Raw genomic sequence first — 72,089 nt, forward strand, 5'->3', positions numbered from 1 at the left:
CCCCACCACCACCACAAGTTCTCCCAAAAGTGGTATTGAGAGTTTATGCCTCCATTTTCAAACTCATTTTCTCTAATCTGGTAATATTTCATCTGTGGGAACAATAACATATTGTACTGAACACTAGGGTGTACTAATGAAGATTTTATATTTATCAGTCTGTAGACATAAAACCTCCCTGTTGGGAACAAGGAAATTAAGAACTAAATTTAACCTTAATAGACAAGAACCACATTGTAGCTCAAAAGAAATGATAAAAGAGCCAGAGTACAGTTAAGCAAACATCCTGTGTCTAGCAGATGCTCTCCTGGGTAGGCTAGATAAGCAATGCTTTGTAGTTTTAATCAGAAAATAAGAACCTAGCTAGCTAGAGCCAGGAGATTACTAGGTTAATGAACAAACATCTGCCTTCCTGCCTTATGAAAGAATGCTTGGTTTGAAATTCCCGCGCGCGGTCTTTGTAAGTGAATTGCTAACTGCCACGTCTGCTTCTGTATAACGCTTGCTTGCCTGCCCCTATGTAAGAATGTAATTGTAAGCGATCGGCGCGTCTCTCGTTTGCAGCTCCTTGTGGGCTCTGTGTCACTGGACACTTTGAGAGTTCACCCCTGCGCAGGTTAAACTTGGCCAATAAAGTAACATCTTTGATACCCTGAAAGTCTCCGATATTTGTTCTCACCTTTCCTGGATGCTACACTCCCTTATCTGTTGTACCTTATGGGTTCTTCCATTGAGATGTATTATTTTATGGTAAACTGAGGTCATTATTCAGTAATCTAATTTTAATTTTTCAGTCATTAAGAGAAAGAGACGGTTCATATGATATTTAGGCAATGTAAATTTTAAATAGGTTGTATTTGCTGGTCCACACTTGTAGGAGACTGTTCTGTGTGGTGTGGGCCCAGCTCCCACTTGGAGATGTGCAGGACCCACGCCCATGGATCGGTTCTCCAGGGGGGAATCAGGTCTGCAATGTGCCTAGGCCGCTTTGAGTCTTGCTTTTGCTAAAAAAAACTCCCTCACCCTGAATTGAGGATATTTACTGCAAAGTAACTTCCTAAAATCCATGCTAAACCTTCCAAGGGTGAGTGTAACAGGTTCAACCACTTTTGCCTTTTCATTTGCAAATGTCCCTCTTCTCTGATATGATTAGCAGCACCGGTTCCTTTGTTTTTCTGCAAAAGGTAACCACCTAAAGTGAGCCTGTGCATAGTAAATGAAGATCATCCTGTAATGTGCTGGAGAGATAGAAATAAAGGCCTGTCATGGGGGAGGCTGTGGCTTTTTGCTCCTCTTGAGAGCTAAGCCGCTCACCCTTTTCCTCCACAGGACTCAGTAGTCCGTGTGAATGTCTCTTCCCCATCCACAATGTCGTGGACTCCACGAGCTGGGGTCCACATCACATACCCAGTACCTGTTTGTGGAGAACCTGCGCATGGTCACTCGGCTTCCCAGTGATAACACCCATCCGGCCATACTGAGTGAGCCTTGGACAGTGAGCCTGAGCTCATTTCTTTAAATCCATCAACTGGGGAACATTGAGAAGTTTCAAACTTTGGGTTATTACAAATTGTAATAAATGAACACTAGTGTGTGTTTATTTTGTGAACATATGTGCTCATTTCTACTGGGTACCCAAGAGCGGGATTGCTTGTAACGACAAATTCTGATACCCAAAATTGTAAGGACATTATTCATTATTTGAAGGGACGGCATATTTGAAGGCTTAATGTTTCCTGAACAAGAGTCTCAAACAATGCAATAGGTTTTGATCTAGGAAATGTTTCTCAAACATTAATGTGTATAATTGTTATGGGCTAAGTTGTGTTTCCTCCCAATTCATATGCTGAAGTCCTAACCCAGGAACTCAGTGTTCCTGCACTTGACACAGTCTTTAAAGATGTTATTGAGTAAAAATGTTATTAGGGTGAACCCTAACCCAATGAATGATGTTCTTAGAAGAAATGTGAACACATATGGTAGTAGGACCATGGGAGGACTTTGGGAAATGACACCCACCTAAGAGCCAAAGACAGAGACCTCAGAAGAAACCAACACTGCTGACACCTTGATCTTGGATTTCTATCCTCCAGAATTATGAGAAAATAAATTTTTTGGTTAAACCACCTAATCTCTGCTTCTTTGTAATGGCAGTTCGAGCAATCAATACCAGAATCTCCTGGCATCCTTTTAAACGGAGACACTGTACAGTGGGTGTGGATGTGGCCTGAGAGTTTTTATTTCTAGCAAGACTACACATAGTGCAGACGCTGCTGGACTGTGGACCAGACTTTGAGTAGCAAGATCTAACTAAAGGTGAGGAATTTGCCTTAGACAGGAGTGAGTCCTCTTCCCACAGCACAAGAGTAGAGAGGAGCAAATAAACAGGTGGTAGAGTAGGATCAAGGTTGCTGGCAAATGGCTTTGCAAACCCAGAGGTGGTGGTGGTATGTGTTTGGGGTGGAAAAGAGGAAGCCCTGATTCATACCATTTTCTGGTATGGTGGTGTAAATACTCTCACCACAACTGACTTTAGGTTACTGGGAATTCAACAGGAGGCTTGCAAAGTCTTGGAAACTGAAGAATGGACTCTCACTGCAGGTAGGTGGCACCTGCTCCAGCTCCCTGCACAGAATGCTGTGGTGGGCCTGCCTGATTTCCTGTCTTCCCTCATGGGATCTGAAGGAGCTTTCCTCATGGAATCATGAATAAGATCTGTCATAGCTACTTAAGAAGACAATGAGAACTGGGGGTAGAGCAAGTGTCCAAACAGCCGTCATGCACCTTGGCTCCAGGTGGTAAAGAGAAAATCAAGAGCAAATGGAAGTCCCCTCTCCCACCTGCCTTTCTAAATTCTTCCTTATGGACACTGTGAGAGAGTGCTGGCTCCTGGAGGACTAGAAGCTAAGTCCAGGGCAGGCAGCTAGCACGGTACGTGAGGGCAAGTGGGGATTCCAAAGCAGAAACCTGGTGATTTTCATTTCTGTTCTCCCCTTTTCTATGCACACCATTCTTCCTGTGCAGATGATCCCTGATTCCCTCCTGTCCTGGCAGTCAGAGCTCTGAGCCATTATCTTTGTGTTTCCTCTGTCAGACTATCTTCTGAAGAGCAGGTATGTGTGGGTATTGCACAAATATTCCAATTGGTTATGAGAGTTTTTACATTAACATTTAAAATGAGTTTAGAGCAGATAGTTCTTCCATAAAATCCTGTTTTCTAGGTATTTTCATCTTGTATCTATAGGACAGGGAAAACTAGACAGACTGGTGTGGTTCATAAGAGAAAACCAAATCTGTGAATTGTCCTGCACAAGAACTTACCACCTAGTTCACAGGTGGTGAACACAAGGCCCGCAGGCTGAATCCATCCCTTCACCTTGTTTTTGTAGCATCCAGCAAACTCGAGAAAGAATATCGGAGACTTTCAGGGTATCAAAGATGTTACTTTATTGGCCAAATTTAACCTGCGCAGGGGTGAACTCTCAAAGTGTCCAGCGACACAGTGCCCACAAGGAGCTGCAAACGAGAGCCGCGCTGAGCGCTTACAACTACGTTCTTATATATGGGCAGGCAAGCAAGCGTTATACAGAAGCAGACGTGGCAGTTAGTAATTCGCTTACAAAGACCGCGCGCGGGAATTTCAAACCAAGCATTCTTTCATAAGGCAGGAAGGCAGGATGTTTGTTCATTAACCTAGTAATCTCCTGGCTCTAGCTAGCTAGTTTTCTATTTTCTCATTAAAAACTACAAAGCACTGCTTATCTAGCCTACCCAGGGGAGAGCGTCTGCTAGACACAGGATGTTTGCTTTGACTGTACTTTGTCTCTTTTATCATTTCTTTTCAGCTACAATGCGGTTCTTGTCTATTAAGGTTAAAATTTAGTTCTTAATTTCCTTGTTCCCAACAGTTTTATCCCGCCCGGCACCTTGTTTTTACCTGGGGCAGCGCCGAGCTTTCGCTTAACTATTAAGGAGTAGTTACATTTATACAATCCTAAAAATTACATTCGGCCTTTTGAAGGCAACTGCGAGGCTGATGTGGTCCCTGGTGAAAATGAGTTTGACACCCCTGACCTAGTTCATTAGGAGTGTGGGGATGGGAGGTAGGTAGTGAGGTAATAAATGTGTAGATGGGCATGTGTGCTACATTTAAATTGTAAGATTTGGCTCTGTTTTGCCAGGTGGAAAAAAAACTTACATATGAGAAGTTCAGAGCCTGAAAAAAATCCAGAAAAGCCAACTCAGTAAAGTTCAAGGTATTCTCCCCAGATTAAAGCTGTCTGAGAGCTATGGCTTAGAGTTGGTTCTCTGGAGTCTAGGAAAAACTGGTGCATTTAAGAAAGCAAAGGTGGCCCTGGCTATTGTAGCTCATTGGTTTGAATGTGTGTGTGGGCTGCGAACCAAAGGGTTGTTGGTTTGATTCCCAGTCAGGGCACATGCCTGGGTTTCAGGCCAGGTCCCCAGTGGGGGCCACGTGAGAGTCAACTACACATTGGTGTTTCCCTCTCTTCCCCCTCTTCCCCTCTCTAAAAATAAATAAATAAAATCTTTTTAAAAAGAAAGCAAAGGTGAACTGTGAACTTTTCTGGAATGTTGACTGAAAAGTATGTGTCCAAGGTTAAGCACAACCACTTTGCAGAGGCCACTGAAGAAGGCATGGAGGTATCCACAGTGCTCAGGACTGCCTGGTGCATGCAGCACAACACTACCAAGACTTTGCAAACCACCCTTTCCTTCTGTTCACCAGTCACTGCAAAACCAGAAGCATTTTGTTCTGTGGCACATGCTTTTGTACATCAAGAGGTACAGTTGCTGTCTGTGTACCCCTTCCCCATGTGCCTAACTTGCCTTAAATTAAAACTTGAGGGGACCAAATTCTGCAGAGGTTCAAATGAAAGAAAGCATCTCATGGTTATGAATGTTGACATTTCACAGCTGCTGGGAATAACTGAAGCTTCACATTTATGTAGTTTGGGGCTGAGAAAAGTGCGCTTGTTTTGGAGTTTCTGGGGTGCCCCTTAGTGTTTCTGCTCTCCCTACATGCCCTGGGACAGCTCCCCTCCCAGGCCATGCCCATCGTTTTTGGGTGTGCTTGGGGCATCTCAGGTATTTATGACCTAGCCCTCTGCTTTTCTGTCTTGGGATCAATGCAAAGGTCTTCCTTCCACCACTACCAGACTCCTGAGGAAATGTCAGTGCCCAGGCCCTTTGGCTCACAAGGCCAGAGATCTCAACATGTTAATTCTGCAGCCGCCCAGGTCTGCATTACACCTTCTTCAGCTCCTATTTCCATTAGCCTCAGATCCTGGGCCAGGGGTTTAGCAATGAGATTTAGGACTGGGCTAGGGATCAGAACTCCACAATCATACCTGCAGACGTCTCCATCCGTCTCCCTGTCCCCCTCCCCTCAAGCACACTCAGTATCCTGCCTAGTTCTCCTAAAACCCTCACATGAACCCCTAAACATTCAACAATTCCTGGGAACAGTGGTCCTCTGGTTTATCATACATGCTCACATGTAGCTCAAGCACATTCCCTGCTTTGAGTTTCATACATTTCTCTGTTTCTGATGACGAAAAAAAATGTGTTGCGGTAAAAATTTGAAAATTATAAGAAGTACAAAGAAAGCTTAAGTTGTCCACAGTTCCACTACCCAGCTAAAACTACTAGTATCATGATACATATCACTTCCCTATTCTACATATACAAATACAAACTTATGAACATACTTTCATACAAGTTAATTACAGAATGTGGTAACCCCTTCCTTAAAATAATAATCTTTCCACATCATCAATTTTTATATGCATACTATTCTATTATATAACTGTCAGTATTTTTTTGTGATGTATTTACTTTACTTGTAGACAATTTGGGTAATTAAAATTATTTCTATTATATGCTCTACTGTCATAATTATCTTAAATATTTGCTCATGTTCTTGATATTGTGAGGAAATATTTCTAATAATAAAATTTGGGCATACTTTGAGGGTTCTCCCAAATTGGTCTCCAAAACATGACACTGGATCACACTTCCACTTATAGTACCATTTATACAACCACCAGCTCCTGCCTGACTTATTTTTATGACTTGGACAGAAGAGTGCTTACTCCTGACTCTGTTTTGCATTCACGGTTTGTTGGCCTGTCATAGAAGCCATTTAGAATATGGCTCTCACTAAAATTTTCCAAGCCAGCCTGGGTTGTCTGTTAGAACACATTCATTTCAGAGAGCTTCTTGAAGCCTGTCATCTCACTGTTTGATTTCTACTTTTATCTTTTGTTGTTTCTTTTCCTTCCTTCCTTCCTAAAAAATAGTTGACTCTTTTGTTGTTTTTCTAAATCTATTTTTTTTGGCTTGGCAGCTATATCTCTTTGATTTGTTAAACTACTGTTTAGAGTACACATCTTTAGATTACCACTTAGTTTCAAATGATGTCACATCATTTCACATGTAGTAAATGGACTCATTCTTTCCTTTCCTTTCCCTTCTGCCTGCCTTCATGCTATTTTCATATGTGTTATGAAACTCACTATATGTATGTATTTTATAGTTATCTCTTAAATCTATTTTAAAAACAAGAAAATAGTCTTATGTATTTACCTGACAATTACCATTTCCACTGTTCTTCTTCCCTTGTATAGATCCTTATTTCCTTATCATTTTTTTGCAACTTATGAATAAAATTACCTTAACATATCTTGAAGGGCATTTCTGCTGGTGATAAAATCTTTCAGTTTTTGTATGTCTGTAAAGTCTTTATTTCACCTAATCATTCAAAGGTATTTCTGAAGGGCATAGAACTGGAAGTCAGTGGTTTCTATTTTTGTTACAATATTTTAAAGATGTTTTCCATTGTACTATTGTTTGTAGTGCTTCCAAAAAGAAGTCTAATGTCATCTTTACATTTCTTTTGCTGTATCTAACATCTTTCTTTGATCAGTTTTAACATTTTCTCTTTATCATTGGTTTTTAGTAATTTGATTATGATGATGATAAAGTAAAACAGGACTCATTATGTTAAAGCTCAATAATAAAGAGGAAAATATGTATATAAAATATTTGTTTAACTATATTACATATATATAAACAAAAAACCCAGAATTTATTTATAAAAATTGTGTATTTATTCTTACATATTTAAACTTCAGTCACCTTCAAAGTACTCTCCATTTGATACAATACATCTATCAAGATGTTTTTCCACTGCTCAGAACAATTTTTGAACTTGTGGAATTTGAGGCCTTTTAGTGCTTCCACTGTTTTTTTGTTTCAGCTCTTCCACATCAGCAAAACATTTCCCTTGGGGACTTTTTTCATCCAAGGAAACAAACAAACAAAAAAAATCACTCAGGATGAGATCCAGTGAATAAGGAGTGTGGGGCACAGGGGTCATGACATTTTGGTATGCCATTTTTGGTCAAAAACTGCTAAACACTCAGCGTGGTGTAGGCAAGTGCACTTGTATATCACCCATCATGAAATGGGCAACCATGTTGAAAGAGTCTTCAAAAAAATGTTCATTGAAGCTGGTTGCAGCCTCTCACAACAATGCCAGCTGGTACACTGAGACAGATGGTTTTCTAGAACACTCACCTAGCAGGGGCCTGCTACTAGAACTAGTACCCTGTATTGCAAAGGGCCTGTCCTCCAGAAGATAATTTTGTTTCCTGGAGGGGAATAGATATAGATGATTAGATATAGATATAGATATAGACATACATATACATATACATATACATATACATATACATATACATATACATATACATATACATATACATAGATATAGATATCTTTCTCTACCTGAGAAAGAAGAGAAGAGTTTCTGGTGGCTAACTGGGCTCAAATTAAACAAAACAAAAACCAAAACACAAACAACAAAAACCTCAGTGAAACTCTCCTTGAGGAAGAAGACTGCATTGAAGTGACTGCCTACACTATGTTCCTGCAGTCTGAGCCTGCCCTTATAAAGGAGTCCCTGGAATTGTACTTCAACCATAAGACTGAGACTTTCCCTGTCCAGTCAGAGCTGCACCAACCAATCAGAGCAGCTCCACTCTAACCATTCAGGACAGTGCCTTCTGCACCATTCAAGCTGTGTAGATTTGATTCCTCATTTGCATGAGGATAGAACAATCAGAGACCAGGGGTGGGGACTTCTCTGTATGTGCACTTCCAGTTTCCACCAGTGACTAGAGTGGTGTCCCTGGCTGGAGCTGAAAAACAAAAGATGAAACACCCTAAGACATTCGCCAGGCTTGTGAGAAACTCAATGTAAGGTGACTCTCAAACCCTGAGGTCTAGTAGAAACTTTCCAGAAGATACATAAGTTCAAACCCACAAAGAGTAGCTAAACTATTTGAAGAAAAATAAGTTAGGGGATTTCCAATAAGGAAGCAAAGGCAGCGGCAGCAGGGGGACCAATTAGAATTAGACAAAATTGTGTCAAATTGTAACCCCAGAGTTTTCAGCCAGTGGAGAAACACAGAGGGACCAGTTGCATTAGGGATAAAACTACCTGCTTTGCACCACCTGGGTGTGCCTGCTAACAGTTGGAAGCCCGTTCTTGCAAGATTTTAAGTAAATGCCTCGCTTTCAATGTACTCCAAACCTCTGAGTCCTTTGTTTGCAGACGAGGTAAGCACGTTTCTTCCAGACCAGAGTGAAGCAGACCCACAGGCGAGTGGACTAGACATAGCAGGTGTAGCAGGCCAGAGCAGAGAAAGGCTAGCTAGCTGGAGAGGGGCTTCCTGCCAGGGCCTCCTCAGCCCAAGCCCTCCTTATATGTTTGCTGTTCTCACTGCCTTGCTGTGTCACAATGGATGTATTTGCATTGCATAAAGTTTTCTTTGCTGAACCTCTAATTGAAATTTTCTGTTGGTGTTAAATCAGCTCTAAAGTTCATTGATTGATATAGTCAATATTATTATGACTATTATTCAGCCATAAAAAGTAAGCAAATACAGATAAATGTTACCTTGAACTATCAAGGGAAAACCTTGAAAACATGCTAAGTGAAAGAAAGCAGTCACAAAATACTATAACATATTGTATCATTTCATCCATGAAATGCCCATATTAGGCAAACCCAAAGAGACAGAAAATGGATTAGTGGTTGCCAGGGGCTGGGGGGAGGAGGAAATTGAGAATAATTGCTAAGGGGTATTGTTACAGAAACAAACCCCCTCCCCAAGGCTCTTTTTTTTTACTATGGTCCATCTTTGCCTGCCGCCATTGTGTTAGGAACTGTGGCTCTCAATGCCAGAGTTTGGTCAAAAGGAAAGGAACTATTTATTTCAAAGTTATACAAGTTTAGAGTAATGGCGGAATGTCTCTGTTAAATCCCACCCCCTTTAGAAATGAAGATACACCCCCAAACACACACACAGTCCTGCTTTTCCTTGCTAAACCAGGCCAGTCATGGGTACCGTATCTCAGGAAAAGAAACAGAAATCCTTAGTTCTGATAGACCCCCTTTCTTCATCCAAAACCTCATCCCCACTGTGGGCCTGAGGGAATCCTGCATTTTTTCAAATTGCTAAGAGAGAGCTCCGAATGGCAGCTACATCTTGCTTTCCTGCTTCCTAAGCCACATGGTTAAGAGAGACCCTCTTTACTCCTGAAACTGCGTGGTTAGGCCCCAGCATGGCTGCCCTACCTGGGTTTATCCCTGTGCAGATCTTCCTCTGTAACCCCATTTCTGACTCCTCCCACAATTGGCTACAAGTGCTAGCACTCCCGTATTCTGTGCCTCTCTTGGCTGCTATAGTTACTCCCGGGAGGCGGGAGGCGTGGCCCCCTTGCTGTGCAATGAACCATCCCCCAGCTCTCACTCAGGTGCTGTAACCAGGGGAGCTGCCTCCCAGTTACATGATGAGTCAAAGTAATGCCCATCTTCCTGGCTCCAGGCAGGCAAGGAGGCTACCCTGCTGTTATTGATATGCAAAATAACTCTTCAATCCCTGTGCTGCTGCTTTTCCCAGCCCCCAAGCTAGGATTGGGAGGTGGAGGCCCCTGGAGCCTCTCAGCCTGCACTTCCTTAAGCTTACACCCTATTAAAGTACGCTGTTTCTTTTTGAGGTGATGAAAGGAAAATATTCTGAAGTTAGTGACAATAGTTGAACCACCTCGTGAACAGACTAAAAGCCACTTATATGCATACTTTATACTCGCAGGGGTGTCCACCCTTTTGGCATCTCTGGGCCACACATTAAATACAAAAACACTAATGAAAACTGATGAGCAAAAAAAAAGTTTTAAGTAAATTTATGATTTTGTGTTGGGCCACATTCATAGCCTTCCTGGCCACATGTGGCCCATAGACCGCAGATTGGACAACCCCGATAGGGTGAATATTTTGGAATGTTCATTGTTTCTAATAAAGCTGTTATTTTGAAAGAGAAGTCCTCTAAGTTTCAACCTTTAAAAAGACCCTCATTTTCATGGTCACATAAGTGCAGGGACTGGTCTCTGAAAGTGCATCCCTGCTTAAATTTTGTGCCCTAGTCACCCTGCTTGCCTTGTTCTGCATCAACCAGCCAGAAGTCCACCCTGCCTGTGAACCTCATGTCCTGAGCCAGTGTGACTTCTGTCTGCTTCTGTCATGAGGAGGGCACACAGTAGAGCTGCTTGCACATGAGCTCAGCTCAAGTGCAAGTAGTGGAAGTGGCTCAGGTACTAGGAGTTAGGATGCCTGGCTTCTGTGTGTGGGTTCAGGACTCCTAATGAGTTGTGGGACCTCAAAGTGAATACCTTATTCCAGGTGACTCACATCTATGTAAGACAAGAGTGTAATAAAGATCCACAGGACCTATTACCCTACACAGAAGGCTGTCACTGCACCTTTGTTGCTTCCCGGAAGTAGAGAAGCCCAGGCTTCCAAGTTCTCTGGTGCTTTCCCCCAGTCCCTCACCTGATTTCTTCACTTTGGCAGCCAGCAGGGAGGTTGCTTCAGAGGCACCTGGGGTTCTAGCCTCGCTCAGAGAACGCTTCAAAGCAAAGTTTGAAAGCCATCAGTTTGAAAATGCTTCCCTTTTAGACGCCCGTTTTGCAGTCGCTTCAGGCAAGGGCAAGAAGTGAGCGCCTCTAGCCCATCCGAGTGTGGCCACGACCCAGCGGGGATCCCACAGGCGATACCAGGCCAGGAGGGGGCGCCCAGGACTTGGTCCTTGGAGGCAGTGGACTGCGCTGCCCCTGCCCCAGGCCACCAAGTGCCCCACCCACGCCCCTGTCCTCGCCCCACCCCTCCGGGTCCCGCAGGTCCTGTGATAAAGGGCGGGTGTGTGGACCTTCCTGTAAGGCCTGTTGTGGGAGTCTGAGACCTGGAAAGGGACGCCAGTTTCCGGGCGGCCAAGTCACTGCTTTCGGACGCGGGGTCCAGGCTCTGAGAGCGGAGACAGGAGGAGTGAGTCTGCGTTGAAGGTGGTAGGTGGGGTCATTGCAGGGTATCGCGGGGCTTGGAGAGAAGAATCCCCAGAATACCATCTAGAAACCCGGAAAGAGGCCCAGAAAACTGTGTGCAAAGTGACCCCGAGGCGGCGGGGCCTTCTTGTTTGCAGAAATCCAGGCTTTTTGGGTGGACAGGTCAACGGCACAGTTGGGCTTTGACTGTGACTGGCCTCAGGACCTGTGCCTCCTGGTTCCCCAGCAAGCCTTAGATGCTGCCCCTTCCTGAGGGTCTTTTGTCTGCTCCTCCCATGCCTCTTCCCTGGGCAGTGGCCCTTCCCCTTGTCCAATGGTCCTGGGGTGGTCATACTATACCATGGGGGTACCCCCCAAAGAGCAGAATTAACATCTGGAGGGTTGGCCCCTTATAGTACAGGCTTCACCATCTAGGTGAATGTTCTAGGCGCCCATCTGTATCAGTGTACTAGCTGGCCTTGTTGTGAGACGCTGCCTTTGGCTTTAGTGAATTTTTTTTGAAGACTTGTTCAACGGCTTTGCCTTTCATGATGGGTGGTTCATTATGCCCCTGCCCCCACAGCACTGTGTTCAGCAGTTTTTGACCAAAGATGCCATGACCCCTGCACTCCACCCTCCTTGTTCACCTGATCTTGCCCTAAGTGACTTTTTTTTTGTATCCAGGGATTAAAAATGTGTTCAAAGGGAAACGCTTTGCTAATGTGGAAGAGGGGTAAAACAAAAAATGGCAGAAGCAAAATCCACGAGCTCAAAAACTGTTTTGAGTGGTGGAAAAATGTCTCAATAGGTGTATTGCATTAAATGGAATGTACTTTGAAGGAGACTGAAGTTTAAACATGTAAGAATAAATACACATTTTTTAAATAAATAAATTCCTGGTGTTTTGGGTCCCCCCCTTGTATACAGCCCTCTTCTCACTTGCCCCCTTTCTTTCCTCCCCTCTCTTCTGTGTCTGGGGTCCACATAAGGACGTCCCCATCTCGTCTCTGTGCTGCTAAAATTACTAGTCTCTGCTTGCAAATCCAAGAACTTCTTATCCATCCTAATTCTTTCATTAATTCAACACATGTTTAGCCAGCCTTCCATTTTTCTGAGCTCTCATTGTTGCCAAAGGGCCCTTGCCTCCAGAGCTTCTACCTAATGGGACTGAGATTAGTGAAGAAGAAATTGCAGTCAAGATTGGGGAGTTATGCAGGGGGAGAGGGTGGAGGGAGTGAAGGGAAACTTGGTCTAGGGGAGGAATCAGAAGCCTCTTGAGGATGTGATGGTTGAGCCATTAACCTGGTAAAAAGGATGGGGAGTCAGATGGTGTTTTCAAAGGCTCAGAGGTGACTCTCGGGGAGAAAGGAGTTTGGGACTGGAGGTGGAGGCTGGAGCAGGACAAGGGGTCCAGTGGGAGGGGAAGCCGTTTCAGCAAAGTGAGCTTTGAGCTTACCAGTTTGATCAGCTGCCACTACCACACTTAACCAATTTCCTTAAAATTTAGACTAATTTTTTCAATGGAGACACACAGTAAACAGTTTTTCTTCAAACTGAAATATGTATGAGCCTTAAGGTTTAAAAAACAGAAGTACAATTCCAAAATTGTCATGTGTCAGGGAAACAACAAAAATTGTCATGTGTCTTTATTCTCTGGCTCCAGACCCTGCAACATGGATGCTCTTTCTGAAGCAAATGACACCTTCGCCCTCCACCTTTTAAAGATACTATGTGAAGACAACGCTTCTCAGAACGTGTTTTTTTTTTCTCCTCTGAGCATCTCCTCAGCACTGGCTATGGTCTTTCTGGGGGTGAAAGGAAACACTGCTGCCCAGATATCCCAGGTAGATCTGCTTACCTCTTGTCTCAGGGAAGGGGCTGCCTTTTTGTGTTTTAGGTTGTTCTGCTATGTCATCATCCAGCTTTATCCCTCATGAGGAGATGGCAAGGGCCAGGTTGAGGGGTCTCCTCTCCTGAGATTTTTGGGAAAAGTATCTCTAATTAATAACCTGAATACAAATATTAAACTTTGGAGGTCCTAGCACTTTGCTTTTATTTAGAATATGATACTGGAATTATTTGAAATCTAAGTTGCTAGAACCTAATCTCATTCTTGGAATAAAAGACTCTGTAACCATAATTGTTCTATTTCAAGTCATTAATGTACCAGCTTGCTTTTTAGCTTAGAAAAAACATAAACAAATATGCAAGAGAGGGTAAAAGGCATGCACCCATTACATGTAGACTCTGTATGTGCTAGAAAGATGGGTTTTACTAATATTCAGTAAACATCTGCAAATGATGAGAATTTCCTTTCTGTTTGTTCCCAAGAGGTTTTATAGAGTGGTCAAGAGACATGGCTGGGGATTGATCTTGCAACCTAGGCATGTGCCCTGACTGGTATCAAATCCGCAACCTTTTGGTTTACATGACCATGCTCCAACCCACTGAGATACCTGGGTAGGGCAGGATGCAAGACTTTTGTTTTAAAAAAAATCTTTCTGAAGCCCCTCTCATGTTTTTCATTTATTTTTTCTGTTGCTCATGTTCCAACGAAAGAGTTCAGTTTAGGCAGAAAAGTCAACTCTTTTACTCCCACTACTTTTGTGTTCTCTCTTCTTCCCTCCTCCCCTCCCTCTCTTTTTTCCTCTGTATCTTTCCTCCACCCCATCATTGTGTTGCTTCTCTAGTATGTATTAAATATGCAATTTAAATAAAAGCAATGCCTTTAAAGGAAAATGTTGTGGAGGATTTTGAGACCAAAGAACAATACTGATAGTTTTAAGTTATTTTGTCAACAGGTGTTTTCTTTAAACACAGAGAAGGACATTCATGTGGGTTTCCAGTCCCTTCTTGCTGAAGTGAACAAACCTGGCACTCAGTACTTGCTCAGATCGGCCAACAGGCTCTTTGCAGAAAAGGCTTGTGAATTCCTTTCAGTAAGTTGAATCAAAACAATAAAAGTTGTGTTCAAAATATAGAGATCCTAAAGAACTAAAACTTATGGTAAACATTGTTTTAAAAAATCATCATTCTATAACTATACCTTGAATTATTTAAAATTTGACTACTTCTAAAATTCATTTATCCTTTTTCTGGTTATTCATGGGTTACTACTTACCTATTAATAAACTCTGATATTTAGTAGAGTATATTTAGTAGAGTAAGTTGTGGTAACTTTTAAAAGCTGTATGTTGTTTTTCATAAAAATGAATGTAATATTCAGAATTTTTTTGAGACTTGCTGCTATTTTATTTAGGAATATAGCCTCATTGCATACTTGTCTCTCCAAAGACCTTTAAGGAACTCTGTCGCCAGTTCTATCAGGCTGAGCTGGAACTGCTTTCCTTTGCCAAAGCTGCAGAGAAGTCCAGGAAACATATCAATACTTGGGTCTCAGAAATGACTGAAGGTCAGCATTCCATGTGCCACCCCATTTGTACCTCTTCCCCCTTTCCCTTCTCCTCTTCCTCGACCTCTTCCTTCTCTTCCACCTCCTTCTCTCTCCTCTCTTCCCATGTGTGCTCTTCTCTCTCCTCCTCTTCTACCTTTTTCCTCTCTGATTTTCCTAGTGTTTCAGATGGTCAGAATAATGTTCATAAGCTGGACTGCATGGCATATTTAAAATTTAATCTACCCACAGAGGTTCCATCAGATGCTCAGATTTTCAACAGCAGAGACTTAATTTTGTCCATTCTCCCAGGATTTTATTTGATTGATACAAATATTCAAAGAAATCCATAGACCCAATTTCCATTTAATAACTTATACTAAAACATACTTTTACTTGGGCTGTAACCTTCTTATGCTAGGTGAATACATAATCTCTGTAGGAAGGAGACTGATGGTCAAATCTTCTTTGAGCCTCCTCTTTGCAGATTCTATGTCACCCTCCATTACCACTGCCTTCACTCTACATGTTCATCTTACTCATTCTATTGCTTCTGCCATGTCTTCCACTTCCCCTCCCTTAATTAGACTTGATAAACCTAGACATACATGATAGGCCAAGTGCAAGCCCTGTGTCAGAACTGATCACTTCTGTAGACTGAAATCACACTTTGTTTAAGGTTGAACCTTATTTCTTTGTATTTCAGAGGGTACAATTTGGTATCAAATGGAAGAAGGGAGTATCTTATTTTTTTCGCCCACCTTAACTTTTCCAGGAATGTCTCATGTTTTGTTTAAAGGATCAAATAGTGAACTCTATTCTAGAGGCTTCCAGAAGCTTTGCAATGCACCCATACTGCCCATTGCCAGCCATTTCCCATTAGAACCATTCATTCTGGCTGCCTCTGCTGTGCCCAGATGTATCTGGACTTGCAGCACTGGACCCCTTCTTGGAGCATTAGATGAAACCCTTTATTTAACCACGTGATACAGCCAAGGCCCCTTTAGCCCATCTCTCAGTTCTTACTTGCCTTGTTCTCCCACTTGGTGCAGTGTTTTCTCTTGAGTGATATAGAAGTCTTTCGCTGTCATCAACTTCGTTAATGTTCCTGAAGTACTGGTGATCACCAGTGCCACTTGTATGTGCCATTTATTTCCATACATAACAATCCAAACTGTGCAGATGTGACAAAAGGATGTTTAGCTCTTGACTAATAATCAAGGACCTGTCAATTAACCATATTGCAGTTTACTCATCATGCTTTTATAACAATCAACTGAATGAATTCTCTACTTTTCTGGAAAGGTAAAATTCAGAACTTGTTGCCAGAAAAAGCTGTTGATGAACAGACAAGGCTGGTTGTTGTCAATGCTGTCTACTTCAAAGGAAGATGGAGTGGACCCTTCGAGAAAGCATGCACAAAGGAAATGCCTTTTAAAATAAGCCAGGTGGGGGAAGCTTTCAAAAATCCTCCCAGTTTGATGAAAAAAGTGAATGGAAAAATTTAACTTTGTGAAAAAATAAAATGATTAGAAAGAATAAAAAGATAAAAATAATTTGAAATAACATAATTTGGAATGAAATTATACACTCAGTAGAAAAGAACTAAAAAAAGAATGAAAATTTTTTTTGGCATTTTATTACCTCTTTTACTGCCTCTTAGTTTCACCTACAGTCATTACTGCCAGCTATTTCAGGGAAGTTAAGGTATTTCTTTAAGCTCAAGTTGTTTAGAGAAGAAGCAAAAGATGGGTGTTAAGGGAGTGTGAGACATGTATGCATTGTGGGGAGAGAGAAAGCAAATGTAAAAATATTATTTTAATCAGGTATTTTAAAACAAAATAAGTATAGACATGAATTGCTGACAATTTATCCTTATTAATAAGATATTTGTAAGTTGCAAATATTAAAACATCTAAGACCTTAGTCTTGATATTGAGGTATATCTTCAATTTAGGCAGACATTAAAATAGTTTGCCAAATTTTTCAACCTTTAAGAAATACCATTTCAATGAATTGGAAACGTGTACAGGTAATGCCTTCTTGTTTTTATTTTTAAATAAGGTGTACTTTAAATAATTAGTTCTCTTGTTGCAAAGCGAGAGGAGAGAACTTTTGTAGCATTGATTTTTACAACCAATTTTAACTTTTACAATGGAATAGTCTATGTCAGCTTTAAAAATCAATTTATAATACTTAACTTCGTCAAGCAAATACTTTAATAATTTTAAAAGTATTTCCCTATATTACAGTATCGGAATTGGGAAAATTGAGTTGAAATGCATGGAGATACATCTAGTTCTTGGTTTTGTACTTGCTGAGAGGCTGCTTTCTGTGAGGGCGTATGCACAGTTTCAGTCACACTGCTGTGAAACTACGCACTTCGTTCCACTTTTTCATAAAACTTTTTGTAATAGAGAGAAATTTGTGATTCCTTTGTTTTCTTAAATATTTTTGCAGAGCATATTTTACATGGAGAATATCAGACTAGTTCTTCTGGTAAATGCAGAGTATCACATTTTTCTTGCTGAATGAAACATCTTCTGGTGCTAGCCACACCTGCTCACAATAGATGCCTTGTCATGGTGGTGGAAGGAGTGGGGAGCCATTTCGTAAGTGCTAATTAGAGCACAAACATTTTTTTCACCACAGCTGCTAAAAACACTTTTGTGGTCAGCTGCATTTTTTTTCTTGAGACTTGGTGTCTTTCAACAATCTGCTTTTCACTCCATGCTTATGTGTTTATCCCCATCAGAAAGACCAAAGGCCAGTGCAGATGATGTTCCAGGAGGCTATGTTTAACCTTGCCTACATAGAAGAAGTGAAGGCCCAGGTGCTGGAGCTGCCCTATGAGGGTGAGGAGCTAAGCATGCTCATCCTGCTGCCTGACCATAATGTGGATCTAAGCTTGGTGAGATGAACCCAGTGACTGACATCTTCATTTTTCCTTACAGGATAGAACTTTCCCCTGTCCTGTTTGCCTCTTATATTGGTGATGTGGGTAACCAGGCAGTGATGTTCAGTACATGGGCTTTGGAATCAAACTGTTACTCAAAACCTACTTCTGTATTATTACCTATGTGACCTCGCCAAATTTCTTAACTCGCCTCAGTTTCTGTTTTCTCATCTCTGACTGGGGGTAATATTCTCTTTCTGATAAAGTTTTTGTGAGAATAACATTGGGGGTAATCCAAGAATAAAGCTCAGGATGTTTTCTGGTACCTATGAGCCCTCAGTAAATGAGACCTTTATTATTGTCATAATCATTGTGATTAGCATTACATTTTGAAAAATAAGAACTGTTGTCTCTACCCAGAACCTGAAACAGTAGATGAGAAATATCTTAACACATTGACCTAACAAGGGATGGTAAGGAGGGTAAGAACCAGTACTCAGGGAACAGAGCCAGAAACAGCCCCAAAAGGCAGTTCCTACCCACCTTGCCCTTTTTGAGCACGGGTCCTTCGGGTGAGAGAATCAACCATTGCCCGTGTCCTTAAGGGGCCTGTGTGAAAGACATGCATCCCTCCACTTGCCCTACATCTATCTCCCTGTGAAGTTTCTACTCCAGAAAGCATGTGGGATTGCCCCTGCTGAGCAGATCCTCCTTCTGGAGGGCTGCATTGCGGGCCCTTTCAAGTCTTTTTGCTTAGCAGCAATGTCTTGTTGTTTTCAAAAATTAGTGTAAAAGAAAAAAAAGCACAGTCAGCTGGGCATTGCCAATCGTCAAGATAGAGAACAGGTTCTCAGAAGTCAGGGGTGAAGGGAGGAGCAGCCAGGTCTGGTCTTTGTGCCTCTTAGAGGTTTGGGGGCTCCCCTGCTTGTCAACGAAGTCGTGTGTGTAATACTGTGAGTGCAAGATCTTACAAATCTGGCAGATAAAGGTGCCTCCGGTCCGGTGCAACAATCAACACCCATCTCCAAGAGCAGAAAGGGTACTTGAGTGTGTCTGTGTGCATACTTATATGTAATGACGTATGAATCCTAATGGCTAATTGGTCTTTCAGGTGGAAAAAGAGCTCACTTTTGAGAAGTTCATAGCCTGGACCAAGCCTCATTGTATGATGTGTACTGAAGTTGAAGTTTTCCTTCCAAGATTTAAACTGGAAGAGCATTATAACATGGAATCTGTGCTTCAACGTTTGGGAATAGTTGATGCTTTTCAAGTGGGCAAAGCCAACTTTTCAGCAATGTCAGCTGAGGAAGACCTCTGTCTGTCCAAGTTTGTGCACAAGGCCTTTGTGGAGGTGAATGAGGAAGGCACTGAGACTGCAGCTGCCTCATACACGGAGTTTTTTGACTGTTGCCTGGAAAATGTGCCAAAGTTCTGTGCAGACCATCCCTTCCTTTTCTTCATCAGGCACAACATAGCCAACTGCAGTCTGTTCTGTGGCAAGTTTTCCTCTCCATAAGGGGATGCATTTACTGTGCCTGTAAACATTTCCCTTTTTCTGCCCCCAAACCTCTCTCTATAGGTTAATGAAAGCCAGAGGGCAAAGTTGAGGGCAGATTCCTCACCAGCCTGAATGATTGCCCCTGCTTCTGCCACTCATTTATGCCACTTCATTAAGATTGAGGGACAACGATTCCTCTAGTTTTTATTTTATAGTCCCAACTCAGTAGGACAGCATGTGAAGTTTTCCTCTATGACCTCAGACTTATTTTCCACTCATCACACTTGCAACTTATTTTTATTACATTATGTTTTACCTTGTACCTCACATCTTGCACATACTTGCTTTGGCTTGAATGTTTTAGTAGTAATAAATGCTCCTAGCGTTTGCTACAGTTTCACATATTTTTTTGGTTCTTGGTCTTCTTAGGAAGTTGCTTTAATGCACATTTTTATTTTATCTTTTTCATTGGCATTCACTGATCACCAAGTATATGCCCAACATCGCATCAGGTACAGGGGACATAAAGGAGCAGCATCCTCTGATGGGTCTTTCAAACCTGTGCACCAAGCTTTTACATCAACCAAGTTGGAGACGCTAATGTTATTAAAATTCCTATGTGAGCCTCTTGTAATGTAACACTTTTCTTCAAATAAAGAATTCAGTGTCAATTAAAACATTAACAATGTTGTGAAAGCATCACTTTTTCTGGTTCTCCCCCACATTTTATCGCTCCAAAGAAAAAACTTGTACCCACTGGGCAGTTACTTCCCATTCTCACCTTTGTCTAGCCCCTGGCAATCTGCTTTCTGTCTCAACAGGTTTACCTATTGTGGGTGTTACATACAAATTAAATCATCATCTCTGACATTTTGAGTCTGGCTTTTTAACTTAGCATAATGTGTGCAAGGTTCATTCACGTTGTACTATGTCTCAGAAGTTTATCCCTTTTAATGTCTGAATAATAATCCACTGTGTAGATGTAGCATGGTTTACCCATTCATTTATTCATTGGTGAACATTTGGTTTGTTTCTGCCTTTTGCCTACTTGTGAGTAATCCCACCATGAACATCGATGCATACATATTTGCTCAAATACTTGTTTTTTATTCTTTTGGGTATATACCTAGGAGAGAATAGGTGGGTCATATTGTCACTCTATGTTTAACTTTTTGAAGAACAACCCACCAAACCAGTTTCCACAGTCGCAGACCCATTTCACATCTCACTGGCAAAGTCTGAGCATTCCAATATCTCCAATGCTTGTTATTTTTATTTTCTTTTTTCAATTTGTGGCCATCCTAGAGAGTGGAAAGTGGCATCCCATTGTGTTTTTTATTTGTCTTTCTCTAATGACTAATAATGTTGAGCATCTTTGCATGTGCTTATTGGCCATTTGTGTATGTCCTTTGGAGAAAATGTTTTCAAGTCATTTGTTCATTTTTTTTCATTGAGTTTTTCATATTTTTGGTGTCATCCTTTTTTATCAGGTTGTTATCTTTATATACTCTGTAAACTAGACTCATATCAGAGATATGATTTGCAAATATTCTCTTCCATTCTTCAGGTTGTCTTTTCACTTTCTTAGTGATGCTCTTTGATCCACAAAGTTTTTAATGTCAACAAAGTTCAGTTTATTTTTCTGTTGCTCATACTTTTGGTTCATATCTAAGAATACACTGCCAAATACAAAGTCATAAAGATTGACTGCTATGGTTTCTGTCTGAAACTATTATGGCTGTACCTCTCATATTTAGAATGTTAATACATTCTGATGTATATGATGTGACATAGGGGGTCCAAATTGTTGGTACATGGAATATCCAGTTGTCCCAGCACCTGCACTTATTTTGCATTGAAAAAAAATGTTGATAATAGAAAGAAAAGATAATATCTAAATAAAGAACAAGGTGAAAGATTAATCTGCATATATAAAATCCATTCCTTGAAGAATGCCATAAGCTGACTGGAAGAAAATATAAAAATCACCACCAATGAAAGAGATAGAAAGAGGCACATAGTTCAATATCTATTATGTAAATTAAAAATACCTTCAACATTATATAGTATAGAAGGACACACACATATTGCATTTCTTTTATCAGTGAGAATTTTTCCATAAATTTTTATGTTTATTAATGAACAGGTTTCCCTCCCTGCCCCAAAGTCAAATCTATCTTCCTTCCTTCCTTCCTTCCTTCCTTCCTTCCTTCCTTCCAAGTTCTTCCTTAATATTTCCTGTCACTGCTTTTATTCTTAGAAGGAGTTTTCCATCGAGAAACCAGTTAGTCACTTATTTTTTTTCAAACCTTTTATTTTTCAATCAATGTAACTGTTGAATGCACTGGAATTTGTTTTTGTGTTGTTGACATTCAATGCACATTATAATTTGGTTTATTGACATTCAATGTACATTATAATTTGGTTTATTTAAAAATACCAACTTCTTATCATTATTTGTAAAATAATCTAATGTTCCCCAGTGTTCGGACCTATTTTTCTATCTTTATTATTCCAGGTAAATTTTAGAATAATTTCTCAATATGTAAAATAACTTTTTAAACTTTGGAATTATGGGGAGGGGGATTACTTTTACATTAAGCATATTAATTATTTGGATGTATTAATCTACTTACAGTATTTAGTCTTCTTTTTATAGAAAAGAGGGGAGTGTTCTTAAACCAGTTTGTTAGGGTGGTCAGTGATTTGGGCTATGAAGGAATCCACAAAATGAAGAAAGTATAGAGAATAAAGTTTTTCTCCCAGCCTCATAGGAGAGTTCATTGGAGAGACACACAGGGTCCTAAAATGTACACAAACCCACCCACCTGAGAATCAGCACCAGAAGGGACCAATTTGCTTGTGGGAAGTGGAGGTTATTCCCCAGGGAGTGGAGCAAGCGCCATTGTTCCCTCTCAGACACCTCCCCCACATACAGCATCACAACACAGCCCCTTGGCTTGTCCTGCCCTGGTGAACACCTAAGGCTCTGCCCCTTATAGTTGCAGGCACTCCGAGACCCCCCCCCCCCCAAAAAAAAGGCCTAAATGAAAGAACAGATGAAAGCTCCAGAAAAAATACAACTAAGCGACAAAGAGATAGCCAACCTATCAGATGCACAGTTCAAAACACTGTTAATCAGGAGACTCACAGGATTGGTTGAATTTGGTCGAAAATTAGATGAAAAAAATGAAGGCTGTGCTAAGTGAAATAAAGGGAAATGTACAGGGAACCAATACTGATGGGAAGGAAACTGGGACTCAAATCAATGGAGTGGACCAGAAGGAAGAAAGAATCATTCAACCAGAAAAGAATGAAGAAACAAGAATTCAAAAAAATGAGGAGAGGCTTAGGAACTTCCAGGACATCTTTAAACGTTCCAACATCCAAATTCTAGGGGTGTCAGAAGGAGAAGAGGAAGGGCAAGAAATTGAAAACTTATTTGAAAAAATAATGAAGGAGAACTTCCCCAATCTGGCAAAGGAAACAGACTTCCAGGAAGTCCAGGAAACTCAGAGAAACTCCAAACAAGTTGGACCCAAGGAGGAGCACACCAAAACACATCATAATTACATTACCCAAGATTAAAAATAAGGAGAGAACCTTAGAAGCAGCAAGTGAAAAGGAGACAATTCCCTACAAAGAAGTTCCCATGAGACTGTCAGCTGATTTTGCAAGAAGGGGATGGAAAGAAGTATTCCACGTCATGAAAGGCAAGGACCTACATCCAAGATTTTTCTATCCAGCAAAGCTTTTATTTAGCATAGAAGGTCAGATAAAGTGCTTCTCAGATAAGGTCAAGTTAAAGGAGTTCAACATCACCAAACCCTTATTATATGAATTGTTAAAGGGATATATCTAAGAAAAAGAAGATAAAAAATATGAACAGTAAAATGACAGCAAACTCACAATTATTAACAACTACACCTAAAACAAAAACAAAAGCAGACTAAGCAAACAAGTAGAACAGGAACAGAATCACAAAAATGGAGATCACATGGAGGGTTATCAACAGGTGAGTGGGAAGAAGAGAGAGAAGGGAAAGGTACAGGGGATAATTAGCATAAATGGTAGGTAGAAAATAGGTAGGGAGAGGTTAAGAATAGTATAGGAAATGTAGAAGCCAAAGAATCAGCTTGTATGTATGACCCATGGACATGAACTAAAGTGGGTGGGAGGGGTGTGCAGGGCAGAGGGGAATAAAGGAAGAGAAATGGAACAACTGTAATAGCATAATCAATAAAATATATCAAAAATGTTTTTATTCACTCAGAGAAAGGAGAGGGGTATGGTGTGAAGAGATACACCAGCACTGAGGGATGGGGGCTATGAGCTTTTTTGGATTATAATTGGATTAGAAAAGGGTGGGGGGAGTTGCTGTGGTGTGGCCCCTGGGTGGTTGGGGCATTGTAAGAGGCTGCAGTTCTTCCAGTGTTATGTTCCGCCTGTGGCTGTAGGGGGTGGTTAGTTCTGTTCTTGCTTTCCAGTAATTTCCAGTCCTGGGGACAGAAGTTCAGAAGAGTAAAAAGGCGGTCATGTTTAACAAGGTACAGGCCTGCTCAGCAAATGGTGCCAGCTTTGTCCTTTCACGATTTCCTTTTTCTGTATATCAGCATTGCTTTTTTAAAAATATAAGTCCCACACAATTATGTGCTTTTGTTGTTGCTGTTATGGCTATTTCTAAAATTTTAACAATATTTTAACAATTTTTAACAAGAGCATTTTTCCTCACTTGGTTATGGCTGACATAAGAAATGTCCAAAGCTGTAGAGAATTTTCATGAGTCTATTTCAGCCAAACTGATGACAATTTCTGGGAAGCAAAATTTCAGTGTATGGAGAAAAATACTATGGAGAATAGCAAGATTTTTTTTTTAGTTTATTTTGTACATTAAAATCAAAGGAAGATATTTAAAGGGGGTTAAATAAAATCCATGGGTGGTGGATTAAGGAAACTTGAGAAGCAAAGTTGGGGAATCTCTGGGATGGGATGGAGAGTAAAATGAAGAGATGCATACCTCTTTCACATTGTGGGTATGAGATAGTTAGCCTTTGCAGCACTCTGGGGGTGGGGGGAGGTATTCTGGGAACAAGGTGACCGTGAGGGTTCTATGGTCTTGTGTCATGTGCGGTGGTTGTGCCTTAAGTGGTCTAGAACAGGAGATTAGCCTGACATCTCAAAAGTATGTTATCTTAGATGCAAAAAGACAATAGACAAGCTTAGTTAAAGACCTTACTTGACAAAGCTGACCTTTGTCAAGTAAGCTACAGGCCCAGGATGTGACTATTGGCTGTGACCAGCTTCTAGGTGGGAATCTTTATATTTAGATCATCTTATGTGGTTACTTTTGGTCTCTGAGTTTGTAGGACCCACCAAACTGGCCTCACCTGAGCTTGTTGAATTTAGCATGAGGGTACTTTTTTTTCTACACTATGAGTAGCATGTAAGTAAATAACTGAAATTTATACCTACCAAAAGAAACACTCATTCTAAACTACTAAATGATACTTCTCACACAAGTGTGTGGGTTTTTCCATACCAAGTAATTTTCCAGTTCTCAGGACATCAACTGATTGTTCTGCAACTTAACTTACTTCTGATACTAACTGCCTGGAGTTCACCCAGACCGCACAAATCGTGGGCTCAGTCTCTTGAGATTGCCTCCACTTCAGATCCCAGTTGCAAGTTCCAATATAAAATGGATTCCTACAACCTCCAACTTAGATTCAATAATTTACTGGAATGTGCCAAAGAGCTCAGGAAAACACTCTACTTTTTATTATTAGCTTATTATAAATGATGATCTCACAAAGAGCCAGATGATAGACACATAGGGCAAGTGGGAAGGTTGTATGGATCTTCCACCCCTCTCCAGGTGCACCACCCTCCCAGCACCTTAATGTGTTCACCAACCTGAAAGCTCTCCAAACCCTGTCATTTAGGATTTTATATGGAGGCTTAATAATGTAGGCATGATTGGTTGTTAACTCAGTCTCTAGCCCACTTTCTTTTCCCTGTAGGTGGAACTGAAAGTTCCAAGCTTCCAATCACGGTTGGGTTTTCTGGTGAACAGCCCCCACCCTGAAGCTACCTAGAAGCTCACCAAGAGTGACCTCATTTGAACAAAGATGCTCATATCACGCATATCACTCAGGAAATTTCAGGGAATTTAAGTGACCTGTGTCAGGCACTAGTGTCAAGGACCAAATATTAGAACAAAATATGCTCCTATTACTTCTACCACTCAGGAAATTATATGGGTTGTATGTGTCAGGAACTGGGTCAGAGACCAAGTGTATATTTTTCATTGTGCCACAACCCTTATTTTGTGTATTGCCAATTTCATGATCTCTATTTGCAATTTAAGAGGTTTCAATACATTCGCTTGGGTTTTCTGCCATATATTTACATAATAGGGAGCATATCCTCATTATTACATCCCTTGTTTTTTCTTTTGTTTTTCTCTGTCTCTCTCTCTCTCTCTTTTTTTTTTTTGCATTATTTAATCATCATGAGAATCCTTGTGCTACTCGTTGTTATAATTTAGAGGTTGATATTACCCAATATTGGTAATGTTAGGCAGGATAGATAGTAAACCAAGGCAGGGAAAGGGAGGAAGGATGTTTCACCCATTAACTCAGCAGTCCTGAGCCTGGTCTGATAAGATTGCCAGATGTTCTGAAAATCACAAGAAAAAGCCATAATCGTGTAGAAGGAGGAGCCCTTCAAATTCTGTGTGTATCATTTCCACTAGCTGGGAAAGAGTCTTTGAATCCCAAGGTCTAGAAGAGGAAGGAGGAGGGACAAAATATGCTTGTAGCCTAGAAGCTGGCTACAAGCATAAAGCCCCTAAAACTCCAATAGTAGGATCACTCAGAATAGCTGGGTGCCTGCTTGCAGCTTCATGCTCAAGTGTATTTCATAAGTAAACTTACCCTCTCACTTCTATTACATGTGTTGTCTTATGCCTGAATTCTTCTCTTGTGCTGCAAGGCAGGAACTGAAGAGGGGGGTTCTCCTAACTTGGGTCTCCCAGTAACAGTGAGACTATGACAAAATGAATACTCCTATATACTGTGTCTAGAGTATGAATTTTAGGTGGGAATATAACAACATCTTTCAAGTTTAAGTGATTATCTTCTTTGTATCAGCATTTTCACTGATAGGTATCTTTTCTACAGAAATGTTTGTATATATGCTCAGATATTTTTCAGGTTTTTCTTTTCAGCACTGTTTTGCTTCAAAAATAATTTGGGTACACAGGGATTTTAATTATTATTTCTATTTGTGGTGAAACACACATAAGATAAAATTTATCATGTTAATAATTTTTAAGTGTACAGTTGGCATTTTTTAAATTATATTTTATTGATTATGCTATTACAGCTGTCCCAATTCCTCCCTACCCCAGCCCACTCTAACCAGCAACCCCACTCCTTCAGGCAATCCCCTCATCATTGTTCATGTCCATGGGCCATGTGTATGAGTCCTTTGGCTACTCATTTCCTATACTGTACTTTATATCCACATGGCTATTCTATAACTACCTACTTGCACATCCTAATCCCCTCACATCTTCACCCGTTCCTCCACACCCCCATGTCATCTGGCAACCATCAAAATGCTCTCTGTATCCATGATTCCATCTCTGTTCTTCTTGTTTGCTTAGTTTGTTTTTTAGATTCAATTGTTAATAGATACATATTTTTGTAGATAAATGTAAAACCATTTTATCATTTGTAGTTTTGATCTTCCTCTTTTTCTTAGATAAGTCCCTTTAACATTTCACATAATAATGGTTTGGTGATGATGAACCACTTCAGTTTTTTCTTGTGTGGGAAGCTCTTTGTCTGCCCTTTGATTCCAAATGATATCTTTGCTGGGTAGAGCAATGTTGCCTGTAGGTCCCTGTATTTCATGACTTTGAATATTTCTAGTCCATCCTTTCTAGCCTGCAACGTTTCTTTTGAGAAATCAGCTTATAGTCTTATGGCAACTCTCTTGTAGGTAACTAACTTCTTCTCTCTTGCTGTTCTCTTTGTATCTATCTTGTTTGGGAATATCTGTGCTTTCTGGACTTCTATATCTATTTACTTCATCAAATTAGGGATGTTTTCTTTCATTATTTTTTCAAATAGATTTCCAATTTCTTGCTCTTTCTCTTCTGTAACCCCTATGATGTGAATGTCAGGCCTCTTGAAGTTGTCCCAGAGGCTGCTTATGCTATCCTCACTTTTTTGGATTCTTTTTTCTTCTTGTTCTGATTGGTTGTATTTTTCTTCCCTATGTTCCAAATCATTGATTTGATTCTTGGCTTCATCTACTGTTCTTTCCCTGTGAATTGTTCTGTATTACAATTGTGTATCCTTTGTTTCTGACTGGATCTTTTTTATGCTGTTCTAAGTTCCTTGAGCATCCTTATAGTAAGTGGTTTGAACTCTGCATATGATAGATGGCTTATCTCCATTTTATTTAGTTCTTTATCTGGAGTTTTGATCTGTTGTTTCATTTGGGCCATGTTTCTTTGCCTCCTTGTTTTGGCAGCTTCCCTGTGTATTTATTAGGTAGAGCTGCTTTAACTCCATGTCTTGGTAGTGTGGCTTAATGTAGTAGGTGTCATGTAGGATCCAGTGGTACAGCCTCCCCTATCACCCAAGCTGGGTACTTGAGGTGCACCCTTCCTGTGGGCTTAGTACACCTTCCTCTTGTAGTTGAGCCTTGGTTGCTGTTGGAAGATCAATAGGAGGGATTTACTCAGGCCAGTCACCTGCAAGAATGTCTGTTACCACTTAACATGAACCTCTGCCCTTTATGGAGGATCAGCTGTGCAGGGGCAGGGTGGTGGTTCTCTGAAATGGTGTAGCTGTCTGCTGGGTGTGCTGGTGCTGAGGTTTCCTGGGTGGTGCAGGCCAAGGTCAGCTCCCACCTTTGTATTGTCCAGGGCCACCCTGACTGGGCTATAAAGCAATCTAAAATGGCTGCTAAATATGTTGGACTTGGAGATTTCCAGACAAAGCCAATGTGTGAGTCTAGATTGGCTGGTGCTAGTGTCAGATCTGGGGCTCACTGAGGCTAGCTGTTGTTTGTTTGAGAGGATTTAAAAAGTTGTGCAGTATGAGCCAAGACCAACCATTTGTATGGAAAAGCAGCTTGGGTGGCCACATAAGCTGGGTACAGCGGAGTGTCTGGGGATCTCCAAGACAAGACAAACAGTGTTAGCCAGGTTGATGGAGTGTCAAATATGGCACAAGCTTGCCGGTTCTGTGGCTCTGTGGGAGGAGGTTTCAGAAAAGGGGCAATGGCTTCTGGTGCCCTGATGCCAGATGCTTCAGTTCCTCCCTGTATACCACTGGTGCTTTTCAACCTGCTACCCCAGTGCTGGAGCTCAGAGGGAGTGAGTCTGAGTAGATGAGTCCATGTATGGGTTGTTTATGAGGAACTGCTTGAGGCTCCAGAAGTTTCTTCCACAGACTCAATCCCCTCTAGTTTTTGCAGTTATAAGTTGTGGGGACCTATCTTCCTGATACTGGAACCCTGGGCTGAGAGGCCTCATGTGGGGCTGGGACTCTTCACTCTTGAGGTAACCATCCCAAATTTTTACCACCACACGTGGGTGAGGGACAAACCCCTTCTGCGTGTCCACCCATCCTACCAGTCTGGATGGATGTGTTTTTTTTTAATCACATCGTTGTCAGACTTCCATTCAACTAGTTTCTGATGGTTCTGAGTGATGGTTATTCTCTATTTTATTTGTAATTTTGATGTGTTTGTGTGAAGAGGTGAGTCATGTCTACCTACAATCTGTCTTGACCAGAGGTCGGCATTATTTTTTGATAGCAAAAAAGAAGAGAAAAAGAAAGAATGACAAAAACAAAACTAAGGGCAGGTAGGATGAGACGGGAGAAATCAAAGACAATGAGGAAAGTGTAATTAACCCAGTTTTTGTTTTCAACTCAATTGGAGAATCATTTAATTCATTTATATGGTACAATACTGTGCAGAAAAATTTTAAATTGTTATGGTTCTGTGCACACTTTCTTAAAAAGATTATGAAACACATTAATTGAAAAATCTATCTTTTCTTCTGTTGAAGAGCTATCTTGTTTTTTGTTCTGTGAAATGACTTTATATACTTTGCCCATACATATTTTTTAGACTTGTGTGAATGAGTATGAGGATTTTATGTATTTAAAAAATTAACCTTTTTTTCCTTTAGTAAATTATAACTAAATTATAGTTTGTTATTTGTCTTTAGTTTATGGTGTTTTCATCATGTTAATTTTTAAAAAATTTATATATAATCAAAGTATCAATCTTTTAGTTTCCAAGTTTTGTGAAAGCTTAGAAAGGTCTCCCCCTATTTTTTCAGTATCTTACTAATTCAAATTAAAACTTTCGTCCACCTGGAAATAAATTTTGGCATAAATTATAAGAAAATAATTCCATTGATGGCTATCCAGTAACAGGAAAGCTTCATAAAGTCCCTTTTCTAGGCAGCTTGTCTTCCCTCCCTCAGCAACCACTCTCTCCTTTGCTGGCTCTAACTGGTCTGTGCTCCACTATTGCACAAAATGGTCACCAGAACCCCCCTTTCCTAAATTCAATAAACACTATTTTGGGGTAATATTTGACACCATTGGTGACTTTTCCTCAAAGGACTTTTTGCCTCAGTTTCTGGCCTACCTTGGGCCTCCAAATGTGACTATATAATCATGTTCTGCATAACAATATTTTGATTAATGACTGACTGCATATATGATGGTGGTCTCATAAGATTATAATGAAGCTAAATTTCCTGTTATAAATAGAAAAATATGTGGTTCAGGAGGAATTTTTTTCTTTTGGTTCTCAAGCTGGCATTCAATCCACTGAGCCACACCAGCCAGGGCTAGACTTTCTTTTTTCTGATAGGAACAACACCCATGGGGCTTGACACCAGGTCCCCTCTCTCTCATAGCACCTCAATTTGGAGTGCACAGATTACATCCCAATTATGGAGCCACTGACCTGTTTCAGCGCACAGAAGCCTGCCCTCCCAGAGCTACGTATTCAGAGGGTGGTGCATCCCTCCCAGACCTAGTCTAATGGTCTTCAGAGTGGTGGCTGCAAATTCTTGGCTGAGGACCTAAGCTCCTGTGCAAGGACATGGGTCCACAGGAGCCATCTTCACAAGTATTAAGCATCACTGCCACTTTAGTAAAGCTTTCTGTAGTAGGGTGGAGCTGGCCTGTCACTGCACTTTGGAAATAGTTTCAGGTTACAATGATGTAAATCATAGATAAATTTTATTTCTTCCCTCAATTCAATACCAGAGATAGGGTCTGTTCCAGTTAGGGTGAATGGACCCACCAGTCCTCCCAAATTTCTAAAATCAAAATATTGAATCTTCAGATCTATACCCTCACCATGTTAAACCTTTTTTAAAATGAATACCACAAAGTTCCTTAATCTGATCACTGCTTCAACATGCAATAGACAAAAGCATATGGCCATGACAAACTCTGTGTTCCCTTATATCTCCATCTTGATTTCTTATTCTTACTGATCCCCAGGCCACATTTCACTCCTTCCTGACAGTCACTATTATGGTGACCTATGCCTCATCCAGCCAGTTTCTCCCAGATATTTCCAGTTGATCCAGACCACATGACTCTTTATGAAGGAATATCAGTAGCTACAATGATCTACAAGTATTTCTGACTCAGTTAGAAGGACTCAAGAAGAGGGCTTATGAGAGTGTTTATGAGGTCTACAGTGGTGTCCAGTAATGTCTGAAGCTTCACATTCACTCACCACTCACTCACTGACTCACCCAGAGCAACTTCTGCTGCTGCAAGCTTCCTTCATAGTAAGTGCCCTACACAGGTGTACCACTATTTATCTTTTATACCATATTTTTACTGTATCTTTTCTATGATGATATATGTTTAGATAACATAAATATACATTGTGTTAAATTGCCTATAGTATTCAGTATAGTGACATGCCATACAGGTTTGTAACCTAGGAGAAGTAGCCTATACAATAGTGTGTAGGTGTCTACTGTCATTGTGACATTTCCACAATGACAAAACTGCTTCATGATGCTTTTTGCAGCATCCCCCCTTGTTAAGCAACTCATGTTAAGCCCCCTTGTTAAGCAAGTGTATACCCCTTGTTAAGCAACTCATGACTGTATTTGGACATAGGGACTTTAAAGAGGTAATAAAGGTTACACTAGGACATAGCGGTGAGACCCTAATCTGATAGAAGTAGTGTCCTTATAAGAAGAAAAAGGACACCAGGGAGACACATGCACAGAGAAAGGGCCATATGAGCTCACAGTGTGAAGAGGATAGGAGGGAGGTCTCAGAAACTAAACCTGCCTACACGTTGGTCTTATTTTCTATACTGAAAAACTATAATAAATAAATGTCTGTAGTTTCAGCCACCCAGTCTGTGGCATTTTGTCAAGGAAGCTGTAGCAGGCTGGCACGTGGTGCTTCTCAATGAACCCCACTCTCCTCTCCCTACGTTGCCATTTCTTTAAGAACAGCTCTCAGCTTTAGCCTGGCCTGTTTGTAGGGTCTTTACAATTCCATGCTCTGTCTTTCTTCCACTTTCTACCTATTAATCCCTTTCTTCCCACTCTACCCTGGCCACCATCCTCCTCCCCTAGCACCACATCCCATATTGCTGGCTAACTCTCAAGAATCCTTATGGGTTAAAATACTCACCTGTGTGTTTGAGTCTTTGCAGCAGAAGCATTCAATACACTGAATTGGAATGAGTTCTTTATGCATCTGCACAAGATTGTACATTTTTGGAGGGCAGAAGTTTTCCCACACTTACGTCCCCAGAACATAGTAACAGGATCAGTTACACAGTGTATGAGGCCCAGTGCAAAATGTGAGTGAGAGCTCCCTTGTTTGAATTTCAGGACCTTGAGGGCAGAGCATCAAATCAAGAATGAAGCCCTTCCAACAGATATTGGGGTCTTTTGTGAATACACAGGCCCTGTCTAGGAAATGCTAATCATGCAAGCCAAATACATACTCTGGGTTTTGTTAAAATATTGAGATAGCATTCTCACTTTTTAATTCTTGGCTGAAAAGGGAAAGATAAGCCACATTTATTTTTCTGAATAGTTTTGTAATGGGAGGTTAAAGTGGAAATCTTTCTGTTTCAGTTTTGCCTGAAACACCAACATAATAAATCTTAAAGATGAAAACAAAAACCAACAGCTGAAAAAAATAATGAAGCTGAGGCTATTAACTAGTCAGGCAAAAATAGTCAAATTTGTTTTCTGAGAAGAGAAAAACCAGGGGTGTTATAAAGACTAAAAAGAAGGAGCTTTTGAAACCCAGTACTGTGGATATGACAGAAAGAACCCACAGGTCTGTACAAGCTCCTTGGTTAGCAATGTCTTTAGCCAGATCTTCTAGAGATCTGGCCAGGCCCCTGCAATGAACGTGGACAAAGCACAGAAAACAGATCAGAAAAGTGCTCCAGAGAGGGGGAAATGGACTCACACAAGGGATATGACTGATTTCCTCTCCCTTGTATAGATTAGAAAAGACAATCACTCAGAGTTCTGGATCCCACCTAGATTAGAAGAATTAGACTGAATTTTCTGAGAGGGTATTGGCAAGAGATTTTTCTCCTCATAAATCTGTTGTAGTGTTAGGGGCCTACTTCGCCAACTCCTCTGCATAGGAGACAGACAGAGACAGAGAGAGGCTCTATAAGTGAGCTTGACTTATGTCCCCTGGATATACCAGATATTTAAATATTGCCCATTCTCTAAGATGGCTGCAAAGTAGATGGAAGCTGTGTCTACTTGCTCCTGGCCCAAACTGGATTCACAACTGAATTGCAGATGAATCATCCTGAGCAACCAACTGAAACCTAGCTAATGTAAAAAATTATCACCAAGGAGTACAGAAGATGCTATGTAGAAACTGATAAGAGGGTTGAGACACGGAGGGGGAAAGATTTGGAGGGGAAAAGCCCAGGCATGCAGGTGTGGTGTCAGCTGAGAAACCAGAGATATCTCGCCTGCAAAACACTGTCCCCCTAAGAACGAGAGGACTTAACCCCACAAAGGGATCTCCAACCCAAAGCAAGAGAGATGGGAAGAGGAGTCTGTGTGGCGGGAATCAGTGGGGATTCACCCCACCTGGGAGAGACTCAGAGTGCAGCCTCCCAGGGTAGACCACCGCTATCCTTATAGCACCAGCCTGGAGAGTTCACGGCATGTATTCCAACTGCTGGAAAGGCCATGCTACCATACTGAAGTCCTGTGGCGGGTCTGGTGGTTTCACCCAGCAGTGACTTCAGGGGGTCTTCTATTTTCTGGGTGTTAGATTCATCAGAGTGAGGGGAGAGACGATAGGAGAACAGACAATGAGTTCATCAGATTTAATCAGGCAGCTGCTAACAAGTGGCCTGAGTCCAAGCAGACTGCAGTAGTAAGGGTACAAGGGTGGACATTTTTATGAGTTTAGGGCTGAGTCTTAAGGGGTGGGTCAGGGGTGAAGCATGAGGTAAGCTGCCTAGGAAGAGGGTTAGGGTTGACTAGCTTCTGCTCAATACTAGATTAGTCACAAGCCTATTGTTTAGTAGGGAATGTTCTGTCCTCAGGTATGACTGGGTGAGCAAGAACTGTGGCTGCAGGCTAGGACAGTAAATAGTGGGCAGGAGTTTCAGGAGCACAAGAAGCCCAGCATAACTGTAGGCCATTGCCTGTTTGATGAATTGTTAGGTAGCAGATCATGGGTGGGCAGAAGGGCAGCTTCTGGTTCTTACACTGGTGTGGCTTTAGGTGGAGACCCAGATGGTGACTTAACTGAGTGGCTTTGGAAAGAGGACCAGTCTCCCCCAACTGAAGCACACCATCAGCACCCCTCCCCCTGCATGTTGAGCCACTTCTGCTGCTGAATTTGGAGGTGCAGAGGAGTTATGCAGGGCTGGGACTTTTAACCCATCCTGCTATATTTGGCAGTATGCCTATGCCAAAGTAGAATTTTTGGCCACTGCCTGCTGGGTTAGGATTCCCCAAAAGGTTTTCAGCAGGGAGGGGGAGGGTGTAGAGTGGGGGAAAAGGTACAGGGAATAAGAAGCATAATTGGTAGGCACAAAATAGACAGGGGGAGGTTAAAAATAGTATAGGAAATGGAGGAACCAAATAACTTCTTTGTATGACCCATGGACATAAACCAACACATTGTGTACAACTCACGAGTTTTCTCCTGTTCCGCGCACCATCTGTTATGGACTTAAGATGTCAACACACTGTCTTGTCCACATCGAATGAAGCAATCTCATTGGTGGAAACTGTGCAGGTCAGTCTACGAAAAACTATATAATTGCACAAACCCATAAAGCATTGCAGTTACATTGTATTTTGGTCATTCGAATAGTCTTCGTCTTCAAGTTCCTGGCGCTTTTAGAAATGCCCTCTCTCAGAAAAAAGGAAGGAAAACAATGAAACTGATACACTTCCAGAAGTATTTAACAATAATGTATCAGATATTCCTAGTGAGATCAAAGATGTGGATGACTATTTTGACGATTCTGGAGACTATTCTACTGATTCTACTGACAGTGAAATTATTAGACCTGTAAGGAAGCACCAGGTGGTGGTGCTTTCAAGTGATTCCGACACTGACAAAGCTACTGATAATTGTTGGTCTGAAATTGACATACCACCATGTTTACAAGTGTTTGAAGGTCATGCTGGGGTCACTACATTCCGTCTCAGTGTTGTAACCGGAAAAGACATCGGTGTTTGAGCTGCCTGTCACTACCAAATCCAATAAGCAATGACAGTGATTGAATCTTTTATAGGCGCTTTATTCACATGGCTGGTGATCTGAGAAGATGGTGGGTTCATACCCTAACAAACCATCTTCCCCTTTCTTTCCTGGCCAGACCTTTTATAAGGGGATTGGGGAAGACAAAAAGAAGTCAGTGAGAGTCCTTGAAGTTTGCAGCTGCAGCACTTCTATCCTGGGCAATTAGCTATCTCCAAATGGGAGGGGTAGATGCCTGCTCTTCCCCATATGATTGTCTCCAGGCAGTAATCTCTAGCCAGCAGCCCAGGAGGTCAGCCACCTTTTCTCAGGTGCCAGATGGGCCTTATCTGTAGTTTCTGAAACAAAGAGCTTAACATATGCATTACTTGCTAGATTTATGGCTATTTACCTTAAGCTAAAATTTTCCAAGTCTTAAGCCCCCTATTATTGTGACTCTGTACCCTCTGTGGCCAATCTCTTTTTTGGTGATGAATTGTTTGAGATGTTGTGCAAAGAGCTGTCCAACTATCATGATCAAACCACAATGAAACTCAAAACACCATCTAGAACACTAAAGTGGTCTCTGGTTACCCAGAAGGACATCAAGAAATTCCTTGGCCTAATTATTCTGATGGGTCAAACAAGAAAAGATAGCTTGAAAGACTATTGGTCAACAGATCCTTTGATATGTACCCCTATATTTCCACAGACAATGAGTTGCCATAGATTTGAGCAAATATGGACATTCTGGCATTTCAATGATAACGCCAAAATGGACAGTTGCTTGGGGAGAGTTTTCAAGATCCAACCTGTGCTGGATTATTTCCTGCATAAATTTTGAACAATATACAAACCAAAGCAACAGTTATCTTTGGGCAAGGGAATGATTCCATGGGGAGGATGTTTAAAATTTCTCACGTACAACCCAGTGAAAATTACAAAATACGGTTTACTTGTTCGATGGTGTGCGAGAGTGACACTGGCTATATCTGCAATATGGAGATATACACTGCTGAAGGAAAGAAATTGCAAGAAACTGTTCTTTCAGTCCTTGGACCCTATCTTGGCATATGGCACTATATTTACCAGGATAATTGTTACAATGCTACATCTACTGCTGAATTGCTGCTACAGAACAAAACTAGAGTCTGTGGGACTATTAGGGAGAGTAGAGGTTTACTGCCAAATTTGAAAATGGAAATATCAAGAATGAAGAAAGGTGACATAATATTTTCCAGAAAAGGCGATATTCTTCTCCTAGCATGGAAAGACAAGCGGGTTGTCCGAATGATATCAATGATCCATGACACTTCTGTCTTGACAACAGGAAAAAAATAGAAAAATGGGAGAGAATATTGTAAAACTTACCTGCATCAAGGAATACAATGCCCACATGAAAGGTGTTGACCGTGCAGATCAATTCCTTTCGTGTTGTTCAATTCTAAGGAAAATGATGAAATGGACAAAACAGTAGTGCTGTATCTTATAAACTATGGATTTTTTCAATTTATTTAGAGTGTACAATGTCCTCAATCCACAAGCAAAAATGAAGTCTAAACAGTTTCTGCTATTGGTGGCGAGAGACTGGATAACGGATGACAATAATGAAGACTGTCCGGAACCAGAAACAAATCTGTCCAGCCCTTCGCCTGAGGGTGCAAGGAGAGCACCTTGTAAAGATCCACCCAAAAGGTTGTCAGGTGATATGAAGCAGCATGAACCTCGGTGTATTCCAGCGAGTGGAAGGAAAAAGTTTCCTACGAGAGCCTGCAGAGTTTGTGCCACCCATGGAAAAAGGAGCGAATCTAGATACTTATGTAAATTTTGTTTGGTCCCTCTTCATAGAAGAAAATGTTTTATGCAGTACCATATGTTAAAAAAGTACTAGGAACTTTAATTGTTTAATTAGTTGTTTAATTGTTTTGTAAATAAAAATGTTATAATTATTGAAAAACAACACCTAAAGTGCATTATGATCTGTAGTTATGATGGTTTAAATAACGTGCAGTTTGCCCAAAAATGTGCAGTCCCTTGTGTATGTCTTAGAGATTTCTATGTGGTACACAATGTGCTAAGGGGGTAGGGAATGCTGGTTGGAGGTGGGGTGCAGGGTGGATGGGGATAGAGGGGAGAAAAATATTGGATAACTGTAATAGCATAATCAATAAAATATATTTTTAAGAAAAGTAAAAATTTTCCAGCTTGATAGCAGTAATGGCCCAGTCATGAGCACCCCTTCTGACCAAATTTCATACTCATATATTACAAACCACTAAAAGGCCTCCTTGGAGAAAAAGCTGATTCCAGGTCTGGAGCAGGAAATTATACAAGATGACCTTGGAGCATTTTGTTGCTCTAGACAGCAAGAAAGCCATCAAAGTTGAAAGGGGCTTATAAGAACCAACTTAAGGAGACTCCCACAGGCCAGAGATGGGAAAAAATTACATATCAAAATGAATTATGATTGCAATTGGCTTAAATACATTGAATATATTTAAAAAGAGAGAGATTAGGTCCAATTAGTTAAGTGGCAGAATAAGAGCCATAGCGGGGCAATCCAGCTGCAATGCTCAGGCACGTAATCACTATACTGCCTCTCAGTTACGCTGGCATAACATAAATGACTGATCAAATGCCCTCAGGGAATCTTGATTTTGAATTTCAGGCTACTCAGGGGAGATATTCTGGGGAAGATTTTTGCTTGATCCCCAGCCAGGGTATTCCCAGGCCAGAGTCTTCTAGTTGACCCCGGGGGGCCCTGCAGCCATGCCAAGGACATCCTTGACTTGCCTCAGATGAACTTAGATTGCATTGTCCCAATCCTTATCTTTTCAGAACCCAAGCCCTTCTCAGCCCTTGCCTTCCTCTGGTTCTCCTGAATGGGCTTCGACAACTGGATGCCTGGCTGGGAGCTCTGCTTCTGAGGTTCTGATCTGAGAAAGATAGAACTCTCCTCTTGGATCCCAATGCTGGGCTGCCATCTTTGGCTCAACACTGGTTAGCTCCACTGACCCATAAGAAGATTCCTCCCCAGAGGTGGGAGGGGGCATAGAGCTGACCTGCCAGAAGGGCAAGCCCCACGGCCTAATTTCAGGTCCCATACAGTTATTATGTAAAATCAGTGCTCATATAAGGACATAAACTTTTCACTCCAAGGATAGAAAAGGGATATATACAAAACCTAGCAAGCTCAGGGGAGCTCAGTATGCAGGGCCTACAAATTCAGACATCAAAAGTAGCCACTGGGAACGGTCTGAACATAAAAATTCCTAACTAAAATTAGATTATGGTGGGTGGTCACATTCTAGGCCTGTAGCCTCCTTGACAGAGATCAATCTTTACCTTTAGTGAGACTGTCTGTTGTCTTTTTTCATCAAGATAACATACCTTTAAAATGTCAGAGTCATCTTCTTTTCCAGATGCCTCAGGGCACACACATTGCATCAGAGCACAAGGACTGCTCATCATTATTTTGTTCCCTGAATACTATCTCTATGGGCTGTAAATGTTCATTGTTAGCTATTCTATACCCACCATTGTAAAAGAAGTATGTGTCTCTCCATTTTACTCTTTATTCAATATCAGAGATTTCCTACTTTGCTTTCTCCATTCTCTTTAATCTACCATCCATGAATTTCATGTAACGCCCCCCTTACATGTCCTCCTTTGATTTAAATGTATAAAATAAGCTATAAAACAGTAATTCTCAAGAGCATTTTGAGGCAACCACTGGCCTGCAATGACCGCGAATGCTGTAGCTGCTCATGATATGAGAGAAATGCACATGGACTACCGAGTCCTGTGGAGGAATAGGAATGGCATGGCCACTCTCTCTAGTGGAGAGCAGGCTGTCTTCCTGCCCAAGCAGGCTTTTATTAAGAATACAGATACAATTTGTTGATTACAGTCTGGCAGGGAAGATCAAACAAGTAGGTATCTTTCAAAGAGTTGACAGAGCTCACACTGAGTTTGGGGTTTTATCACTTAAAAAGCTACAGGGCTAGTTTTGTTTCCTGCCCATGCTTTTATATTCAAGAGCATCCTCAGCAAGCAGGTCTCATAGGATCTTGCATAACCTATGCCCCAGGTCAAATTACCCCAGGGGTCTGCTGGCTCTGGTCTGGACTGCACCACCCTGTTATTTCCACAGGCCTGAGTTGGGCAGAGGAGACAAAAGCAGTTACAAAACTTGGATTTCTCACAGCCAGAACAAGGACTCAGGCTTTGCCAAAGCCGAGGGGCCAGGGGTCGATGTCCCTGTTTTTCCACAGCCCCCCAAGTCCTTCCCTGGGGCCTTCACGTGATCATGCCTGTCAGATGATTACCCCCTTGGGGAATCTTACCCATCATTGGCTAACTGATCAAGTATTGGGGGCCAGGCAAGGAGCAGAAGCAGCATTCCTGCCAGGGAGATAAGCTTGTCTCCTTAGTGGCTCCTGGTTCAGAGGTCTCTCACTCAGCCTTAGCCACGGGGGGTTACAGCTTCCTGAGACCAGGCAGGGCGGACCCCAACACATTTTCTCAAACTATTGATATTTTGCTTCCTGGCAAATATCATCAGTTTAGCTAAAATTAACTAGTAAAATAGTTTAATGTTTTATTCTGACATCCAAATGATGCAGTCTGCAGGATTCCAAAGAAGCCCACCCAGGACCTCTGTGGTCCTAGATTGGTGCTAGATACCAGCCAAGGGCTCATTTTGCCCCACTAGCTCCCTGCTTTATATCGGGTGAGCCTGAGTACATTTTTCTTGGAATTCTGGACTTCCCTATTTTAAGAAAAGGAGGCCCTGACTTCATTTGAGCTCTTTTTAAAAATCTTCACGGAGGCACTAAAGGTTAAGGGTTGAAATAACCAAGGCTAAGGATGAGTGTTGAAAGAGCTCGGGAACAGGAGGAAAAAAAGGGTGGCTGGTTTTTAATTTTGGTGTTTCTGTAACCAGAAAAGACACCGGCATTCAGGCTGCCTGTCACTACCAAATCCAATAAGCACTGACAGTGATTGAATCTTTTATGGGCACTTTATTCAGATGGCCAGCGATCCGAGAAGATGGTGGGTTCATACCCTAACAAACCACCTTGCCTTCTCTTTCCTGGCCAGATCTTTTATAAGGGTGGTGGTGGAGGACAAGCAAGGTGCAGTGAGGGCTTTGAAATTCAGGGAGGATTAGGTAAGCAAAGCTGCACCCTTCCTGTTCTCGGCAGTTAGCTGTTCCCAAGGTGGGGGGGTGGTCACACAAAAGGCCCGGATGCCTCTAACATGTCCCCAGGTGGTAATCTCTAGCCAGTGCCCCAGGAGGTCGGCTGCTTTTCTCAGGAGCCAGGATGGGCCTTATCTGTAGTTTTTGAGACAAAAGCTTAACACACACATTACTTGCTAGACTTATAGCTATTTACCTTAAGCTAAAATTTTCCAAGTTTTGAGTCCCTTATTATTTCAGTTGGAATTGCTTTATTGAGAATCTAAAAAAAAACCCTTTTGCTAGATAAATGAGATTGAACTCACTCAGTTCTGAAGGTAAGGGGCATTTACTTCCTCCCACTTGAATTTCAGGTATTCTTAGGTGACTAAGGATCTATGTGGAGGTGTCACAGGGTATCCCTCAATAAGAACAGGACCCCATAGGGAATTCCTACACAAATGTAATTAAATAATTGACTTATTCATGAACACACACATAAAGGTGGTTACCTAGTGTTGATAGGGGATTTAAGAGTTAGAAAATTTTAGTTTAAGGTAAATAGTTATAAGCCTAGTAAGTAATGTATATGTTAAAGCTTTTGTTTCAGAAACTACAGATAAAGCCCATCCTGGCTCCTGGAAAAATGGCTGACCTCCTGGGGCACTGCTAAAGATTACCACCTGGGGTAAGTGGACGCATCTGAGCCATTGTGTTTCAGAGACCTCACATCCCTGGAAACAGCTAACTGCCCAGAACAAGATTGTTGCAGTTTCTTTGGCCTAATCCTCCCTGAATTTCAAACCCCCTCATCCACTTTGTTTATTTCCTGTTATAAAAACCTTGACCTGGAAAGAAAAGATAAGATGGTTCTTCCAGGGTGTGAACCTGCCATCTTCTCAGATTGCCAGCCATCTGAATAAAGCACCCATAAAGATCCAATCTCTGTCTCTGCTTATTGGGTTTGGCAGTAACAGGAAGCATGAGCCTCAGTGTCTTTTCCAGTTTCACGATTACAAGTAAAATAATTTGGTTATGTAATATATGTAAATGGGCTACTAATTAACACTAAAAGTCTCAGAGGAGTGATGTAATTTCAATTTTTTTAATTTAATCTTTATTTTACTTTTCCCCATTATGGTCACAATTGGGTTCTAAATTTTTAAATAATGGCCCAGCTTCTACAGGTGTTATTAAAATCACATTAACCAGATCCCACGCACTGTAACCCCTAGAAAAAAACTACTCAAAGGATCTCTAGAGAAAGTGTTATCTAAACCTCCTACTGTGGGACACCTTAATTATAAACTTTCTCTCTTTTTATAAATAAAAACAAAGAAAATGTTTTAGGACTTCTTAACTCAAAAGCATAGAGATTTTCATAGATCTATAAGATATTATAATCAGCAATTAGACTTTGTAATCAGAGTACTTCAGCCCTGTATGGGAGTCTACAGCCATGTTATGCCAACAACCAGAAGAAATAGTTATGGACTTTCCTTTATTTATGTTCCTCATTCTGTTGAATCACAGCTGAACTCAGATCACATTAAACACTTCTGTCACTAAACAGCTTTCTTGGGAAGTACTCTTACTTTCTGTGCCTTATATTACTTTAACTTGATGTAAGGGTCTTAACCCAGAAACTTAGCTACCTTCTTTGCAGAATAAAGACATCCATGACTGTATTTTGCTTACCATCCACCTTTTCATTTCTAGAATCCACAGGAATCCCTTATTGATAATGCTGACTTAATTTGGTTTAGAAATGAACCTTCTATGAAAGATGAACAGAGTCACTACTGAACTGGATATTACTTTCATGGTACATATAATTGAAGATTCATATTTGGTTAAATAATATCTTCCCAACAAGCTGTATTAATTGCTCTAATTTGAGCTTGTTAATTGGCTATAGCACAAATAGCCAATATTTACACCAATAGTTGTTGTGCCTTTGTACACGTGTAGCTAACAACTTTGGAATATTGTGGTAGCCCTGAGACTGTTACAGAACAACAAGGAGGGTGGCCAAAGGCAATATACTATTACAGAAAGGAAGCCCCCAGGTTTGTTTTGTCTGCCGCCAGAAGAAAGACATCTCTCAATGCCAGAGATTCGTGAAAAGGAAAGGAAATGTTTATTTAATGCTATACAGACTTAAAGCAGTGACCTAATGTCTTCATCAAAATCCCAAAGTCCCTTAAAACACCCACAAACACACATAGTCCTTCCTTGCCCCCTTTGCCCAGTCTGGAGTACCGTATCTCAGGGAAAGAAATAAAAGTCCATGGCTCAGGCAGCCCCTGGTTCTTCCCAGTAATCCATCTCGGCTGGTAGGCCTCCCTTGGTTCCCGGTACAATCAGGGATCTGATACTAAAGCTGGGTGGTGGTTCCCCCTTCTAAAGCTGCGGGGTCCCCACTCTGGCAAAGCCTTGTGGTTCTTCCTCTGCGGTGGCTGCAAGGAGGGGTGTTGCCACTCTGCCAAAGCCAACTGGCAGTTCTCTGCTAAAGCCGCATGGTGATTCTCTCTAGCAGGGCTGCGGGAGTCCCCACTCTACTAAAGACTGAGTGGTTCTCTCTCCACTCTCATATCCTTCCAGATTTACTGGGCCGCCATCCTGGGTCTGGGCAGGCGTGGCCCCATGTCCTGGATCCAATCTCCCCCAAGCTCCCATGCAGGCACTGTAACTCGGGGTACCTGCCCCCAGTTACATCTTCGTGGGGAAATTACTTCCATCCCCCTGGCTCAGAACACGGCCACAGCTATTTAACATATCTGTGCAACCAGTTAAAGGTTATAGATATGTTAAATGACCACACCAGAGGTTAGCTGCAAAGCTGTTGTTATGCAAAACAGCTCTCAATGACCCTGCTCCATTTGTCCCTTCCCCCAACCCTCACCTGTGGGGGGAGGGGGGGAGGACATCCTAATATTTCCTGAAACCTTGAGTTTTGGACCCCATTGCAAATCCTTATTTGGGGTCCCCCCTCTTGGCTGCACACTGTTACAAGACTTCTTAACTTCCTCAGGGAAGCCCATAAAAAAATAAAAAATAGGTTGCAGAACTATTAGATGTCATACAGTAACCAAAACAATTGGTAATAATCAAAATTCCAGGATATTTTAAAGCTGCAACCATGGAAACAAAAGAAAATAATTTAGCTGATGCTGCAACTAGACAAGCAGCAAAAACCAGCCAAATTATCCAGATTCAAAAATGTTTCTTCTCCCTATTAAACTAATACAAGACTTTCTTTTACAGTCCTAAGAAATAGCTGCAGAAGAAGAAAAAAGGGTACGGCAACAAAAATAAGGGAAACTTTAACCCAGGCAAACAGATATGGTTTGGGCCTAATCAGAAAGCAATTTTACCTGTAGTGGCTTAATCCTGTGTACTTCAACATGTACATGAGCTAACACTTTGGGATCCTGAAAAGATGATTTCACAGAGTGAACAATATTACTGGAAACCTTCCACTATTGTAGCTCATAAAGTATATAGCAGATGTTCTATGCAAAATGTAACTCTAGAAAATTATTTCATGAGTTCCAACAACATTTCCCACCTCCTTTAGGTCAATTTGAGGTATGGGAATGAGATTTTATCCAAATGCCACTATTTCAAAAATACAAATATGTATTAGTCATGATCTGTATCTTTTCTGACTGACTTAAAGCATTCCCCTGTGGGAGAGCAACAGCCTTAGTGGTTGGGAAAAAAATTTTCATTTGGGGAATTTCCTCTGAGTTACATAATGACAAATGTGAGGCAGGAGATAGTCAAGAAGGAGGAAACTCTGGAGGTGCCCCAAGGCTAAGATAAAGGACATGTATACAGGACAGAGACCCTGTTCTAAGACTGGTTGTTCCTGCTTTCTGGAAAAGCACTGAATCATGGTGACTCATGAATGCAGCTGCGCTGAAGATGCTACCTGACCCCTGCTTCATTATAATAGCATTACAATAAATTAACTTTGTGCAACCCCTTCTCTGGTGGCCAGTCAAGGAAAATCATGGGAGACCACATGCACAGTAGCTTTAAAGTAAATAATTACTTGTACGTGTGCAATAAAAGCCCACCAAAACTATCCAGGAAATACCCTCCCTATAAGAATAGAATTCCTCCAGCCTCTGAGGTCAATCTCTACTCAGAGTTGGCCTGCTCCCATTTTCTGTGGAGTGTACTATCGCTTAATAAATCTGCTCTCTCTCTCCTTCTGCTATAAACTCTGTGTTTGGTTCAATTCTTTGTCTGTGATCACCAAGAACCTGGTTACCTGTGCCCACCTTTGACAAAGGCACTCATTTCACTGTGCAAATAATGCAATCCATTCTTAACATTTGGCCTATTCTACTGCATTTTCATTGTGCTTATCACCCCCTTTCCTCTGGATTGGTAGAATGGACAAATGGTAAAATTAAAACTCAACTAGGTAAATTTTTAGAAGCTTTTAATATCCCTTGGCCACCCTAACTCTCCCTATACTGTTCTTCAAACTGAGATCTACGGTACTTATTTTAGCAAACATATCTTTTTTTCTAATTAATCATCTGAACCAACCTTACTATGACATTCTGCATTACTAAGGATTTACTGATTTGTTTAAAATTTGATAGATTGAAAACTGACTTATTGCACAGTGTGCTCCCAGGAGACAAAGACTTTAAAGGCCATGAGTTAAAACCAGAAGACTTGTCCATTGCAAAAGACATTAATGAAAAACACTCCAATGTCTTCTGAAGAGAACTTATCAGTGGATATTAAAGACTCATTGAGGATAAGAAGCTGCTAACATTGAAAGCAGACAGCTCTCCTAAGACACCACTAAATCCTGTATGCTCATAAATTGTTGAATTAAAAATAAATTTGTTTGATTGTCTTTACCTGTCTGCCAGTAACATTAAGTATAATAATTATTATACTTGTTCTTTGGGCTTTTCTCAAATACTGTTGTTTTTATGTAGCCCAACTGTTAATAATTGATAAAGGTGTATAAGATAACTTTTACATTATCAATACCATTTTTATAGTTTCTCTTTTGAAATTTAAAAGGAATGATATTGCAGAAGGAAGGAACGGGATATGTGTTTTTCAGAAAAGTTGAAAGGAAGTAGTTTGTCCTAATAAGTTAGTCAGTTACTCTGAATGAGTGAAAAAGAGACAAACTAAGAAGGACAAGGGAAGTTTTAGAAGGTTAGAAAAGGAATATTGAGAAAGGAATTTTAGGTTTAAATGCTAGAACCCAAGTATGGACATGTGATTCAGGAGCAGGCAGTTGTCACGTTACAAGGAAAACAGAAGAGCAAAGGTGTTACGAGGGGTTGATTTTGCAAAAACGAATGAACTTTATCCATTTATGCCACAATCTAATACTCAGGTTTCATTATTTAATTATTTCTCTTATTCATTCATTCATTCATTCATTTATTTATTTTTAGAAAGGTAAAGGGAGGGAGAGATACATCGATGTGTGGTTGCCTCTTGTGTGCCCTCTACTGGGGACCTGGTCCGCAACCCAGGCATATGCCCTAGACTCAGAATCCAACTGGTGACACATTGGTTTACAGTCTGGTGCTCAATCCACTAAGCCACTCCAGGCAGGATTCAGGTTTAATTATTTTAGTGTGTTCCTCCATTTTGATGAGAGTCATCTTATATTAGGACATCTCAGATTTATTTGTTTATTAAAAATATTTTATTTATTTATTTTAAGAGAGAGGGGAGGAAAGGGAGAGAAACATCCCACATAGAGCAGTTGCTTCTCACAGGAGCTCAAATGGGGACCTGGCCTGCATCCCAGGCATGTGCCCTAGACTGGGAATTGAACTGGTGACCCTTTGGTTCGCAGGCCAGCACTAAATCCACTGAGCCACACCAGCCAGGGCCATTATTTTTTCAAATAAGTTTTCAATTTTTTCCTTTTCCTCTTCTCCTTCTGGCACCCCTATGATTCAGATATTGGAACATTTAAAGTTGTCCCTCAGGTTCCTAAGCCTCTCCTTATTTTTTTGAAGTCTTATTTCTTCATTCTCTTCTGGTCGAAATTATTTTTTTTTGTTCCTTCTGTTCCAAATCCTTGTTTTGAGCCCCAATCTCCTTCCCTCCAGTGTTGGTTACCTCTCTGTTTTTCTTTACTTCACTTTCCAAAGTTTTCACTTCTTTTTTTTGTTTTGTTTTGTTGATGTATTGGGGATAAGTAGACTGAACAATAAATATACTCAATTAGGTTTTTAAAAATTATTTAAGGTTTTTTTGACATTTAAAATATAGACTTTATTTTAAATTTTAATAAAAAGTGAAAATAAGTGATTTTTATCTATTTCTTTTTCTTTTTTTTAATTTTATTTTAATCATTGTTCAAGTACAGTTTTCTGCCCTTTACTCCCATTCCAGCCCACCCACTCGTCCCTCCCCACCTCTCTCCCATTTCCACCGCCCCTCTAGTTTTTGTCTGTATGTCCTTTATATTTGTTCCTGTAAACCCTTCCCATTCTCCCCTGAAATTCTCTCCCCTCTCCCCTCTGGTAACTGTCAGCCTGTCCTCTATTTCAGTGTCTTTGACTATATTTTGCTGTTTCTTTGTTTTATTGTTTAGGTTCCTGTTAAAGGTGAGATCATATGGTATTTGTCTTTCACTGCCTGGCTTATGTCACTCAGCATAATGCTTCCCAGCTTCATTCATACTGTTGCAAAAAAGGTAGGAGCTCCTTCTTTCTTTCTGCTGCATAGAATTCCATTGTGTAAATGTCCCATAGTTTTTTGATCCATTCATTTACTGATGGGCACCTAGGTTGCTTCCAGCACCTAGCTATTGTAAATTGTGCTGCTATGAACATTGTGGTGCATAGGTTCTTTTGGATTGATGTTTCGGGATTCTTAGGATATAGTCCCAGCAGTGGAATTGCAGGGTCAAAAGGCACATCCATTTTTAGTTTTCTGAGAAAATTCCATACTGCTTTCCATAGTGGTTGTACCAGTATGCAGTCTCACCAACAGTGCACTAGGGTCCCCTTTTCTCCACAACCTCTCCAACACTTGTTGTTTGTTGCTTTGTTTATGATGGCCTTTCTGAATGGTGTGAAGTGGTATGTCATTGTGGTTTTAATTTTCATCTCTCTGATAGCTAGCAATATTGAACATCTTTTCATGTGTCTCTGGATCCTCTGTATGTCCTCCTTGGAGAAGTGTCTATTCAAGTCCTTTGCCCATTTTTTAATTGGATTCCTTGTCTTCTTAGAGTACAGTCGTGTAAGTACTTTATATATTTTGGAGATTAAACCCTTGTGTGAGGTATCATTGGCAAATATGTTTTCCCATACAGTTGGTTCTCTTTTTATTTTGATACTGTTTTCTTTAGCTGTGCAGAAGCTTTTCATTTTGGTGAGATCCCATTTGTTTATTCTTTCCTTTATGTCCCTTGCTCTAGGGGACATGTCATTAAAACTGTTTCTGCATGAAATATCTGAGATTATCCTGCCTACGTTCTCCTCTAGGACTTTAATGGTGTCATGGTTTGTATGTAAGTCTTTTATCCACCTTGAATTTATTTTTGTGTATGGTGTAAGTTGGTGCTTGAGTTTCATTTTTTTGCACGTAACTGTCCAGTTCTCCCAACACCATTTGTTGAAGAGGCTATTTTTACTCCATTTTATGTTGCTGCCCACTTTGTCAAATATTAATTGACCATAGAGACATGGGTTTATTTCTGGGCTCTCTGTTCTGTTCCATTGGTCCATGTTCCTGTTTTTATGCCAGTACCAGGCTGTTTTGATTACAGTGGCCTTGTAGTATAGTTTAGTGTCAGGTATTGTGATCCCTCCTACTTTGCTCTTCTTTCTCAAAATTGCAGCAGCTATTCGAGGTCGTTTATGGTTCCATATAAATTTTTAAATATATTTTATTGATTATGTTATTACAGGTGTCTGATTTTCCCCCCTTCATGCCCCTCCACCCTGTACACCCTCTTCCACCCATATCCCCCCCTTTAGTTCATGTCCATGTGTCATACTTATGAGTTCTTTAGCTTCTACATTTCCCATACTATTCTTACCCTCCCCCTATTTTTTTCATCCTACATTCTATGCTACTTATTCTCTGTACCTTCTCCCCCTCTCTCCTCCTCCCACTCCCCTGTTGCTAACCCTCCATGTGACCTCCATTTCTGTGGTTCTGTTCCTGTTCTAGTTGTTTACTTAGTTTCTTTTGGTTTTGCTTTAGGTGTGGTTGTTTAGGACTTTGCTGTCCTTTTACTATACATGTTTTTTCTTTATCTTCTTTTTTTAGATAAGTCCCTTTAACATTTCATAAAATAAGGGCTTGGTGGTAATGAACTCCTTTAACTTGACCTTATCTGAGAAGCACTTTATCTGCCCTTCCATTCTAAATGAAAGTTTTGCTGGGTAGAGCAATCTGGGATGTAGGTCCTTGTCTTTCATGACTTGGAATATTTCTTTCCAGCCCCTTCTTGCCTGTAAGGTCTCTTTTGAGAAATCAGCTGACAGTCTTATGGGAACTCCTTTGTAGGTGACTGTCCCCTTATCTCTTGCTGCTTCTAGGATTCTCTCCTTTATTTTTACCTTGGCTAATGTAATTATGATGTGCTTTGGTGTGTTTCTTCTTGGGTCCAACTTCTTTGGGGCTCTCTGTGCTTCCTGGATTTCTTTGAAGTCTATTCCCTTTGCAAGATTGGGGAAGTTCTCCTTTATTATTTGTTCAGATAACTTTTCCACTTGTTGCTCTTCCTCTTCTCCTTCTGGTACCCCTATAATTCGGATGTTAGAATGTTTAAAGATGTCCAGGAGGCTACTAAGCTTCTCCTCGTTTTTTTGAATTCTTATTTCTTCATGTTTTCCTGCTTGGTTGTTTTTTGCTTCCTTTTGGTCCACTCTATTGTTTTGAGACCCAGTTTCCTTCCCATCACTATTGGCTCTCCGTGCATCTTCCTTCATCTCTTTTATGGTAACCTGCATTTTTTCATCTAATTTGCACCCAAAATCAACCAATTCTGTGAGCTTCCTGATAACCAGTGTTTTGAACTGTGCATCTGATAGATTGGCTATTTCTTGGTCGTTCAAAAGGATGAGTCCTGGGGGACTGATCTGTTCTTCTGTTGGAGACATGTCTCTCTCTGTCTCTCCCCCCCCCCCCCCGCATGTCTGATTGCTCTTGTTACGGTGAGGGGCGGAGACTTAGGTGTTTACCTGGGCTGGGCACCCCAGTCGCTAGATTGTGACGTTGTATGTGGGGACAGATGCGGGGGGGAGGAGGTAACTAAGGCGGTAGTTCTGTTCTCCTGGGATCACAGTCCCTTCTCTGGGATCCTGGGTTGCGCGCTCTGCTTTGGTCCACAATCGCTGCTTCACTGGGTCCGCCAGCCACTGCTTGCATACTCAGGGTCCACCGCTGCGATCTTGTGTGCCCTGGATGGCTTATGCGCCGAGTTCACGCTGAGTTCGCACCGAGTTCTCCCCTTTCAACGTGCCCTGCTGCCGACCCGTGCCCGCGCAGCTCCGCCCCTCCTACCAGTCTGGAAGAACGGATCTACTTCAACTTCTTGGCTGTCCGACTCCCATTCAGATAAATTCTCTATCAGTTCTGGGTGTTATTCTAGCTCTAAATTGTTGTGGTTCTAATTTGGTTGTGCGTGGAGGTACGGTGCATCCACCTATGCCTCCATCTTGCCAGAAGTCTCTAAATTTTTGAAGTGTTTGTTCTATGTCTGTGAAATAGACCATTGGTACTTTAATAGGTATTGCAATGAATGTGTAGATTGCTTTGGGTGTATGGACATTTTCATGATGTTAATTCTTCCAATCCATGAACATGGTATATGTTTCCATTTGTTTGTGTCTTCTTTGATTTCTTTCCTCAGTGTTATATAGTTTTCTGAATACAGGTCTTTTACCTCTTTGGTTAGGTTTATTCCCAGGTATTTTATTTTTCTTTTTGCTATTTCAAATGGGATTTTTTCTTTGATCTCTGCTTCTGCTGTTTCATTGTTGCTATACAGAAATGCCTTTGATTTCTGGACATTGACTTTGTATCCCGCTGTTTTGCCAAATTCATTTATTAGGTCAAGCAGTTTTTTGGTGGAGTCTGTAGGATTTTCTATGTACACTATCATGTCATCTGCAAACAGTGACAGTTTTGTTTCCTCCTTTCTGGTTTGGATGCCTTTTACTTCTTTTTCTTGTCTGATCGCTGTGGCTAAAACTTCCAGTACTATATTGAATAGAAGTGGTGAAAGTGGACTGCCTTGTCCTGTTCCTGATCTTAGTAGAAAAGATTTTAGTTTTTGCCCACTGAGTATGATGTTGGCTGTAGGTGTCTCATGTAGGTCTCTCATTTATTATGTTGAGGAATGCTCCCTCTATTCCCACTTTGCTGAGTGTTTTTATCACAGATAGGTGCTGTACCTTATTAAATGCTTTTCCCCATTTATTGATATGATCATGTGATTTTTGTCTTTGCTTTTGTTTATGTGAAGTATTACATTTACTGATTTGTGAATATTGTACCATCCTTGCATACGTGGAATGAATCCCACTTGGTCATGGTGTATGATCTTTTTAATGTATTGTTGAATGCGGTTTGCCAGTATTTGTTGAGGATTTTAGTGTCAATGTTCATCAGTGATATTGGCCTGAAGTTTTCTTTCTTTGTTGTGTCTTTATCTGGTTTTGGAATTAGGATGATGTTGGCCTCATAAAAAGAGTTTGGGAGACTCCCATCTTTTTTGGATTTTTTGGAATAGTCTGTGAAGGATAGGGGTTAGCTCTTCCTTAAATGCTTTGTAGAATTCTCCTGTGAAACTATCCAGATCCAGGCTTTTGTGTGTTGGGAGTTTTTTGATTTCTGCTTCAGTTTCATCTGCTGTTATTGGTCTGTTCAGGCTTTCTGCTTCTTCTTCATTGAAGATTATATTTTTTCTAGAAATTTGTCCATTTCACCTAGGTTTTCAAATTTCTTGGCATACAGTTCTTTGTAGTAATTTCTTACAATCCTTTGTATTTCTGTGGTATCAGTTGTAATCTCTCCTCTTTCATTTCTGATTGTATTTATTTGGGTCTTCTCTCTTTTTTTCTTGATGAGTCTGCTTAAAGGCTTTTCAATTTTATCTTTTTAAAGAACCAGCTCCTGGATTCATTGATCCTTAGAATTGTGCTTTTAGTCTCTATGTCATTTAATTCTGCTCTGATCTCGGTTATTTCCTTCCTCCTACTTGCTTTGGGCTGTCTTTGTTGTTGTTCTTCAAGTTCTTGTAGATGTAGGGTTAGGTTGTTTGTTTGAAATGTTTCTATCATTTTTAGGTAGGCCTGTATCACTATGAACACCCCTCTCAGGACTGCCTTAGTTGTGTCCTATAAGTTTTGGGTTGTTGTGAGTTCATTTTCATTTGTTTCCAGAAACCTTTTGATTTCTTCCCTAATTTCATTCTTGACCCATTCATTGTTTAATAGCATGCTATTTAATCTCCATGATTTTGAGTGTTTTGGGTTTTTTTTCCTTGAGGTTGGTTTCTAGTTTCAGTCCCTTGTGATCTGAGAAAATGCTTGGTACGATTTCAATTTTCTTGAATTTGTTGAGGCTTGTTTTGTGTCCTATCATATGGTCTATCTTTGAAAATGTTCCATGTACATTTGAAAAGAATGTGTATTTAGCTTCTTTGGGATAGAGTGCTCTGTATATATATCAGTTAAGCTCATTTCATCTAGGGCATTGTTCAACGCCTCAATAACTTTGTTGATATTTTGTCTGGTGATCTGTCCATTTTTGATAGTGGGGTGTTAAAATCCCCCACTATAATTGTGTTGCTATCAAAATCTTTCTTGAAGTCCTCTAAGATTTTCTTTATGTACGTGGGTGCTCCTATGTTGGGTGCATATATATTTACAATATTTATGTCTTCTTGATGGATTCTTCCCATGAGTATTATGAAGTGACCTTCTGGGTCTCTCTTTATGGACCTTTTTTGATAGTCTATTTTGTCTGATATGAGTATTGCTACTCTAGCTTTTTCTTTTCCTGTTCATTTGCTTGGAAGATTTGTTTCCAGCCCTTCACTTTCAGCCTGTGTAGGTCTTTCATCCTGAGGTGGGTCTCTTGTAGGCAGCATATGTGTGGGTCATGCTTTCTTATCCATTCAGCTATTCTATGTCTTTTGATTGAGGCATTTAATCCATTTACGTTTAAGGTCATTATTGATAGGTACTTATTCATTGTCTTTTATGTACATGTGTTCCTCTCTCCCTCTCTCTTTTCCTTCCTTTCCTTAAAGCAGTCCCTTTAGCATCTCTTGCAGAGCTGGTTTGGTGGAGGTGTATTCTTTTAGACTTCTTGTGTCTGGGAAGCTTCTTATTTGGCCTTCTATCTTGATTGAGAGCCTTTCTGGGTAAAGTAGCCTTGTTTGCAGACCTCTGGTTCTCATTACTTGGAATATTTCTTGCCATTCTTCTGGCTTGGAGTGTTTCCATTGAGAAGTCAGCTGCTAGCCATATGGGGGCTCCCTTGCTTCCTGTTTCTTCCTTGCTACCTTTAAGATTCTCTCTTTGTCTTGAAATTTTGCCATTTTAATTATGATGTGTCTTGAGGTGGGCCTGGGTTCCTCTTGATTGGGACTCTCTGTGTTTCCTGGATTTGTGTGACTTTTTCTCTCATCAAATTAGGGAAGTTTTCCATCATTACTTTTTCAAACAGGTTTTCTATCCCTTGCTCTTCTTCTTCCCCTTCTGGTATCCCTATTATATGGGTATTATTACATTTCATATTGTCTTGCATTTCTCTTAATCCTTCTTCATTCTTTCTGAGCCTCTTTTCCTTTTCTTGCTCTTTCTGGGTGTTTTTTTTTCTACTTTGTCCTCCAATTCACTGATCTGATCTTCTGCTTCATTGATCCTGCTTTTGATTCCTTCTACTGTGTTCTTCAGTTCAGAAATTGTATTCTTCATTTCCTCTTGGCCCTTGTTGATAGTTTCCATTTCCTTTTTCATGTTGATATAGTTTGCAGTGAGTTTGTTGTAGCTTCCCTGTAGTTTCTGGTAGCTCACTGAGCTTCCTGATAATCATGTCTTTGAACTCAATATCTGATAGTTGAGTTGCCTCTATTACATTTAGCATTCTTTTTTTTTTAAAAAAAAGATTGTATTTAGTTATTTTTAGAGAGGGAAGGGAGGGAGAGAGAGAGAGAGAGAGAGAGAGAGAGAAAGAGAGAGAGAAAGAGAGAGAGAAACATCAATGTGTGGTTGCTGGGGGTCATGGCCTGCAACCCAGGCATGTGCCCTGACTGGGAATTGAACCTGCGACACTTTGGTTCACAGTCCGCGCTCAATCCACTCAGCTATGCCAGCCAGGGCACATTTAGCATTCTTTCTGAGGCTTCCTGCTTTCCCTTCATTTGGGGATTGTTTCTTTGTCTTCTCATTGTTTATGAGACTCTTCTTGTTAGCCTCTGCTTCTTAAATTGATCTGTTCTGGTTCCCTGGGTTTATGGTGTGAACTTCTGTCATAGAATACCTGTGAGATTCAGTGGTGCACTCTCCTTCATGTATCCTTGTGTTCACAGCTTCCCCCTACTCTTTTTTTGTGATAGTTGGAGGAGTAAGGCAAAATGGTTTAAGACAGCAAGAGGAATATTTACAGTAGCTGCCAGTAGAGAAGAGATAGGAGATTCTTTGGCTACATATAGTGTTAACTGTGATCTTCCACCCCACTAGTCATGTTTTAGAAAGGATGGAAAGAAGATTCAACTCTTATTGAGGAGGAAAGGATTGTGAGGTGGATCTATAAAGCAGTGAGGCTGTGGGAGGTCAGATTCTGAGGTAGGGTGAGAGTAAAGAATAGTAAATAGGTGTAGTGTTTGAGAGAATAGAATTAACCACTACAGTAATAGAGTTTGGGAAACTGAGAAGTGGGCTGAGATCTGGGAGGGCTGTTGTATAGTATTTACAATTGTATGGAATAGGTCTTATTTACAGTAATACTAGAGAAACAATCATATGGCAGAATTTATGAGGTCTAGATAACAAGAATAGGAAGTTGAGTAGTGTACTAATGGAACACAAATGACGGACAGTAAATTAGCAATACACTATAAATGAGATAACAGGGGAAACCTATCAAACAATACAGTATAACCAGCTAAGCAAAGAAGACTAAACAGAAAGAAGAGGAATACCAAAATACTATTAAAATAAAAAATGTAAGAATAATGAAAAAAGATAATACAAATTTGCAGTAACTTGCAAGTTCAAAAAAAAAAAAGGAAAAAAGCAGAAGATGGAATGAAGAAGAGATAAATTTGGAAAGGAAGGAATAACACCAGTTTGAAAGGAAGAGAAGCATAAGGAAGTGAGAGATACAAAAATAATAAGAATTAAAAATAAAAAGTTACTTAAAAAAAGATAAAATTAAACAATCAAACAACAACAACAACAACAACAAACCTCTTGTTGGTTTCTAACTGGCCAAACCAGTTTTTCTGGTCTTGCTGGCTTCAGCAGGCTGAGGGGCAATTGGAATTCTATTCTCCCTTCCCAGTCAGAACTCAGTCAGCGCTCGCATACTGTCCCCAGGGCCAGCCATGTGATCTCCCCATAGCCAGTGTGATGCCTCTCTACAGGGCCCTGGGTGTGGGTCTGGGACCTCCCAAGCACACTCTCCGAAGCTCATCACGTCGGGCTCTCGGGCTCTGAGATCCTACGGAGCGCCCGTGCCTTTTCCAGGTTCACGATGTGAGCTCCAGGGATCCTGAGAAGGTGCCAACTTCCCCTGAGTTCACTGCCATGGGCTCCAGAATCCTGCGAGCGCCCATTCCTTTTCTGTGTTCAGTGCTGTGGGGTCTGTCTGGTTCTTCCACAAAACCACAGTCTCTTTGGGTTGGGGGCGCGGGTGCATGACCAGGCCGCCCTTGGTCGCACAGGCTGGGACACACACTCTTCCCAGGGATATGCGTGGGTTCTTGCAGTCCCTGTGTGATTGTCTCTCAGTCCTCACTCCCCTCTCTCTGCCTTCAAGCAACCAGGCCTCCCATGGTGCTGCTCAATCTTTTTTTGGCTGGGGAGGGAGTGGTTGACCCAGCTCTCTCCCAAGTGCCCTGAGGCAGACCCGGGAGCACTGGGCCTGGGGGCTGGTCCTCGGGCCCTTATTATCCTGAAGCAGTCTTCTTACCATTTGGTTTTTCAATGTCCGCTATAATTTTTGATGTCCTATTTTCATAAATGTTTTGGTATTGTTGGCCCCTTGCTCTGTTCCTCCATAGGTCAGTTAGTTTCTCTCCCATGCATAGGGAGAAGTGGAATCTGCTTCCTCCTACCACGCCACCATCTTCCCGGTATCCAGCTTTCACTTCTTCCTCTATTTTGCATCTGTCCTCAGTCATTTCTGTGAGCATCCAGTGTTTTGAACTCTGCATCTGATAAGTTGGCTATCTCCAGGTCACTTAGATCTTTTTCTGGAGCTTTGATCTATTCTTTCATTTGGGCCATATTTCTTTGTTTTGGTGCACTTGTAAAGGGTGGAGCCTTAAGTGTTCACCAGGGCGGGGCAACCCAGTTCACTGTGTTGTGGCACTGTGTGTGGGGGAGGGGTGAGAGAGGAAGTAATGCTACTTGCTCAGCTCTTGCTCTGCTTTTAGTCACTTCCCCTGCTACTCACAAGCAAATTGGGTCCTTGTGGTGCTGATTGCTGGTTGGACCACTTAGGTACCACAGCTCTCCATATTTTATTTTCTCATCTGTAATGATACCTATCATAAAATGAAAATGGCCCTGGCTGGTGTGGTTCAGTGGATTGAGTGCCAACACACAAATGGAGAGGTCACTGATTTGATTCCCAGTCAGGGCACATGATTGGATTGCCGTCCAGGTCCCTGGTTGGAGGCATTTGAGAGGCAACTGATCGATGTATCTCTCAGGAATTGATGTTTCTCTTCCTCTCTTTCTCCCTCCTTCCCCTTCTCTCTCTAAAAATAAATAAATAATGTCTTTTTAAAAAAGAAAAGTGAAATGGCAAAAGTGGGCATTTGGGCTGCCTGTCACCTACCAGACCCAACAAGCAGAGACAGGGATTGAATCTTTATGGGTGCTTTATTCAGATGTCCAGCAATCTGAGAAGATCACAGGTTTGTACCCTAACAGATCATCTTACATTCCCTTTTAAGCCAGCCTTTTTTATAAGGGGGCAGAAGTATAATAAGGGATTCAGAATTCAGGAATGAAGTTAATCAGATAAAAGCTGCAGTTCGGCAATTTCCCTAACATCCTTTAATCCGCTGACCAGTCATTTTCTTTATATGTGTCCTGGGTGGCGAACTCTCTCTCCCTGGAGCACAATGCTCGGATACCTCCTGGATTGCTTATGGCCTCTTCTGGAGCACAAAGGTCAATCGCTGTGGTCTCCTGGACTCATAGTGGGCTGTACCTGCAGTTCCTGAAACAATAGCTTTTTATATGCATTAACTGGTAGGTTTATTAACTATTACCTTAAACTAAAATTTTCCAATTCTTGAGTCCCCCATCAAAAAGGTGTTTTTGAGAATGAGGGGTATGATGTACTTGGGCCAACATGTGGAACATAGTAAGAGGTCACAAAATGCTAGCTTTTCTTATGGCTTTAAATTAACTGGATTGCTCTGTTCCTGATGCACCACTAAAGCCAACATCGTAGGGAATGAAGCTGTAACTGGGCAGCCTGGGGTCTGGCCACTTGCCACCTTGTATATGGAAAATGCGAAAATTTGTGGGGAAGGAAATATGTTTTTATTAGCAGGTTCCCAATTTGAAGGGGCTGGGAGCATTCCTGCTCCAGCCAGCCTCATCCATAAAGCACAGAAAACCAAGCACCTTCGGGAAGATTAATGTCCAAATCCATGCCCAGAAGTTAAGTTCCCCATCATTCTTTATCTGTAGCCTAAGGTTGTTAGAGAAATGTGTTTCTGTTTCTATAGCTCCAGACTCTATCTCATGCCAAAGTTTCCATTACCTGAGGATGAGGAACTTCCCAGCTCATGCCTCCATATGCTGCTCTCAGCCTCCTTGCAGTGGCCTCTGGGTGAGAAAGTAGAAGCTGTCCAGTGTCCATGTGCCATGTTGCCCAGGGTCGTAGTGTCCCAAGGGCTGGTGCTGCATGAGGCACATCTGGGACTTTGCCTCCTGGAGCTGGCTTCCAACCATGTGAGATAGAAGTCCTGGATACTTTTGCCCTTGTGGGACAAGGAAGGAGAGAGGCTCCTACCTGTCTTCTGTTTAAATTCCTCTCCCAAATCCCATGCTTTCCAAAGCCAGTGGGAGTGTCTAGCTTTTTAACCTTGTGCCTTGTTAGTGGTGTTTGCCTTTTCCCTTCTTTTGGCCACCATGTTCCGAAAGGGAGCAAAGTGTCCAGTTACCCATAGGAGCACTGGGTCTCAGCAGGGCAGTGGGTATCTGGCCTCTACAGTTCATGCATGCTGGGCTGACTACCACGCTTTCCAACCCCTTTCAAATGTCCCTCTGGAGAGCTCAGCTCTGCCTCTCTGACACTCCTCCTGCTAGCTGTAGCTGCTCTGGAGGCTATCTGAGGCAGTAGCTATCTTTTCAGCCCCTCCCTGTTGGGAAAGCTGAGGTACATTGAGCTGGCTTATTTACAGAGGCCTTTGTTTACAGTTGCCTTTGTTTACAATTTGCCTGCAATCTTTCTGCTCTGGTGGCCCCTCCCTTTGGAGTAGTCAGGCTGCTTTTATCAGCCACCTTGGCAGCTCTCTCTGCCCCCTGCCTTTTCCTGGCTGGAGAGGGCAATGACGTTTTGTGCTGGACCGGGGTCCTTGGTTTGGGGTCTCTTCCACTCCCTAGTGATTTGCTCTGACCTTCCTGTTACAAAACATTTTATGGGAAGGTGATTAAGAAAAGCAGGGAAAGGAGGAAGAGACAAGCACTGATTAATTAATGCAGGGTCTTGGGTGGGGAATGGCAGAGCCTGGGGCCTGCTTTAGAGGTTTCTTTGGACAGCCAGAGGCGGCATAAGGGAAGGTCCTGAGCGCAGGTGCAAGGCAGGGGAAAGTGTAGTTACAAGTGAAGAGGCTATACAAGGGCGCGATTTAAGTCTGAGAGGACTTACCCTTCTCCCAGATGTTAAATGGCCTCTGGGAGTTGCCACTGACATTGGTCCCTCCCTCAACAACTATCACCTTTTGCTTCACCACGGCCTATCCTTGCCTGGTCTTCACCCTGCTTGCAAAGTTCTCTGAATGAGAGTAAGGGGAAAAAAAGAGTTGGCTTTTCAATTGCCCATTCCTCCCCAGGATTATCTTGGGCTGTACAACAACCAAGCCACTTCTTTCCTCCAACTCTTTGAAGATTCTGCTGGTCTGAGAAGTTGCCCATCCTTATTCAGCATTAGAAACTGTCAATCACACAATAATACATTTCCCACTATGCTTTGGTTCCAGACCTTGCACCATGGAGGCACACTCTGAAGCAATGGCACCTTTGCCATCTGTCTTTTAAAGAAACTGTGTGATGGAAACCCTTCATACTATGTGTGTTTTTCTCCCCTGAATGTGTCTTCTGCTTTACATGCCCAGAGGCCGCCACTGCAAAAGGAAGAAAAATTGTGTGTAGTCATTAGAGTTGTTTGCCAAAAGTTTTTAGTTTTTCTTCCTCCCAGCATAGAGAATAATTGTTCTATTTGGCTCCCTTGTGGGGTGCCATATGATCCGTTCTGGCTATTGAGTTGTGTGTAGAAGTGACACACACAGGGATATTTAACTGGCATTTTGAGATCCTCTAGAATTATTTTTGTCCCTCTAGCATGGCATCTACAACATTGGAGATGATGGCTACTCCACCTGAAGAATAAATGACTCTGTTATTTTAAGCCACTGAGATTTGGGGGATTATTTGTTTCTGTAGTATAAGCATTCTTTTCCTGACCAAGACAATTACACTTTACTTTTTCCACATCTTCACAGAAGTGGTTGTGAGGACTTCTGCCAATGCTGTTGGAATAGAAAAGGAAATAAACAATTTGATAGAGCTTTGAATTTACTCCAGGGCTCACTTTTTATACAAACTCAGAGACTTTGTTATCTTGTGGGATGGCAAGGCAAGGCAAGGCAGCTCTTTGGAGTAAGTTGATCAACTCTAAAGTCCATGCTATGCCCCTGATTCACTAATGAACCTTTCCTAAACCTCCTAACTTTTCAGAGCCTTATAAAAGAGAAATAATATCAATCTGTCCTACTGCTTCATGAGATATTTATAATCTAGTGAAATATGTATGTGAAAGTGCTTTATAAACTATAAAATAATGTATATATTAGCTATAAAAATATTGGCTGTATACTCACTGAAGAAAGTAAATCCAACTTTTACTCTGGAAACTCATACTGTAGATGGAGAAAGTGTTGCTTGGACAAGAATTAGTTCTGAATATGGGATGGGCAGAATCTTCCCCCAGACATAAAACTACCAGAATGTGAGGATTTTCTGCCTAGATAAAACTGATGCAGTTTTCAGAGTTCTTTCTTAGATGCATCTCTGCTGGAGTGCTTATGTGTCCCATTTTTGGAGCTGAGGATTCTAATTGGCAAGACTTCTTTGTTCTACCATTCTGCTTTCCCTTCCTGCAGTTATTAACTTCCTGTCTCTCTTATCTTTTGCAAGTGGGCCCTGTACATCATGGAATTCTAGAAAGTCAGAGCTGGAATGGACACTAGAAACATATAGCATAGGGGGTTCTTCCCTTTGGCTACATAGGAAAATCTCTTGGTGATATTTTGTTTTCAGTGTACTAGAGTAAACGGTATTTAAAGATACAAAAGTACAAGTAAATATGACCCATAACCAGGGAAAATAGTAGTCACAAAACAGTTCAAAATAGCAGTTCACAGTAGAAACAGACACAAAAATGATACAAACATTGGAATAAGCAAGCAATAATTGCATTAGAGCTGTTATAAATATGTTAAAAAGATTTGAGGAATAGAAACAACAAAAAAAGGAAAGTCTAAAACTAAAAATCTAAAATAAAAAATTTGGTAGGTGGGCTTAAAGGTGTATTGAACATTGCCATAAAAATCCATGAATTACGTACATCATGACTATACATACATAGTCTGTCCAGAAGGTATCCAGCCATTTATTATGAAAAGTAGAGACATGTATTGAAGAAGATACAAGATACAAGAAACATTGTACACAGGACAATGACACTGCAGTCCTCTTGAAAGTAGGTACCTTTGGGCTTCACACAATTTTCCCAGTTACCATCTGCTGCTCCATTATATTTTTCTAAATCTCATTAGCAGTCTGAAATCTCTTTCCTTTCAAAAGTAATTTCAGTTTTAGGAAAAGTCAGAAGTCACAGGGCACCAAAACTGGACTATAGGGGGTTGAGTCACCTGAGTGATTTGATGTTTCACTAAAAAACTGCACGAGACATGATATGTGAATGGGTTCCTTGTCATGATGAAGCTGCCAATCACCAGTTGCCCATAGCTGGGGCCTTCCGAAACATCTGAATAGTTTCCATGGAAGAACATTCAAGTTTAATGCAAAATTTAAAGTAGATTCATTGCTCTACTTGCTCAGTCATTTTGAATGTGATGTCCACACAGTATACATGCTCACTCAATGGCATCTACCACATCCACTGACTAGTCCAGTGAGATTGTCACTGTTCACACATGCACATCCCAGTCCACTCTCCTTGGCTGCCTGTTTACATCGATGTCACACAAACTGTTCTCATTATATTAACAATGGCTGGACTTTTCCCAATTTTATTTATATCTATATCTATATCTATATATCTATATTGATATCTAATTATCTATCTATATATCTAATCTATCTATATCTATTCTATACCTACATCTATATATCTGGTACAAATAACAGTCCATTTTTATCCTGACCCTAGGACATTTTTTCATTGCCTCCATACATAAACCCCAACCAGGGATCAGACCCTCAACCTAGATATGTGCTCTCATTGGGGATTGAACTTGAAACCTTTCAGTTTAAGGGACAATGCCCCAGCCAACTGAGCCACACTGGCCAGGGCTGCATTTATGTTTTAAAAAAGAACATTTCCCTACATAACCATAATGTCACCTTTGCTGTTATCAAGTGAAGAGTCATTTCCTCATACTCAATGCATATTCAAATTTCCTGTGGTCCTTTAAGTCTTTTACAACTTATTTCTTTAAGTAATAATGCCTTTCAGGGTTGTGCATTAAATTTTATTATTATGTCCTTTAAATCTCTTTTAATCCAGAACAGCTTCTCCTGGGCTTCCAACACCTTCATTTTCTGAGACACTGAGAGAGAAATTATTATTGTACAATGCCCCATAAGCAAGATTGCTATTGGTACTCATTTTTGTTGATTTTAGCTAAAATAAGCTTAGGAGAAGACAAGATGCACCAAATAAATTATTTATGGATTTTTATGATTTTAGCTGCCAAATAAGCTAGAGAAGTCCTACCTACAAGTATTTCACTTAAAATATCACATGGCTTTTGTTCAGTGTCCATAAACACATTCTATGCCATCTTTTAATTTTAATAATCAACTTTATCACCTTTTCTTTATGCCTTCTTCCTTTGGAGTCATGCATAGAAAGACCTGTTGCCACTAAAACTATGTTAATATTCACCTGTATATTTTCTTTAGTTTTTATAATTTAATTTTTTATATTCCTGTGTTTTGCAATTTATTTTAGACAGGAGAGACCAAATTTGTAAGATAATAAGATTTTTGTGTTCATTAAAAATAGTGAAAATATTAGTTAATTCTGTTTTATTGGACAAAGACATGGCAGGATTCTCCCTAAATACCCTGCATGTAACTCTGTCTTGAGAAACAAGTCAACCTGCATGACTAAGTCAAGGAAAGCACAAAGCACTCCAGATATCCTTATATTAACTAGTCACAATCAACTAACACATGTATGTGAGCAGAGCAGCCTCAATTGCACTCAGGGCACTTCTGTATGCTTTCAGATCAGATGTTCTAATTGTCATTTGTGCTCATTGTTTATTACTCATGAATGGAGCAAGTTTCAATCTATCAAATATTAACACTGCTGTCTGGTCTCATCCTAATTTTATCACATGATCTTTCCCCAAATGTGTGAACCTCCCAAACAAAGTCAATTCAGTTGTCTGTTAAGACAGGAAAAGGCACTGAGGAGCCAAGGCGAAAGATATTGCTTGGCGAACATCCACTGTACTTTGGGAAAGTGAAGGGCAACACTCAAGGTACTCTCTTTTTTCTCTTTTGAAAGGTACATTCTGTAAATAGGGGTAAAAAAACCTATCAAGGTTTCCAGTTATTCTCACTGACATTAACAATCAAGAAACTCATTACTTGCTTAGAATGGTCAACAAGTTCTTTGGAGAGAAGATACATGATTTCCTCTCAGTAATCTCTAATGACATCATGACTGATAAGAAGTATAGTTATGAACTTAGCAACACTTTTAGTAAGTAGGAGCAAAGATGCTGAGAGGATTTGCCTCACACCAAACAATTCTTCAATGCCAACTGGGTGTCCAAAAATTCAACTTATTTTGTACTGACTTCCCAGAGTTAGTGCACATCTCACATGTTTAAGGGCTCAGTTCCATAAGACTACCCCTGAAGTGGGAATGGCAGCCACAAATGGGGTCCTCAGGATAATCGTATTTCTTCCCAGATTACTACATTTGGAGTCTCCATGACCTACCCTTACATTCAATAATTTGCCAGAAACGTTCACAGAATTTATGAAGGATTTGCTTAGAGTTACTTGTTTATTATAAAGTATATAACTGCATAGGCCAAGGTATGGGGGTGGGTACATAGAGTTTTTAAGCAGAATACCCTGCCAGAACCCCCATGTGTTCACCAACTGGGAAGCTCCCTAAACCCCACTGTTTAGGGGTTTTTATGAAGCGTGATTGAGTCATCACTGGCCACATGATTGAACTCAATGCCCAGCCCAGCTTTTTCTCAGAAGTCAGGGAATGAAGCTGAAAATTCCAACCCTGTAATGACCCCAGTTTTAAAAGGTTTGTTCCAAGAACTGGGAATAAACACCATACCTACTTTTTAAAATATACTGGAATTGTAAGTGAATATAACCTCATAGAAAGCCTGAAAAAGGATGGAAATGACTAATTGTGAGTCCAATGCTAAGTGAGTTCAATGCTAGCTGTTGTTAAGGCAAAGGGAAGGATCACAAAAAGGGTCTATCTTTAAGTACTTAGAAATCCAGCCAAGTAAGAAGAGGGACAAATGGGCCAACTGTTTTAGGGCTGATATTTACCACATCAGGCTGCCACTCTCTCCATTTTTGTGTGGCTGGTCAGTTCCTGCTGTCACTCTCTAGTCTCTTTACAATGTAGTCCTAAATGTATGACAATCTTGAGATTGTTGGTGGGAAGCTGACTATCTTAATGCAATTTTTAAAATATATTTTATTGATCATGTTATTACAGTTGTCCCATTTTCCCCCTTCACTTCCCTCCACCCTGCACACCCTCTCCTACCCACATTGACCCCCTTTAGTTCATGTCCATGATGACACATGGTCATGACACAGTTCTTTAGCTTCTACATTTCCCATACTATTCTTACCCTCCCCCTGTCTATTTTCTACCTACAATCTATGCTACTTTTTCTCTGTACCCTTTCTCCCTCTCTCCTCCTCCCATTCCCCTGGTGCTAACCCTCCATGTGATCTCCATTTCTGTGGTTCTGTTGCTGTTCTAGTTGTTTGCTTAGTCTGCTTTTGTTTTTGTTTTAGGTGTGGTTGTTAATAATTGTGAGTTTGCTGTCCTTTTACTATACATATTTTTTATCTTTTTCCTAGATAAGTCCCTTTAACATTTCATATAATAAGGGCTTGGTGATGATGAGTTCCTTTAACTTGACCTTATCTCAGAAGCACTTTTTCTGCCCTTCCATTCCAAATGATAGCTTTGCTGGATAGAGTAATCTAGGATGTAGGTCCTTGCCTTTCATGACTTGGAATGCTTTTTTCTAGCCCCTTCTTGCCTGTAAGTTTTGTTTTGAGAAATCAGCTGACAGTCTGATGGGAACTCCTTTGTAGGTAACTGCCTCCTTATCTCTTGCTGCTTCTAGGATTCTCTCCTTCATTTTAATCTTGGCTAATGTAATTATGATGTGCTCTGGTGTGTTCCTCCTTGGGTCCAACTTGTTTGGAACTCTCTGAGCTTCCTGGACTTCCTAGAAGGCTATTTCCTTTGCCAGAATTGGGAAGTTCTCCTTTATTATTTGTTCAAATAACTTTTCCACTTGTTGCTCTTCCTCTTCTCCTTCTGGTACCCCTATAATTCTATGTTGGAATATGTAAAGATGTCCTGGAAGTTCCTAGGCCTCTTCTCATTTTTTTGAATTCTTGTTTCTTCATTCTTTTCTGGTTGGATGTTTCTTTCTTCCTTCTGGTCCACTCCATTGATTTGAGTCCCAGTTTCCTTCCCATCAGTATTGGTTCCTTGTACATTTTCCTTTATTTCACTTAGTATAGCCTTCATTTTTTCATCTAATTTGTGACCAAATTCAACCAATTCTGTGAGCATCCTGATTGCCAGTGTTTTGAACTGTGCATCTGATAGGTTGGCTATTTCTTCATCACTTAGTTGTATTTTTTCTGGAGCTTTGATCTGTTCTTTCATTTGGGCCATTTTTTTTTGTTTTGTCATGCCTGTTACATATTTAGGGGCGGGGCCTTAGGTGTTCACCAGGGTGGGGCAACCCAGTCTCTGGGTTGTAAGGCTGTATGTGTGGCAGGGGTCTGAGAGGGGACAATGGTGCTTGCTCCACTCTCTGCTGGATTTCAGTCACTTCCCCTGCTTCTTGCAAGCAAATTGGGCCCTTCTGGTGCTGATTCCCATGTGGGTGGGTTTGTGTATGGCCTGGCACCCTGTCGGTCTCTCCAATGATCTCTCCTGTGAGGCTGGGAGTTTCTCCCTGCACCTCAACCCCCAAAGATGTTTTCAATCAGTGTTTGAGGCTTTATTTCCCCTTGCTGGGACCCCAGGTTGCATGGTCTGTCTCACTCCCCAGTTTTGCCTGGTTCATCTGCATGTGAAGGTGGGACCAGATGGGCCTCACAGCTCTACAGTCTGCTGCTCCTACCAGTCTGGATAAATGTGTCTACTTTAACTCCTTGGTTGTTGGACATCCATACAGTTCAATTTTCTGTCAGTACTGGTTGTTTTTTTGTTTTTAAATTGTTGTTGTCCTTATTTTGGTTGTGCAAGGAGGCACAGTGTGTCTACTACACCTCCCTCTTGGCTGAAAGTTCTTATTAACATAATTTTTAAGGTTGTTATTTTTTAGAAAAGTTATCAACTATTTAGGAATCAGAAGGATTGTTTTAATACTAGTCTTTCTTCCAGGACTTTAAAGGATCTTGTCAGAAATTGTACCAGCTCAAACCAGAAGGGTACTTTTTAGCTGAGACTGCAGACATGCCCAAGCAACACATAAATGCCTGGGTAGAAAAAAGGACTGAAGGGGAAAACTTTAATTTTCATGTCATCATTAGGATTTCTATGAATGTTTCTGCTACATACAGATCAGTAATATTGCATAAGAGAAAGCGATCTATTCTGAATTATTCTGGGAGACTTAAAAAAAAGCTTAAAGCAATAGCCACCGGCAAATGAATTTTCCTTTACTTACCTCTACACTTATCATTGGAGCACAGATATGCTTTATAACTCAGGAATATGCTCACAGAAGCCAGAGAATCACCTGGTATTTGACAAACACATATGAATTTGACTTCAGCCCAGACACTAGGGATACAGAAATGAAAAACAAAAAAAATTGCATATAGATTTTTAATGACATTGTAAGTGTGAATTATAATAATAACTCATTCAGTAGCTCAAGACAACCTTCCTTCAGGGAGATGTGAGAAGCCTTATTACTTACTACTAGCATCTTGTGGGGATCATGGTAGAGCCTTCCTCCTTGGAAACATGTTCTGAGGATTGAAGGCATTAATTTGTTGGGAACCATCCTGCCTGTTTTCAGGAGCTGTAACTTTACCCACAGGTGAAAAGGTCCCACGGCAAGGGGACCTTGGGACCATAAACCACTAAGGAAACAAAACTTATCCTCCCAGCAGGGGAGCAGCCTCTGCCTGCTTTACTTCACCCTGCTTGGCCCCTGGGGGATGGCTGGATAGTCAATGGCTAGTAAGATCCTCAAGGAAGGAACAACCTAAGACGGCATAGTTGTGAAGGGGCTATCAGGGAAGGATTTAGGGGATTACGGAGGAGGGGCAAAAGACCCTCACCCTTTGGCTTTGTCATAGCCTGAGTCCTCATTCTATCAATAAAAAACCTCCTAATCTCTTGGCTGCCTGCATCCCCAACCTGATTCAAGCCTGGAACAATGTGGAAGCGATGTGCAGCCCTGTGCATTCCCGGGGGGAGCGGGGAGCCGATCAGGCCGGAGAAAGAATGCATAAAATCCTATGAAACCTGTTTTGCTAAGAATGCCCTCAATTTAAATGTTAAGGGTCCAAGCATAAAATGAGTTTGTTTCCCCAGGTTTTATGGCCAATTGGCATCACTTTGTCTATCGGATCCTGACTCAAAAGGACCCCCATGATCCTAGAAATGTTATCTGTAAACCTTATCTTCTTTCTTTGATCATTACTGTCTGACATTGATTGATGAGCTTTACATGAAAGCTATGTATATCTATGCAAACTAAACTCAACAAAAGCCCATTGAGAAAGAGGCTTGAGGCCCTTCTTTTCTGAGAGATTGGCCAGCCTCTTCTCCCCAAGCAGATCCTGTTTTGGAAGATTTATTCTCATCCATGGTGGCCAGGAGATCTCTGCTGGATGGAGCTCCCCCACATTAATTCATCTCAAGATTTTTGGGGCAATGCCTGGGACATGATAGGTCCTCGTGAGGCCATCAGTGTCTAATCCTAGACACTTCACCTTCCACACCTGTCTACACTGCCATTCCAGTCAGACATGGTACTCATTCCTCATGCCGTCCTCCCAATCCCATTCTGGAATATTCCACACTGAAGTGGCAGGATTCTCTTCTCATCTTTCATTCCTAAATGTCTTGAAAAGCTTTCTTTATAAAGCCAGGATGTAGCACAATTTTACTATCTACTCATTTATTTTATAAACATTCTCTATATAAACTAATATTTTTGTTCATTCCTAACTTCTTTTTAAAAGAATAATAATTTGCCTTCTTGCCAAAATAACAGCCAATTCAGACTCTCTGAACTCCATATAGTTGAGAATAGTTTCGAACACCCCATAAAAAGTCAGGAATTACTGTTGGATGGCAAAAGCAAATTTATACTAATTTGACTTCAAGGCATGAAAACCGTAATGCAATTGGAGAAGTTGATGTTCAATTCCCAATATATCTTTTATGTGTGTTATCACAGTATGCATGTTTAAATACTACTTAGACCTATTTTTTCTTTATTTTTATTGTTTATGCTACTACAGTTGTTCCCACTTTTCCCCTCTTTGCCACCACCACCCAGTCCCCCTGCCCCCTCACTCAGATTGTCACCACACTGTTGTTTGTGCCCAGTGGTCATGCATGTATGTTTTTTGGCTAATCCCTTCACCTTTCCTTATCCGATCTCCCCCACCTCCTCCACTCTGATAGCTGTCAGTCTGTTCCATATGTTTATGCCTCTGTTTCTATGTTATTTCTTTTTTTAAAAGGCCAAAATTATAGAGATATTCCTTGTCAATTCAATTGATTTATCAACAAAACTGGTCCTTATCAATACTATATACTTCATAGAAAGTAGGCTAAGCAGTACAATGAAAAAATTGTAGAAAGTACTTCTAAAATTAGCAAGATAAGGCTATGTCTACCTGTGTAGAAACTGTCTTGAGTTTGGGATTCTGTAATAGGATGAATTGTGTCCCTTTCAGTTTGTATGTTAACAACTAACCTCCAGTACATCAGAATGTGACTGTATTTGGAGATACCTTAAAGAAGGTAATTAAGGTAAAACAAGATTCATGAATGGGTCCTAAATTAGTACGACATATGTTTGCATAAAAAGAGGAAATTTAGACAGAGACACAGAAGGGAAACCATGTGAATACACACAAAGATGGTTATCTATAAGCCAAGGAGAGGGGCCTCCAAGGAATCAACCTTACTGGCATCTTGCTCTTGCACTTTCAGCCTCCAGAACTGTGAGAAAATAAGTTTCTGTTGTTTAAACCACTCAGAGTATGATACTTTGTTACAGCAGCCAAAAGAAACTAATTCATATTTCAAGAATCACAATGATTTCTTTGGGTTTTTAAATACAAATGAGTACCTAAACACCAGAGATGATTTTCTCTTTATTTGCATCATGTGAGTATTCTGTGTCAGGTTTATATTTTTGTAAGTTAAGATCTTTTGCCTTCTCCTTTGATCATCCGGTTGTGGTCATGTTGATATAAGAAATGCTCAATGTTGTAGAGAATTTTATTTGAGCCAAAACTGGCACAATTTGCGGGAAGTAAGATCTCAAATGCTTCCAAAAATAACAGTTTTCAGTTTCTTTTATATATATGGAATAAGAAGGGAATGTAAGGAAGATTATATAGATATGGGAGAAAGCAAGGCAGGGATCTGATTATAAGATACTTAAGATTACCTGCTCACTTTGAGGAGTATTACTTCTGGCATTTCAAAAGTATGTTAACCTAGATGCAGAGACAGGGTTGGCTTAAAAACCTTTAAATGAAGAAGTTGTAGGCCTGGAACATGACAACCCTCTATGACCTGCCCAGTTGAAAATTTATGATCAGATCACCTGTGAGGTTACCTCCTGTAAAACCCCTCTTTCATCCACAGTCATCTGGTTTTAATTATATCTGCTTACTTATAGAATGAGAACAAGTTGGTGGAGATAATGTATCAGCAGCTCAGGTTCTGGTGTCCATGTAAGGGAGGTGTGGGTCCACGTCCTGGAGCTGCTTCATTGTCTGTGACACTCAGTGTGGTCTGTTGGGAGCTGTCCTGTCTGGTTTCAGGACTGTATGTGTCCCACAGCTAGAGCTGAGTGAAAAGGCCTTGAGGACATGAGTCACTAAGTAGACAGAACATTTCCTCCTGGCAGGAGTGAAGCCCCTGCCTCACTCACTTCCCCGTGCTTGGCCTGGGCGGATGATTGGTTAGCCAATGATGGGTAAGACCCCCCGAGTGGGGGGTGACCTAAGATAGGTACAGTCATGATGGGCCATCAGGGAAGGACTTAGGTGTCTTCAGAGAAGGGGAAGAAAGACCATTACCCCTTGGCTTTGTCATAGCCTGAGTCTTCAGTCTTTCTGTAAAGTCTCCTACTCTCTTGGCTGCTTTGCCCTTCCCATCAGAAGGCCACTGTTGTGGCAGAGCAAGCCAGACTCATTTTCTGGGATGTTATGACCCCTGTCTTGGGAGGAAAGAGTCTCATTTTTCTGCACAGCTCAAGGGGCTGCCATTAACATTGAGTGTGTGATGGCTGTGTTATCCCTGGAGCTGGATACCCTGAGGCCCCACTCATCCCCTAGCTGAGGTGTGAAGTATTGTTAAAAATCCACTAGAAACTGTGAGAAACATCAAGATAATTAAAATATGGTCCTGTTCTACAAGGAATTTACAATATGTGAAAGAGAAAAAAGTTCACACTTAATATAAGATAGAACATGATAAAATACATGTGTAGAATAATTTTGTAATTTAGGAACCACCTTTAATCCATTTGTATACATGATTTTTATAACAATTCCAGGCTATTGACAAAGCAGGAACCATTATCTTTATTCAACAAATGAAGAATTCAGGACAATAAGGTTTAGCAACTTGCCTAAAATCACAGACAGTAAGTAGCAGAACTCAGAACTAAAAGTTAGATACTGGACTAGGGAGAGAGACAAACAAGAGAGGAGGGTGAAGGTTAAGCTGAAAAACTCAGGGAAAAAGCTGATGAGCTGAATGAACATCTGATAATGTGTCCTCAGACAAAGCATCAGCATGGACATTGGTGTGGAGACAGAAAACAGAAAATGGCCATAAAAGGGACAGAGAAGAGATGAGGAATATAAGTATAAAGGCTAGAACCATATTTTCTTTGTTATTAACGCCAGGACATTGTTTATGATCAATGGTATAATTTAATCTTGAAGGCAGAAACACTGTTAATTGTCTTTCCAGAACCTAACCTAATTCCTGGCATGTTAATCAAAAGTGCACCATGAATGTTTATTGTAAAAACAACTGAAACCTTTGTGTAGAGGATGATCTGGGAACTGGACAGAGGCTGGTTTGGGTATGGGAGAAGAGGTTAGGAGGGCTTGAACCCGAGGATGGAGAAAGCCATGGGAAAGGGTGTGACTCCTGTCAAGAAACGTGATAGTGCTTTTTTTTTTTTAGCACACGTAGTTATCTAGTTATTAATAAAGAAAGGGAACAAAGAAAATCAGACATTATTAAGCATGATAAACTAGAGAGCAGAAGCCCATTTGCTTTCTGAGGAAATCACAGCTTCACACTCCCCAAGGAACCACTGGTCTGTTCTCCACAGATCACTGGGGGAAGAAATAGAACAATAAAGGGGGAGGTAAGCACATGCAGTAGGAGACCAAATGGCAAACACAGAGGCCCATCACTCCAGCCTGGGAAAGTATGGATTGGTTAGGAAGTGCACCCATCAGAAGCCCACAAAATCCCAGGAAGTTCATTGGTTATTTTGAGAAAGTTCCTGGTGTACCCTAAACTCAATAGAATCACCTTAATAAAGATGTTCTTCTCTTTCTCCCTCTCTCTCTTAACTGATAATGCACTTGTCCCATTCATTCACATGTTCTCTCCATAGCAGCCACATGAGACTAGCAGCTGCCTGCAGCCCCAGCAGCCATATGGAGCCCCAGTGGCCATGAAGACCCCAAGTGTGGGCCCCAGCAGGCTAAGCCAGCTGGATGGTGAAAAGGACTGGATTGGACTAAGCTTTAATATGGACTAAAACTTAGGCAGGGCACAAAATATCTGGACACTGGCCCTACTTCTGTGCCTGACGAAGGCAAGATTGGACTTTTTTTATGTCTGGAAGGACAGAGATGGGACTCTGAGAACCTAGGGGAACTCCTTTAAATTTGTATCTGGTACCACAAATAAATCTTATCACCAGACCTTATTCTCACTTGTGGGGATAAAGACCCCACTTCCATTGGCAACACTTTGTTCGATAACACAGAGTGTGTTTTGACCGGGAAGCTGCCTGTGATCTACTGTGAAAAACAGAATTAACTAAACTACTCTTTTCAGACTTTGAGTCAGAACTGTCTCTTTTTCTAGTCGCATGATAAAAAAAAATAAAGTAAAACTAAATAAAAAAAAAAGAAGTTTTGGATAGAATAAGCAGCCAGAGGGAAAATGAAGGCAGGGACCTCTCCATGGCAATCTAACAAAGAATTTAATACAAGAGGCCAAAAGCAAAGGCTCAACCTGTTGACCTAGTAATTCTGACCCTGGTTCAATAAGGCTGCCAGGCATTTCAAACAACATAAGCAAAACTATGATAGTTCAGGGGCAAGGGAAGCCCTTGAAGGTCTGTGTGTATCATCTCCATCAGATGGGAAAAGGAAAACCTTGAGAGTGTGTATTCATCCCAAGGCCTGGAAGAGAAAGGGGGAGGGATACCACAACACCCAAAGAGGGGAAAAAAAATACCCATAAAACAATTTTGGTTAATTGCCTGCGTCCCATCACATATGCAAAATGAACAAATAGAGTCTGGAGCAAGATAAGGATTATCTTGTGACTACTAGATGTGACTACTATGTCTGAGTAGTCACATCTCCCTGGGGGAAGCCCTGGCTCCTGCAACCCCCACTCTAGCCACACTTGCTTTTGCTCTACCATTAGAACTTAGCACCAATAAACTTTGTTTGCATGCTAGTAGACTCTCTGGT

The 72,089-nt window shown here is 41.0% G+C and overlaps 1 protein-coding gene across 3 annotated transcripts; it reads left to right on the top strand.

Moving 5' to 3' along the window:
- The first annotated feature begins 13,079 nt into the window (after nucleotides 1-13,079).
- On the top strand, nucleotides 13,080-19,209 carry SERPINB9 (serpin family B member 9). Of its 3 annotated transcripts, none has more exons than XM_045841715.1 (6): nucleotides 13,080-13,286; nucleotides 14,229-14,345; nucleotides 14,701-14,818; nucleotides 16,103-16,245; nucleotides 17,553-17,708; nucleotides 18,805-19,209. In XM_045841715.1, exons 1-6 carry the CDS (start codon nucleotides 13,080-13,082, stop codon nucleotides 19,207-19,209), a joined length of 1,146 nt encoding a protein of 381 aa, XP_045697671.1. The 3 variants fall into 3 exon arrangements, with proteins under 3 accessions (XP_045697671.1, XP_045697672.1, XP_045697673.1); XM_045841716.1 differs by having other exon boundaries at nucleotides 13,080-13,283; XM_045841717.1 differs by having other exon boundaries at nucleotides 13,080-13,250; nucleotides 14,208-14,345.
- The last annotated feature ends 52,880 nt before the right edge of the window (nucleotides 19,210-72,089 follow it).

The sequence above is a fragment of the Phyllostomus hastatus genome, unplaced genomic scaffold (assembly GCF_019186645.2).
Source record: "Phyllostomus hastatus isolate PE091 unplaced genomic scaffold, TTU_PhHast_1.1 phas_contig_37, whole genome shotgun sequence".
In the NCBI taxonomy this organism is placed as follows: domain Eukaryota; kingdom Metazoa; phylum Chordata; class Mammalia; order Chiroptera; family Phyllostomidae; genus Phyllostomus; species Phyllostomus hastatus.

Bases quoted from the DNA above. Each gene is read 5' to 3' on its own strand.
- SERPINB9 (XM_045841715.1), top strand. From the start codon at position 13,080: ATGGATGCTCTTTCTGAAGCAAATGACACCTTCGCCCTCCACCTTTTA. The intron at 13,287-14,228 runs GCCTTTTTGTGT...TTAAACACAGAG, and splicing joins CTTGTCTCAGGGAAGGGGCT to AAGGACATTCATGTGGGTTT. The intron at 14,819-16,102 runs GTCAGCATTCCA...TTTTCTGGAAAG, and splicing joins GGTCTCAGAAATGACTGAAG to GTAAAATTCAGAACTTGTTG.